This window comes from Sprattus sprattus, assembly GCF_963457725.1.
Source record: "Sprattus sprattus genome assembly, chromosome: 4".
Taxonomy (NCBI): domain Eukaryota; kingdom Metazoa; phylum Chordata; class Actinopteri; order Clupeiformes; family Clupeidae; genus Sprattus; species Sprattus sprattus.
The window spans coordinates 1,716,554-1,781,388 of record NC_137923.1 but is presented as its reverse complement, the minus strand read 5'-3'; the positions used below and the strand labels follow the sequence as shown (position 1 = coordinate 1,781,388).

General features: G+C 43.1%; 4 protein-coding genes across 5 annotated transcripts in view; 1 reads left to right on the top strand and 3 right to left on the bottom strand.

The window, feature by feature from the left end:
* Window positions 1–16,639: 16,639 nt before the first annotated feature.
* Window positions 16,640–19,761, bottom strand: shhb (sonic hedgehog signaling molecule b; the record flags this gene model as incomplete). The annotated part of the gene is made up of 3 exons (XM_080837613.1): window positions 16,640–17,319; window positions 17,825–18,086; window positions 19,462–19,761. 3 exons carry the CDS (start codon window positions 19,759–19,761, stop codon window positions 16,640–16,642), a joined length of 1,242 nt encoding a protein of 413 aa, XP_080693739.1.
* An 8,662-nt stretch (window positions 19,762–28,423) lies between these two features.
* On the bottom strand, window positions 28,424–35,247 carry dnajb6a (DnaJ heat shock protein family (Hsp40) member B6a). Of its 2 annotated transcripts, none has more exons than XM_080836836.1 (10): window positions 35,121–35,247; window positions 34,056–34,157; window positions 33,861–33,970; window positions 32,940–33,008; window positions 32,686–32,796; window positions 32,429–32,590; window positions 31,300–31,549; window positions 30,917–30,987; window positions 29,181–29,363; window positions 28,424–29,099 (listed from the first exon to the last, which is right to left on the bottom strand). In XM_080836836.1, exons 2-10 carry the CDS (start codon window positions 34,118–34,120, stop codon window positions 29,029–29,031), a joined length of 1,092 nt encoding a protein of 363 aa, XP_080692962.1. In that variant the 5' UTR covers window positions 34,121–34,157; window positions 35,121–35,247; the 3' UTR covers window positions 28,424–29,028. The 2 variants fall into 2 exon arrangements, with proteins under 2 accessions (XP_080692962.1, XP_080692963.1); XM_080836837.1 differs by having other exon boundaries at window positions 28,424–29,096.
* Window positions 35,248–39,778: 4,531 nt separating this feature from the next.
* Window positions 39,779–49,631, bottom strand: trpa1a (transient receptor potential cation channel, subfamily A, member 1a; the record flags this gene model as incomplete). Its single annotated transcript, XM_080837612.1, has 27 exons — window positions 39,779–39,971; window positions 40,081–40,199; window positions 40,442–40,543; window positions 40,649–40,717; window positions 40,845–41,030; window positions 41,127–41,256; window positions 41,405–41,574; window positions 41,759–41,848; window positions 43,231–43,393; window positions 43,528–43,598; window positions 43,695–43,793; window positions 43,883–43,942; window positions 44,103–44,193; window positions 44,455–44,621; window positions 44,836–44,950; window positions 45,296–45,460; window positions 45,735–45,904; window positions 46,682–46,782; window positions 46,914–47,013; window positions 47,106–47,154; window positions 47,246–47,382; window positions 47,619–47,764; window positions 47,870–47,978; window positions 48,156–48,263; window positions 48,592–48,767; window positions 49,054–49,204; window positions 49,497–49,631. 27 exons carry the CDS (start codon window positions 49,629–49,631, stop codon window positions 39,779–39,781), a joined length of 3,372 nt encoding a protein of 1,123 aa, XP_080693738.1.
* A 5,373-nt stretch (window positions 49,632–55,004) lies between these two features.
* Window positions 55,005–64,835, top strand: part of kcnb2a (potassium voltage-gated channel subfamily B member 2a) — a gene marked incomplete at both ends in the record, with an annotated part of 17,124 nt that continues 7,293 nt past the window's right edge. The window contains one exon of the mRNA XM_080837466.1: window positions 55,005–55,583. Coding sequence (XP_080693592.1) covers window positions 55,005–55,583 — 579 coding nt within the window. The remainder of the gene's footprint in view (window positions 55,584–64,835) is intronic.

Genomic DNA, 64,835 nt, shown 5'->3' with positions numbered 1-64,835 from the left:
TGTGGCATGTTTACAATCCCTTTGTGTACGTGAGTATCTGTCTGTCTTTTAAACTTTGTTGTGTTTTTTTCTTGTTTAATGTGTGTGTGTGTGTGTGTGTGTGTGTGTGTGTGTGTATATGCTGGGTGCACACACACATGCTCACTCACGTTCTTTATCCTAAGGGAGCCGCTGCATTGGGGACGCCCCGCTTCCCCCAGCCCCCAGGATCCCAGCATGCAGAGCCCTGGAGGGGACAGGCGCCCCCAAAGGAGCGGAGCTACAGCGGTGAGCCCCCCTATCAAAAATACATAAGGCCCCCACCACAGCGGGGGAGCACCTCACGCCAGCCCTGCCGTTTGATACGGGGAAGGAAACATTAGGATGGGATGCCCTACTGCACCCTGGGAAATGTTCTGCATACACCTTCACAGCAAACATTATGTACATAGAATTATAGGGCGCGCGCGGTTAGCCACGCCGGCATATTGTGGGGGTGCTCAAGGTATGGCTTCTCCCCAAGCCCCTGCTGTAAGCAGCCAGGCTGCCCAAGGTGTAAGCAGAAGTTGAGATGTCACATCAGATCAGCCGAAATGTGGCAATATGGCACCACATGCTCACTTCCTCTCTTTTTGCCTGCCCCCACCCCCCTTTTCTTTCCTCTCCCCCCCTCCCCTCCCTTCAAAGAGCCCCAGGTCCCTGGACAGCATATGCTTGATCAGTGGCGCTGCCCTCGTCTACTGGACTGTAATCCCAGGTTCCCTCTCCAGTCTCACAAGCGGCCACCACCCCCACCCACACCCAGGCCCAGGACTGAGCCATGGCCACGGCAGGGCCAAGGGCTGGAGCCGGAGCCTGGGCCTGGGCCTGGGCCTGGGCCTGGGCCTGGGGGAGAACAGGGGATAACAGCAGGGTTGGGGCAGCCACTGGGAGGTCGCAGGGAGCCCCTGAGGTCCCGGTTACCTCTACCTCCTCCCCAAAAGGTGGCGGTTGTGTTGAACTCAGGGCCACACCTCTCCAGGCCCCTCCTGCTCCAGGGTCAGCCGTCGCCTCGGCCTTGCACCCCCTCCACAGACCAGCCTCCAGCCACTCCCTGTGTGTCGGTACATCCAGCCAGGTCTAAGGTGCTCGTTGCTGCACTCACATACATGCGTAAATATCATGCAGTCTTCATATAGATCCCACATATACATATGAAGTCACACTTTTATGTCATTATTTATGTTTTGTTGTCATTTCTTACTTTACCACAAAACCATTCTCTGTGGGTTTTTTTTAGCCTTACTTACTTATTTACATACTTTGTACAATGTAGTCATCACATTTAAGTGTTTTGGATGGCATTTTGACCATCCCTCAGATCAGGCTTGCCGCACTGATGACTTATAATGAGAGTGGGGTACTCAGAGGCTTGACTGCCCTCTAGTGGTTAAGAAATCCCTGTAAATCAAATGGGCCTAAATCTTAATCCCTTAGCTTCTTAGCAAACCCGTAACAACTAGTTCATGTTAAAATGACCCGTCATGCTACCATTTAAAGTATGAATGCAGAAAAACTGGGCTGATATATTTTGTAAGTATATAAAGAAATTGAATAATTATATGTGGAGATTATTTCCAAATTCTGCCTAGAAAGTGCATGGAGAATTTACTCGATTTCGGTTCTACTTGATTGCGGTAGATTAGACATGAGTGTGGTGTTAGGTCTTTTACAGATGCTTAAAGGACAGTTGGTCTTTTACAGATGCTTAAAGGACAGTAGGTCTTTTACAGATGCTTAAAGGACAGTAGGTCTTTTACAGATGCTTAAAGGACAGTTGGTCTTTTACAGATGCTTAAAGGACAGTAGGTCTTTTACAGATGCTTAAAGGACAGTTGGTCTTTTACAGATGCTTAAAGGACAGTTGTAGCCTGTCACTGTGCCTTAGCGGCTAGCCTAGCGCTGAATCACCAGCTGCTGCCAGATCAACACCTTTGTCACCATACTCCAGACCAGCTGCCACGGCAACAGCACCAAACCACACCCCCAGTTTGCCTTCTGCCCCTATCTGTCCAATCACAAAACCCCCTGCAGTGCCTGCCCCTTTCTTCACACTGCCTGAATTAGGCACAGAGGAGTGATGATTTATTTATCTCTCTCTCCCTCTCTCTCTCTCTCGCTCTCTCTCTCTCCCTCTCTCTCTGCCAAATGGACACATACTCACAAATGACATTGTCTATTAGTGGTGAACTGCCAAATGTTCTGGTTCCTGAGTGTCCATTGTTGTGTATAAGTGGTTATGGTCTATTTGACGGTCATGTTTGGTGCTTTACGGTTCTTCATGCATCTTCATGCAAATGAAGGTGATCCACACATAATGTACTGCAAGACTGAAACCTACACCACTAATCTATCTGATTGCCTCAGGTCTCTCCTAGCTTCACTATGGCAACTGCTCCTGCTCCTGCTGAAGCTGCACCTACCCAGCCCCAGCCCCAAGCCCAGCCCCCAGCCCGGAGGCAACCCCGTCCGCACTTCCCCGGCCTCTCGGGGACCGGGCCTCCCGAGCATGTCCGCAAGGACGTCTCCCGGCCGACTCCGGCGCCGGCCGCGCAGGTGAGGCCCATCAGCAGGGCCGAGCAGAGTGCCAAGCCCGTGGTGGTTGCCAGGGGAGTGCCCGCCACGGCTGTGCCCGCCACCGCGGCCATGCCAAAGCAGCGTGCCAAGGCCGAGCCGGCTGCCAGCGCCGCTCCGGAGCCCAGGACTCCGACGAGGAATGTGGGTCAGAAGGTCAAGGAGGAGCCTCCGTCTCCAGCCCTCCGCGCCCAGAGAGCCCCGGCCAAGGCCTGTGTGCAGGCGGAGGAGGAGGTCAGTCGGCAGCTTAACTCTGTAATGGTCATGGGGCCTCAGGGAGGGCAGCACGGATGGATGGGCAGCCTGGGTCTTATTGAGTCACTAGGAGATGAGTTTCATTTTGTGTGATCAGTATTCTATCCACCAGAAGCAAACTGAATTGAAAAATCCAAATTATGAATGTCTCTCAGTGCGTAATTATGCCAGTGTTTACCAGGTTCAGGAAAGGTACAGTGTCATTTGCAGTGCCTTTGGTTTTTGATAAAAGTTTTTATATGTATTTAAACATTTTGTCCTTTTATATCATAGTTGAACTCAGCCAGGCGAGGTAGGTCAAGTACGGGACTGTGAATCCCAGACGAGAGTCTTTAGATTTAATCATCAGAGTGCTCCTGAAAGTGGCCCTAGGAAGGGCTTGTGATGATGCTGATACGTCTGCTAATAGAGTCCTATACTCCCTCTGCAGTCAGCCCAAGGTCAGGTGGATCTGCTGAAAGCTGTTCATTAGACCCAATTATTAGCTCCGAGAACGCTCTCACAGAAAATCAATAGCCTTTTCTCCAGCTCCATTCACAGGGTACTGCTGCCAATCAATCACACCCCCACCCCTGCCCCCCCCCCTTCTCTGCCCCCCCTTCTCTGCCACCCGTCTCCTTTTTGCTTTCCTCTGCTCTTTCACATCCAGCATTGTCAATGACCTTCTAAGCATGCCAGCCGCATGATAACATACCTCTGCAAGGGAGGTGGGTGGGTGGGGACAGAAACAAAGATAGATTGTCACTGTTTTGACAATGTCAGTATTTCTTTAGATGACTTTGAAGTATTTTGCCAGCCACAGAACGCCCTAATGCTTCCCTGGTTATCACCTTGAACATGAGAGGGATGAGAAGCTTTGTGTTGAGTGTACTTAAATGTTCTGTACTGTTATTACTGCAATCCTGTTACGTCCATCATATTAACTTTTTTTTTCCATTGGAGGTTTAAAGGAAGTGCCAAACAGTCAGAGACAACTACATTCATTTGGCCAACAGTGAATGAGTGAATATCATGTTGACCCGCTGATCAATTTATACAAAACTCATAAAAAACATAAAAAAACCTAGACAGCAGCACAATCTGACAGTTCACCCCCTAATACATTTCTTTCTTGGGAATGGAAAAGGACCACCAACAGTGGAAACTGCTGAAATTTGGAGCGTCATTTAAGAATGCTTGTCAAAATATTTCAGTGACCCATCAGTCAATAAACCATATAGTGAACGGATAACGATCTTATACTTTATAATTTTCATGCTTCGAAAGTGTCATTTTGTCTACAGTCTGAAAGCAGCAACATATTTTGGTGAGACAGCAAGCAAGTTACCTTACAACAAGCCAGCTTGTATCAAGTTACCTACAGCCTATTCTAAATTGCACCTCACTGCTATATATGTGTATATATTGTTAATATATGTGTGTCGAATGCCACACGTGACGCATGTGCCAACGCTGCCTGGCAGGAGGACGAGGAGGCGCGGGTGTACAGAGAGAAGATGGAGGAGCAGGAGGACGAGGAGACGCGGGTGTACAGAGAGAAGATGGAGGAGCAGAAACGGAAGAGGGCGGAGGTTGTCCGTCAGAAGGAGCTGCGGAGGCAGCAGCAGGCTAAGGAGAAGCAAAAGGCCCTGCAGAAGCATAAGATCAGCCAGAGCCATGTGGACCAGCAGCGGTTGCCCAGGAGTCATGGCCCTGCGTGGGGCCAGGGATGGGGAGCGCACCCTTACCAGCAAGGCCAGAGAGAGGGTGTGCACCCTAACCAGCAAGGCCAGAGAGAGGGTGTGCACCCTAACCAGCAAGGCCAGAGAGAGGGTGTGCACCCTAACCAGCAAGGCCAGAGAGAGGGTGTGCACCCTAACCAGCAAGGCCAGAGAGAGGGTGTGCACCCTAACCAGCAAGGCCAGAGAGAGGGTGTGCACCCTAACCAGCAAGGCCAGAGAGAGGGTGTGCACCCTAACCAGCAAGGCCAGAGAGAGGGTGTGCACCCTAACCAGCAAGGCCAGAGAGAGGGTGTGCACCCTAACCAGCAAGGCCAGAGAGAGGGTGTGCACACTTACCAGCAAGGCCAGAGAGAGGGTCCTCCGTGGCAGTTTGACACTAGGGATACGTGTTTCCAGGTAAAGACACATGTGTTGTTTGCATGTTCTGTGTGCGTTTTGTATTAGGACAGGTCTCATCAAGAAGAAGCTTGGCTCTAGGAACCATGACATGCACCTTTTTTTTTTTTAACTACATTGAATTTGAAGTCTCTGCTATCTTTGTCTTATTCTCTCTATTTCACTTGTTCAGAGTAACTTTATCTTGAGGGTTTGTCTCCTCCAAAGGGACCATGCAACATGGGACCAGCTCACTTTAGAGAGGAACAGCGAGATGAACAATTCCCAAGAGGGCCGAGCTCTTTCCACCATAGCCAGAGAGGGCCGCCACAGAGCTGGACTGACCGTCTGCAGGAACCAGGAATCCAACACCCCCAGCAGCAGAGTCAGCAAAGGCAATGGGGAATCCAGCACCACATGCTGCACCAGAACCAGCCCCACGCAAGGTTCACGCCCGCTAACTTCGCCTCAGACACGGGTCCTCGTAGCATCCATGGCCTCGGCTCCCACCAACCCCAATCCCAGACCATGCCTCCTCCTCTGTGTTTCCAGGAGCGACTGAGCTCAGTGGAGCCTCCGTCGGACAGGTTCACCTCAGGCCCGTGGGCCCGTCTGGCTCCTGATGAGCAGGGCTGGTTCCAGCCCCCAGAGGTGTGGAGGCCCCCGGGGGAGTGGAGGCCCCAGACGCTGCAGCAGCAGCCGTGGATGAGGCTGGAGGAGCAGCAGGCCCCCATGGAGCCCATCAGGCCCACGCTGAAGAGAGTTTTTGCACAGAGGGGAGACAGTGAGGACGAGGTGCCGTCTCCGCTGAAGGTGATCCGGCAGATCATTCAGCACGTCAGAGCGGAGGTGAGTTTATGTCTGGTCACACTACACATCAGTCATCAGTCATCGCACAGATTTGTTGAAAACCTTAAACACGTTTTTAAACATGTCCATCATTTTCCTGGATTACTTTGAAGGGGAGAGCAGTGGCATACGAGACATATGATGATCAGTGGATGAAAGAGATCATTCTGTAGAAGTGTATTTTCGGCTTGATAATATGAAATTATATGTCACGAAATTATGCATAACTAGTAGACATCATGAAAGTAAACTAGGGAATGTATTTAGGGATAAGCCACATATCTCAGATCGCTGGTCTTTACGAAGATACTGTAGTTCACTCTTTCTCGTCAGCCATCCCACACTGAGGCCATAGGCCCTTATACCCAACTGGGTAACACCAAATCTACAAATACTCAGTTATCAACAAAACAACATAGTAATTACAAAATAATGAAACAGGTAAACACGCACACACACAAAAACCATATACAACTTTTCTTTCACCTAGACTGCATAGTGTAGACCAAATTCAGATATATGTAATGGACATATAAACACCCCTGCCCTGTCGGAATGGTTTGGAGCACCGGTAGCCAGACGGAGCCACTCCACAGGGTTTGAATGGAGAACAGTGAAGCCGGGTTCGGGGCTGTTTCCTGTTGGGCCTCTCGTTGGCTGGTGTCTGTTTGTGTAGTGTGCACGCATTAGGCTCTGGTTGGTGACGTAAAGCAACGGAAGAAACGCAGTACTCGTCGGGTAGCTGCGCCCCAAACATGATTTTGCCTCACTTTGTCTGACTTTGAATGTGACCGACATCTGAACTCTTTAAGGGGTACTACTCTTGGTACAGAAAAAAAAATGTATTCCTGGAGAGCTTCTTGTCCAAACAAGACGGTTACTACTTCTTTCCCACACTTTTCACACGTCACAAAACATGATCTCGCGATGCTCAAGTTTATTGATAGGTTTCTCACACCACTAATACACATCTAATAGAGCATGTGCAAATTATAAAATTTGATATAACCTGATAATGATAACACAATAGAAAACACTGTTGGAAATGGTCAACTTTCTCCTAGTGCTGGTTTCTGCCACCAGCCAGAACTCACGTATGTAATGTTTGTAAACAGGACTGGACATCTCACTCCACAAATAATTAACAAAATTGTTGTGAGTGTGCATACCATCTCCACAGATTAACAGTATAATTGTTTTAAGTGAGTGCTTGCTAAAGTATCCCATAATTTTTCATAACTTCCCATGATCGTGCGCATGTACAGAATAACCAAATAGGGATTCTAGGGATTTGAACAGTTATGCTGGAAATGGTTATCCGGATATTCGATTATCCATACGCACCTCTATTTAGTGTTTAGTGTTTTGTATACATATCCTGTAGATGAGTTGTCTCAGGTGATTTGTGTTTTTTTATTAATGTCCTGTAGATGAGTTGTCTCTGGTAATGTGTTTTTGTTGGTCTGATTCTATTTGCCATGATTGAGTTCTTACCTGAGTCTGTTGATGCATTATTGAAGAGTCCTCATTGTGACACAGTGTTGCTCATAGTGGCAATAGACTGCATTCTTTTGTTCTGTCGTCTGTGTGGACTCAGCTTTCAGAAGCGTTACAGGTATCTTTTGTTTTTCTATAGTTATTTGTAGTTTTATAAGTTCTTTAATCTTTATACCAGCTCTGTGTCTATTCACATTCAGCCTTATAACCATTGCCCTCTACTCAAGGTGGGAGTTTTCCTCTAGGTGTTCTTTCATCTCCTCTAAACCTTGTAATGTTCTCCTTGTAACACACGCTGTTGCTAAGCACTCAACCTTTTACATGCATTGTGGTGGTGTGCAGATCTCCTCTGGTAAACCCTCCCCTCCCCTCCCCTCCCCTCCCCCCTTACCTTTCCTCCTCAAAGGCATCCTGAGAAGAAAAGGCGAGTGTTGCCGCGGCTTGGCTTTGAGCTGCGATGAAGATAACATGGTGTCAGTCTTAATAGAGGGAAGTGTAGGAGGGATGTCTTTGCAGAGGGGAAATATCTGCAGACAGCCGGATCAATGACGTTTGCCTTTGACACAGCAGAGCACAGGCCTTGGCTGAAAGACAGCTCGGCGAGATGTTACCTAGGGGACATTGTTTTGCTGTCAGTCTCGGCAGCCCCTGACAATGTTATCTCTGTCCTGCTCTCCACTATCAAGTATTTTGCAGGTGTGCAGAAATGGATGTCACATCCCCCACCATCCCCCCCGAAGACATGCAATTAATCTTTTATGTACGTGCGTGTGTGAGCAGCTAGCAGGCGTTTGTGTGCCTGTAATACCTGTTAAGAGAGACTTGCCAGTTTGGCGGATTTGGATTGAAGAGCTTAGCCGCAGATAAGGGAAATTAATTTTTCATCAAGAATAATAGCGGTGCGGCGCTAACAGGCCGTTAACAATGCGCCGTCTTACAACAGATGGCGAATTTGTCAAGTGTTGTCACTCCAGGATAATGCGTCTTACGAGGTGACTGGTGTAAACGTGGGTGTGATTTCCTAAGGACGAGGATTAATCAATTTACCCTGTGCTGAGTCCACCAGACCACAGATAGCGGAGGGTTTTTTTTTTTCTGTCTTCAGTGGGATGTGGAACACATAACACACCCTTGTAAGACTGAACACGTACAGATATTTTGCATGGATTACATGGTAAATGTTTTGTGCTGTGTTTTGGGACGCATTTGAAGAACTATTAGTGGACCTGCAGACCATGGCGAAATACTTTACTACAGAGACTCATTAGATGCAGATGCTAACTAAACCGGTGCAGAGGTGGAGGTACTGCAGGATGTAGATGTGTCCATTCTATTCCACTATGGCTATTTTAACGCAATTGAGTTTAGTGCATGTGTATTGATTCACTTACATTTGCAGTGTTCGTGTACATTTACATTCACATTAAGTCATTCAGCAGACGCTTTTGTCCAAAGCAACGTACAAGGAAGAGAACGGTCAAGCTACGAGCAATAGAGACCTAGTGTAACAATAAATACTACTTTACATAAGAAATAGAAAAACGAGGTAGAAAAGAAAAAAGAAGTGCAGGAATGCAACTGCTGTAAGTGCAGGTAAAGCACTAGTCGAAGTGTCAGTTAGGAAGGGAGGTGCTCTCTGAAGAGTTGGGTCTTCAAAAGCCTGTTACTGTTAAGGTAGAGAGGGACGCGCCTGCTCTGATAGTGCTAGCTAGGCAGTTCGTTCCACCAACGTGGATCAACAAATGAGAATAGTCTGGATTAGCATCCTGGTATAGTCCTTTTATTTATTTTATGACCTCGTAGAATCATTACTTTAAATGTGAAAAGTAATTGTTAATGATACAAATATTCACGTATTTATTATTATTATTATTATTATAATTATTTAAATCCGAGGATGCCTGTAGAGTTGACGTGAACGCAATCATCAGTGGTTTCTCACAAATTCAGCCGTTAACACAGAGAGTTTTTTCTTAAATGCGATTCCTCAAAAAGGTTTTTTTAAGGAATCGCATTTGAGAAAACTTTTGCCGATTGCAACTGTTTTTTTGCGTTCTGAAAGTCTTCTGAAGTTCAGAAGAAAACCCAGATGAGAAAACTACTGAGAATGGCAAATGTTTTCCTTAATCCACCAAGGTGGAGTTCAGAAGAAAGTCCTTCTTAAATTCTTCTCAACTGCGATCAAGAATGAGGCCCATTGTTGTTTGTAATTTTAGAGTCATAACCTTAGGTTACAGTTGTGCTCATTGAGATTCAGTAATGCAGCACAGAAACGCTTAACAGAGCCAAAATGGAAGGAAATTGTAGTGATTGAGCCCTTTCAAACTGCAGCCCACCTGCCATTACGTTCCACGTCTCCCAGTCTCCTTATTCTAGCTGTCTGTTGTATGAAACATGCACATTGACAATGATCTGCTAAAGCCACTCCACAAGACAGGCCATTCCTTGCCATCATAAACCCACTTCAGCCTGAGAAAAGCACAGAACCCTGGGCTCCTCCTGTAGCTGCTCATGACAGGTGGACAGATGACGAGAGAATAGGCGCTGAGCCACATCAAACAGAGACGTGGAAGGAACCATCAGAGTGGGCTTTGTTGGTTGTCATGTGCTGGTTCTTTGTTGGGAGGTGGTGGAGGTGGTGGTGGTGTTCTGGGAGGAGGCATAAGGCCAGATGCAGGATGGGAAGGTCGTGAGGACACAGAGACCACTGGAGGGAGTTGATCGGTGTAGGGGGTAAACATTGGAGGGCAGTTGGAGTCGGCCTCACTGAAAGTTTCTGTCCTTGTTCCCCTCCCTGTTTGTCTAATAATATTAATGAAATGCGGGGGTTAGACAGATCGAAGCTGACAGTTCAGTTGCATCCCGTGCCAGTTTCCTCCTTCTCCCCCTCTGTGGCTGCCCCGTGGCAGCTCCACACACCCCTCGGAGCTGGAGCCCTCCCTTTGTGTGGCCCTTTGCAGCCGTGTTATTAGACTCACGTTATTATATGTGTGCGCCTCTCAGGGTCTTTGTGTTTTTGTGTGTCTCTTTGAAAAGGAAGAGCACAGTGCGCAGTGTTTCAGCACCAGGGATGATGTGGTGAAACATGAGGACAACCGTAATGTGACCAGGCTCATCACCGTGGGAAGGTCTCTGCAACCTCATCCTGCTGAGATGCTGAACATGGTATGTATATGTGTGTGTGTGTGTGTGTGTGTGTGTGTGTGTGTGTGTGTGTGTGTGTGAGAGAGAGAGAGAAGTTGTGGATCCATTCTAACACCTAGTCGTTATGTGCTACAGTGCTATAAGAACGCTACAATTGCCGCAGTTTCAGTTGGCACACATCCATGTTGTCAAACGGATTCTTCCACTTCAATTGAAGTGACCTTCCTCTTAGCAGTAAGCGTGGCACTTAGTATATCACCACATCACTCACTGCAGTCATGTTGAGCGGAGTAGCTCACCGTGTCTGACCGCGCGCTTGGTTTCCCCCGCCGTATTGAAACATCAGCAAACGCCAGAAGGGCAATCTAAAGCGGTGGGCTCTCCTCGTGCGTGCCGCTCTCAGCAGGTTGTTGTTGAGGGGCACGGGCGAGACGGAGAGGGCCAGATGGGCAGAGGCTGCCTGGCGCTCGCTGGCTAGATAGGAGCCCGGGCAGTGGGGGCAGCCGGGAGAGGTGCCGGTGGTGGTAGAGGACACGTGCTCCCTGCTATGTGTCAGTTGAAGGGCTTTCTTCATCAAAGCAGGCGGGTGTAGGAGCAAAATCCTGCTGATGTTAGTCCGTCTCCACGGGGCCCATTCTCTCCATTTCTGTTTTACTGGGACCATGCTCGTGTGTGACCTGGCCTCTGCACTCATTTCACCTCAGCCTCTGTGGGGTTGTTCAAAAATATGTTCATCGTCTGACCAGATATCAACAGCAGAGGAAACTCACACTCCCTAATAGTTCACGTCACTTGTTGGACGACTGTTCCTAATATGATTTTTATGTGCAGACTGCTCGCTTTTGCTATATCGTCTTACCTCTACAGCCGAGTAAACAAAGCAGTTGACTGCACTACCAAACTGTATCTAATTTACTCAGACACTCGCACCCTGGATACACCATATTAGATCTTGGAAGAGATAAGTTTGTGAATGTTTCTAGTTTCATAAACTTCATAAGCTACTTTTTACTACTTACCAAGACAAAGTTTGCAGTGGACCACTGTTCAGCCATATTGACATAAATACTGCGCTCTGCTTTGGCGTGGCAATATGGGTGGCATATCACTCCTTCCTCTGTGTGAGTTGGCCTGACCTGTAGTGTTGATGGGCTTTTGATTGACCTTTTTGGATCTGTGTCCATCTTTCCTCTCTGCAGGATATGGATGAAGAGGAAGGTTTGGTCTGTGCGACGTGAGTACATATTCTTTTTTCAGCTTTGCAATTGTAAATTAATCCTATTTATAGCACTAGTTAACCAACGGTAATGTAAACAAATTCAAAGTCAATGTTTGCATGCTGACACACACTGGGCACCACTGGTGGTGCTGTTTATATAGTCATTTACAATGATTGAGTTACCCTACAATTGGTTGGTTTGCTATGTTGATTTAATGTTTCTCGTATATTAATTATGCTTATTTATTTTGACCTGTCTGACACAGGCATGAACACAATGGATTGTGCAGGCGGTGCACAAATTCACTGCCAAACTCTAACTTGGTAGTGAAGATCAACTATTGAAATAAGAGAGTCGCGTGAGACAATGGCCGATATGAGTCTCATTTCTGCAAGGCCTCAGAGGCTAATATTATGTTAGAATTTTGTCTCATATTTCTGGAAATACCTTGCTGCAGTTGTTTGAGGTTCAAAAATATCTATTAAGTTGTATATGTTGAAGAATATCTTGTGTTTGGAGGGAAATTGTGTTAAACTGGACATACATGTATGTTGAGTCTGCTCTGTCCATTTTGTTTTACCCTTACTTTATGTTTTATCTTTAAGTATTAATTGGTTGTTTATGTTTAAGGAGGTAAAAACAAATGAAAATTGTATGTCCTTCTGTATAGATGGCACTTTTACATGTCAGTGTTTTTTATTTTTGGTAACTCAGTTTCCCTTATGTTTGTATTTGGAACTCATTAAAACATGCAGGGCATCCCTAACTTTTCTGTTGAATTACATTCTGATTTTACATTCTTTAGATTATAGTGCCATTCCCATGAAGGAACTGGTCTAATTTGATCCAATCTGTTATGTTTACACGTACACATGAAGAGCTGTGAATACTTATACTCACCACAAAGCTCTGAACATCTCAATTTTGTTAATTTGTTTCCTCCCTTGGTTTTGACTGGGGTGCTGTAATGTATAGTTTCCATAACTGTCAATAGAGGGCAGCATTGGACATTGTTTATTTAGAACCCTCCTGACAGTTTTTCGGTATCTATCGCCACCCAGTGGTGTTAAAGAGCTTGAAGGGTTGTGAAGAGTTTGAGGTTGTGTGTGGCTAAAAAGAAAATGTAGTCAGTGGTATGTTCAGCCTTTTTAGATTGAGCTGATTTGGCTGGGGTATATCCCAAGAAAGCCAGATTATGAGGATGGAAAAATGTATGTTCAAATGTGATGACCTTCGACCTCATGATGTCACACACTGTACCTCAAAAGTTGAGGGCCCAGCACATCCCTATGTCATTCACTTTAGTTATTGTCCTGCAATGACATTCACTTTAGTTATTGTCCTGCAATGTCATTCACTTTAGTTATTGTCCTGCCGTCCATCTTGCCTGGCAGCTGAAGCTACAAAACTAGTAAGTGACGGTACACCTGGTCACAGAATATACCCATTTACATCCTGTGTTTAATATCTCATTGAAAAATACTTAGGAGGTATAAATACTTAAAGTCTTCAAATGACAGTTGGCGTTTACAGTGGCTTGTAAAAGTCATCTCTATATTCTGGTTTACAAGAAATACTTACACGTCAGTATCACTAATCAGTGTTTTTATTGTGAACACTTTATATTTCTAGAGGCTGGATACGTTATTTACCCACTAAAATTTAAAATTATTTGAAAACAAAAGGGCTTCAGGGCTTTGACTGAACCATTATAAAATATTCAGCCTTGTGTAATTGTCCCACTGGTAGTAATCCTGTCGCCAAGCCTAAGTTTTACAACAGTCTGCAACAGTTTTCTTGCCATATTGTGTAGAATTGATTTCAATTCATTCTCCCTCCAATTCTGAAAAGCTACCCAGTTCCTGCAGACAAGGTATACCCCAACATTGTGATGTTACCACTGCCATATTTCCCGATTGAGTTGGTGTTTCTTGAGGGTTTGGCAGTGTTCGATTTACACCACACTGCAGTGCTTTGAGGATTGGCCAGAAAGCTCTATTTGAGCCCTTATGACCTTAAAATGCTTTGATGTTGATCTTCTAAAACAATGGCGTTTTTGCCGCACTCCAGTAAAGTCCAGTTTAATGGATAGTTTTTAAGATGGTGGACTCCTGCACCGGCACCCTTAATTCCAGCCACTAAACTTTTTGGGGGGTGATTGCCTCACCACTTCCTCAGATGTTTGGCTTGGGGGACAGGCTTTTCTACCAAGAGCCGTGGTGATTGTGATGCGACTACCCCTTTCTTCTTATGGATCAAATGGGGCTCAATTGGACATCAGAACACATAAGAATCTTTTCCTCACTTAAACATTTGAATCATGTTGTCTCTTTAGTCTTCATTTCCTCTGTAATTTTACAACCTAGCTGATGCTGACGACCCCTAAGACAGAGTAGATCTTTACTTTAACCACTCATTTATCAGTTATGATTTGTTGCGATCAAATAAGAGGAACCTTTTGTACCATTGGCAAATCATTTGTCATCGGCCTTGATTTGGAAGTGTTTAAATCCTGCCTCTGGACATATATTAGAGCATAAAGGTTTGCAAAAAAATACTGTTTGGGAAAATATGTTTAAGTATTTTTTGTAATTGTGAAAATGGTGATGACTTTCAAAGTAATTGAATAGTTCTGCAAGCCACTGTGTTTTGTTTCTCTCTAATACCTTGCCATGAACAGCAGTTCAGACTGTCAGCATTCGCTGAGGGTGGCCTTATCAGACAGAATATGGATGGGGCTGAGGATTTCGGGATACTTTCTTTGTGATCGTCAGGTATGTTATCCTTTTACAATATACCTTTTGGAATGAGCCTTGTGTTTATGTGGCCTGTGTCTTCTTCACAGTATATCTCAATGGCTCAGGGTCAGCTGCTTGCCCCTGTGGAAGGAAAGTGTGAGTTGAATTTCATTCCTCATTTCCGTAGTTTTCAAAGGATGCGTCTAACCTACACATACATGTATCTGAGATGAATGTTTTCGTGCTGACGTTGTAACTGCACTACCACTTTGAAGCTGAATAGATAAACAGCTGAAGAAAGGAGCTCAATATTTGGCATGAGGGCAAGCGATTTTGGATCCGTAATGAAATGAACAATTATTGATTTCTGCGTACATTTTAAAGAGGCTTGGTATATGTTTGCTCGTTAAGGTTTTGCCATGCTATTTGCTTCCCATGCAGTTTGTGTTATCAACTAGTCTCAGTATTGAAACTTTCTCTCTTTTGTTTCTCTTTTTTTTCTTGTTTATCTCTTTTTTCTCTGGTGCTCTGCATATAGACACCAGCACTGAACTGTACACTCCAGTCACCTCTGTGTTTTCTGGGGATATTTCATTCTGTTTGCTTTTAGGACTTGCCTTGCTGGCAATATCTTGGAAAGTAAGTATTGTCCTGTTGCTCTTATGTTTTCCAGCAGCACTTAGACCTCGTCTTTGGTGCTCAAAATTATAACACGATCTTTTCCATCAGTCAGGTAAATTCATCTTCTATTGATAAAAACAACCTTTGACCTGCAATTCTCTTGCTTTGGGGATCTGTTATGCATCACCTTTATTCAAAATGCATTAGCATTTGTAGTAATGGTAATATTTAGATATATTACTTGTTTATGATCTATGCACGTAACTTGTTAATTATCCAGACACACTCGTTAATATAGCCTTCTTGTATGCTCTGACAGAATATTGATTGTCTGGTTTGTACATTCACTGCTGTTGTGACATCTGCCAGGCCACCTGCCACTGTACAGACTTCTTTAGCTGCATCAAAGGATCAAGCCGATAAAGAATTGTCCTGTCTGTGCCCTGAAGACTAGATTATGAGAATGGGTGTTTAAATAGAACATTACTAATGCCTTGTTGTAATAGTTATTGATTATCCATACCATGTTACACCAGCAGCCTTTGAGTATTTATTAAGGCAAATGGTACACTTGTGTCTATCAAGGTTTTCAGCTTTAAGGAATTGTGTGATAGTTTGTTTTAAAGCCAGTAGAGGTCACACTTACACAACAAAACACAACGTTAGACATGTTCAAATGTTTGTGTTACAGTGCAGTAGACAAGCGGCTCACCCGTGGTCATTCTGTGAAATAAATATCTTTAATACAGATTACAACACGCTGGCATCAGATCTGTTGGTGGCATTAAAAGGAGACAAGTACAGCTCACATTGGGCAGTCTGAACCACGATGTGACTTAAGATCAGAAATACTGCCCATAGTAATGTTAGTGTGGACTCAGATTTGCTGTACTCATTTCTAACACGGTCTTATTCTGCTATCTTGTTGTGTTTGAAAAAGCGCAGAGGCCAAAAGAAAAGTTTTCCATGTGTGAATCTAAGATCCACTGGGTCCTGGGCACTAATACACCTTGTACTTACAGAAATATAGAGAAGACTTCATCCTCTTTCTGTAGATATAAATAGTAACCAAAACATAGGCAAGTCTCAAAGTCCTGATATTCACCCAATGATCAACGATCTGTGCATTGTTCTGTGGTAATTCAACGCATGAAAGTGTATTTTCATATCGTTCTGCTCCATATCATGCTGAGTAGTGGCTGTGGGTTACTCTGTAATTTTGCATGTCCAAAAATCCAGCTTTTGTAACATGAATAAATTAAACCAACCTAGAATAACTAACAGTATTTTAAATAATCTTGTGATTCGATAGGTTCCTCCAATTTGTCAAAATCTATTGTACAAACTGTGTATAAAAATATAATTTATGGGCACAGACTATACTTGCTTATCAATAACATATACTTCAGCTTCACATTTATGAGCAACATTCTGCACCAGTCCCACCAATATATTTAGTTTCAATCTTGATATGACCAGGTGTGCTTGCATGCATTTGAATCAGTTTCAGTTCTTGAGGAGTTAAATCCCTCAAATACAAATTATTTATTAAGGAAACTACACACTGGGTCTAATTGGGCTTCAGTTTTGAAATTGATACCATTCATCAATATCCATATTTGGTGTTTCAGATCCAGTTCAGAATCCCCAGTGGGTGGAAGGAATCACTGTCCAGCAGCCAAGTGCCCACATGAAACAGCATCTTTGAGTACCAGTGGACTCCATCCACTTGACAGGTAATGTTCGATCCTCCGCCTGGGAGAAATAAAGACATGAATCTGTAGCTCAGTTGCAGAGGTACAAAAGCCCAGTGCGCCCATTTGTGAGAGGCTATCACAGCGTAACAAGATGTCAGCACTTGATCAACCAATATGGTCCCATGTGTAGTCAGTGGGGCGAACGAGCTGTGGAACTCCTCAGTATAAATCCTTTCCACTGTAACTGCCTTCAGTTTACCCACAGTGCCATCGATAACAAACACTTTGTGTCCAGGCTTTACTTTACTGGCATATGTTGTAGACATTTCTGCATTTTCTGTTGAATTAATAATGAAAATCAGATGCGCAGCTGTGACTCTGAGTTTCCTTTTCGGTTCCGTGGTTTCGATAACATAAAACAGTCTCCGTGTTTGTATATCTTGATCCATAAACAAGAGGAAATCGCTGTAAACGACATTCCCCTCTTCGTCGGCAGCCTGGACCTTGTCGCCCAACTTAAGGTCTTTGATGTACTTAGTCATGCCATCCTTGAGCGTGACCAAGGATGATCCAGGGAAGCATCCTCCGGATTTAGCAGCCACTGAGTTTTCTGTTGAAAAAGACAGAACGTCAGCGTTGTGTACACATTGAGGTATTGGCCTATGTTTGTAAAATAAAATGAATTTGAGATGTGTTATCAGTGGATCAAATAAAAGACATGGCTTAATTCATTACTAGTCAAGTGTCATGGACCCACCTGTAGCTGTAGGACAGAATTGAATATAGGTTTCAATACAATTCAACTGATGGAGAGAGTGCTCCTCGGAGTGTGACACTTCATAACCATTACACAGCTGCTCTTCTAGAATGTACCCACTCACACATTTTTTGAAAACTAAAGGGAAAAAAGACCCACTACAATTCAAGATCGATGCCCAGAAGATCGATTCTGGGCATTCTCTTTTCAGACTATTCTGGTAGTATTTCCAGTGGATATAGCCCTACGGAATGGATGAGAAGATAATTTGTGACTTCAGTTGATTTATTGTGTCGGTTGGAAGGTAAAAGCCCCTAAATTAAATCTGAAAGACTGACATCGCGACGCGATGACTTACCGGCTTTGACTGAGCAGTGCACGTGGGCTTTAGATTCGTAGTGGACCCAGTCGAATCCTGCCTCCACGGCGAGCCTCGACAGCATCCCATATTTGCCTTTATCCCTGTCTGATGTGGTAATGTCTACGGCCCGTCCCTCGTAGTGTAATGACTCCTCGAAATGATGCCCATCTTCATCCCAGCCCTCGGTGACACGCAGTAGAACTCCTGGCCACTGGTTCATGACTGAAATGGCCAACGAATTGAGTTTTTCTTTACATCGCTAAATGAAGGGAAAAAGGTTTAATGTTAGTAGGCTACTGAAATTAAGGATAACATCTGTCCACACTAGACGACTGCGTAATGTAGCCTATGTAAAGTGGCGCTACGAAATACAGACTAACTAAAAAATAAATCAAATTATTTGGGTTTAATGTCAGAAATCATTTAGCCTCATAAGAGTCTGTCATTAGAATATTCAATTTGGGCGATTGCTATCTGATGAACTGATGCCCCTATCTTGATGTTTTTTTCCGATCAACTGCTTTGCTTTTTTTAATGGCGAAAACAGGAGTTTATTGATCACTGCGCTAGGGTGTAGGCTACTATAAGGGACAAAAACTCATGGCCGTTTATCTAGGTCCTTGTTCAGAAATCCATGGTAAAACATGTAATTAGGAAAGAATAGCCTACTGATCATCACTGAGAAGATGCCTCTGAACTAACTTAAACTGTCATTTCAAAGTTAACTGCACGTCACAGTTTATTTGTTACAGTTCAGTGCCTTGGGGTCATATGTAAATGTCTAAAGCCTTACAGATCGATAACAGGGCAAGTGGAGCTTAAAATTGAAGCAAGTTGGTGTGCATAACAAGGAGCCAGAGCAGCCGTTTCGGAAGAGGTCAACAAGTAAGGCAAACATGAGTGTCCTCTTGAGAGAGAACAATAAAAAGGTTTACGTGGCTGATGTGATTCCGATATTTTCCCATTATGGCAGCGCGTGAAAAGACTGTCATCTTGTCTTACTTGGACAGCTTTACTCGATTGGCCATGAATCTTCGTTAATATCTAGGAAACCAGTCAACCATCAGTCAAAATCTGTTTGCAATTTGTTTGGGTCTTTACATATAGCCTACACTGATTTAACATTATCAATTCTGACTTGAACTCCTGTGAGAGTGTCTTATAATTACAACTTTAAGAGTTTAGATGTTAATGCTGAACGAAGTAAGATGCCTTGAATAGGAGACATGGGATGGGGACAGCTTAACACTTGTTCCAAGTCTTGTAACTACGTCTGTGATTACAACCTTTCATTGTTAGTCGACATGTATAAAGTAGCCTACAAATATTTCTGACACGCACTGAACAACCTACAATCTACTCTATGAAAGTTGGACGATCAATAACTGAGATGTTTAGTTTGATCATATGGGAGTTGCCGAATATGAATTCGGTCACGGCTTGGCTGCGCACAGTAAATGATTTCGTTACTCAAAGACTATAATACCAAACATCACATTTAATTGATAATTAATGTTAAAGTTTCATGGTTGCTCAGATTCATCCTATATAACATTTAAGAAGTTGAAAATTATTTGAATAGAGATGACATCACCGCATCTCGAAATCGTCGTCCTCATAACTTATCTCTCCACCTGTGTCATGAGTCGATCTGCATCGGTATTTTCCTCATCCTTAAAGATAATGTCAGGGTTGTAATTTGGAGTCAGTTCCTTAAATCTCTCTGAATTTCTGGTAATCCTGCCCTCGAATTTTCCACTAGCCCCAAGGGTTTTCTCCGCGACGTTTGGAATGAATTGCTTGTACGCTAACGGCGTCAGTTTTCCCGGGTGTCGCCGTTTGCCATAACCTCTGCCAGGACCACAAGCCAGTCCACAGGAAACAGAAAACAGGTAGATGAATCCGCACAGCACAATTTTCCTTATAAACGGCATTACTTTCGGTCGCATTACTTGGGTTTCCCTGGATCACGTTAGGTATCTACTCCCAGAGCTTTGGCGCCCCCCGCCCCCCCTATCCAAGTTGGGTCGATGTAGTCCAGTGAATGCTACTGAAGCAGGTGCATCAGCGACCTTTTCGGGGTGCGTCCGATAGAGCGCACTGGAGCTGTAGCTAACAAGACATTTGACTCAAAGTTGATGGATAGAAGGGCGACCTAACGCTCTTATGAGATTGCCATCACCCATGTATTGCAGTACGAGGAGGAGGGAACTAATTGGCTGGACCAGATAAGCTAATTTGTTTCAATGCAAAAGTGCCTCCAACACTTGGCAAGGTTAACTACCGATCATCTCGTTTGTTCAACACATTTTTGCATGGTAATACATTTTTTTGTGAGCAGTTACTATAACCTGTGCAGTATATCTACAAAGTATTTTTCAGGATCCATGAACATGGCCAGATACAAAGCCAAGATAAGTGTTGGTGCTGTACCTGCTTCCACAGATTTGTTTTATTTAATTTCTTGTTGAGCTTCAATTATCAAAGATGAGTGATCACAAACTGAAGGGCATGGCCCACGTTATTCATCCTGTAAGCCTGAATGGTTATGCTTTGATGTCATATAGTGAGTACAAAATGATCTGTATGTCAGCGAAGCGGAGAGATACAATTTGGCAGGGTCCATGGTACATCTAGCTCCTTCCTCACATCAGTGGGCTCTAGTTGCCCATTGCGACTTCCATGTTTAAGCAGACAGAGGCACCACAGGATTCGGTGCGTAGGTCCCAAAAGTACGATAAGTAACATGTTTGAAAAGAGAACTGTGGCTCTCCCTCCTAGTCAGCTTTTTATCCCCACTCTATACCTGCATCCCCCCCACCCCCCATCCCCCATCACCTCTTCTGATATGTTCTATCTAGATTTTTGACATGTAAGAGTTACACCAAAGAAAATGACAAACCCCTTTTCCTCTCTCTTACAAAAACCTATATATAGAAAAAAAACTGGGCTATGTTTAAGCACCGAGATCTCTGTCCCAGACTCATAGAGGAAGTAAAAGGCACTCCCCAGGCACTCTGCTTCTACAAATAAGCAAACATAGTTTTTTTTTTAACACTGTTTAAAACACTTGTGTGATTTGGAGGTACTGGTTCCTGAGTGTCTGTGCCTCATGGAACACCGAACTCTGTTACTCTGTCACTCTAATTTTAGTCAGCAGTTGCCAAATGGTCAAGATCTTATTAAAACTTGAGGTTGAATCCTTATTTTAAAATAAAGAGGCTGCTAGGCACCATGGAAAGGCTTTAGTGTAACTTTTTCAATTAAACAAAAGCAAAAGAATGCAGTTGACATCAGCACCGCTTTAGAATATGAGAAAATGATGGTAGGACATTGTTCTTCATTAAACATAAAAGTAACCTCAACAAATTCTTTATTAATGTAAAGTAGGTTATTAACATGGCTCAACTTTCCCAGCCTGAATCCCCAGGTAGACGAAGAGAAATGTCTGTGTTCATGGTGCAGTTCTGGTCTCCCTGTTACAATACTAGTGACCACATGTTTGCTTTCTATTTTAGAACTTCACATTTCAAGCATTTTCATAAATGTTTCACACCCATGAAGCATTTTACTTGACTTGAACTCAGTCACAAAAGCCACTAAGTCACTAAAGATGGCCACTATTAACATCACCCCTGTCCGTCTGTCAGGCAGTCTCTGGTATCTGTGCAACAGTTAACATGGATCTTGTTCATATTATGTACTTGGCCTCAGTTGGAGTGAAATGTTGTCAGAATAAATATCTTGACCAACACATACTCTATAGGGTATTGATCTCACAGAGCAGTTGCTTGTTTGACTTTACCTATACGATTAAAGCAGCCGTACTGAGTTCTGTTCCAAAACTAGTAAGCTACTTACCTAAAAGGTATGCAAAAACCTTGCAAACACCACCAACAGCCCAGCTGACACTGATTTAAGCTTGCCAACACACTAATTGGTGTCTTTTGGCAGTATAGCTGGCAATATCATGCTGTGAAAGCTTTTCTTCCATTTTTGGAGGGTGTGCCAGCCTGGAACACAGAACTACACAGGGCATATCCTGGATGGCTAGTGGGGGAGACACAGGTGTTCATGTGTCCTTAACAAGACCACATGCTATCAAAATGAATTTTAGGATGGTACCTAAACTAGTTGCCTATAAAACCATATCTCAAAAAGTGTCAAATTGTTGCATAGTGTTACTTAAAGGCAATCTCAAACACAGAAGTTGTATGTTTTGTTGATTACATGCTCAAAGGCTAAGAAGAAGCAGCGTGTGATTTTGTGGTTGCCCACCTCCCCCTGGTGGTGGCTTACCTTGCGTAACAGTCATGGATATCGTCTGTTTTGTCATTAGTTGTTTACTGCGTGATGGTGTATTTCTTTAGTATCAGGCATTTTAATACCAGACAGTTGTGACCTCCTAAGGGCGATTTGAAGAGTTGTAATGTAGAACAAAAAGGAGGGACAGAAATGGTACCTCTTGTAAAGTTTGCAGTATGCCTGAATATTCAAAATGTTCCCAATCTCATGAGTAATTTATTTTTAAATAGCGATTGCATTTGAATTTGTCAAAACCTCCAAGTCGTCTATAGACAGCAAAACTTCCAGATCTTGAGTATACACAGGAAATTGTCCATATTGTGACCATATTGATCTAGTCACAGCATGATTACACATGGCCTGTAATGCATGTCTTTGTCACATCATGCTATAATACGACCACGCAGAAGACAGAACTCTAATCACAAAGCTAACCTTAACCTTCAGCTTATGCCTTGTCAGACTCAACTGTTTGGGAGAAAAGGTAGGTTTTAATGAAAGATTAAAGATATGAATGGTACAAGATGACCTCATGTAGTTTACTAGTTAGGCTAAACCCTAACCCGGAAGCAGCAGCAGCAAACACACCGCCACTTCCATTAACACACACCGCCACTGCTGCTACCACCACTGCTGCTCACTCTGGAGCCCTGGCTGCAGATGAAATAGTATTAAATGTAAAGAGAGTTCTTCCTATTGCCTATCTGGATTTGTTTGGCGCTCTTAAAAATGCAATTGTGGGTTCTAAACTAAGCTGATCAAGTTCAGTTAAAGATTAAAATCCACTCAGCCTGAGACCCTCATAAAGCATGCAGTTACCCTCCAAATATTCAACCAGCAATCTGTGTTTAAGCCTGGTATGAATAAATAACCCAATTCAGCATTATGCATCTCCTGTTTTACTTGGACTATGGTAACATTGAAGTGTGAGGACACAAGGTTTCTATATTTCTTTCCTTTGGAGCACAAAAGCAGATTGTAAAGCTAGTACTTGCACTCCAATCTTTAAATCCTTCCCTCTCCGCAACATCACAAAATTATTTTACTCAAAATTTGAGTTGGCCTTAACCTTTTTAAACCTTCTACACAGAATATTATTCCCCGTACTGTATTTCCCCCACAATGTTTTTAAAGGAACATGCCTTCATTGTGAATTATATGATTTGATCCCTGTTTGAGTAAGTTCTTTACTCTAGCATCCCATAATAAAACCTATTCATATCATGAGCTATTGTGCTGAAAAGGCAGCTGCCAGTGTCCTTGCACCCTGTGCGCGAGTACTTGGCCAAAGTTTAGGTTTTCATATGAAACTGATGACTCCATGCACATACTTCAGTAATTTCAAACTCTGCTTGGCAGAAGGCTAATTATTTGAATGAACTGAACAGAGGTCCTGTGCTTCCTAATGGGTCAGTGTGACAGAGAATCCAGTTTATGCTTAGAGGCTTGAGAGGGAAAACCTCAAGAGCCTCAAAATGTAAGAATATCAACAGTTTTGACTGAGTAAAGAATAAAGATCATGCGTCATTAGAATGTGGCCATTTTTTGGTCAGTGCCAGAATACCTAAGAATGGCTGAAACCTTTAAACATGCACTTAAGACATACCTCTTTAATCTCGCCCATCACTCGCTGTAATACTTGTCTGATTATTTATCTTTGGAAAATCTGTGTGTCTTTTTTTCCTTCTGTGAGGCGCATTGTGTAACCTCCTGGTATGAAATGCGCAGTACAAATAAAGTTTGATTCGATTTGCATGTAGTGTCTACGTAAGAAACGTGAAGGAGCACATGGTCTATGTGTATGCCTAAGCCTATACAAAATTCTTCTTAGCTTCCCTCGCAGCTTTGTGTCGTTCCCTCTCCTCTCTTTGTTTTTCTGGGAGAATGTGCCACGGAACGCCTGACCTCTCCAGATTAATACATTGTTTGCTCTCTAATTACATGAAACATGGAAAGGAGATTACAAATGTGTGAGGAATTCAAGCAATTCTCTGCTGGACGGATAAAGCAATGTACAAAGCTGTACTAGTGCAAAAGAATGCATGGGAAATGGTACTTTCCTTGCTTAGAGAGGCGTAAAGTCATAGTCAATCATAAGATGGTCTCTTTGTGACTGTCTGTAAGGCTAAGGAATGCACTGGAGCAGGTATCCAAAACATTTGCCATCGAACCTTATGGCAACATTCCGACTGACATATTGACACATTGGCCTGTGATCAGTTTAAAACCCGTATTTCAGCCTTCTGTTACATAGTAGTGTTTTGGTGAGTAGTCAGTCAATGTGAATTGTAGTATTTGTGGATGCTGCTTGGATGGTTTCCCCTATGATAACTATGAAAAATTGGTAGCCCTTCATTGTAACAGTCCATTATAGACAATCAACAATCTGTCACTAGACAATTAACAAATATACCATAACTTTTCAGTTTATTTGTCAACCATGACAGTTATGTATAAACTGTAGTTAAACCTTAACCCCTAATCTTGGTATCTTTCTATTCCTCACTGGCAATCAAGTAAACAAAAGGTTTGTGACTCTTTATTGTGGGCCGTCCAAGAAAATGTGACTAAAAATTATCTGTAATGAATGTCTCTTCATTATGTATCAGGAATAAAAGATAATAACCTGATGCATGCACATTTGTCCTAAATGCATATATTTTTTTACAATCTCTACCATCAGAAACATATGATTGGCATGGTTGTGCTACAGACTATGAGAACCACAGCCCCTGCCTTGAAAATTAGCCAGTACTTATGCTCTGATTGTAGCGTTTCCACCCCTCTAGCCCGCTCACCCTTCTTAGATTTGATTTAATTTTTCATGGTTTGTATTAGCTTGCTTTCCCTTTTTCCTCGTCCAAATATCAAGTGACACGTCGACTGTTACAATAGAGGATTGTTGCCGTGGAATGCTTACCTGACATCACAGTTTGCTGCGCAAAGCTACTTAAAAAGTGATTAGACAGAAAGGCTTTTTCATAGGCAAAACTATAATTGCACCATGGTCACCATGACTAGGCCAAAATAATAGCCAGCCTAAAAAAAGCCTGTCTCACAATACCCATTGACAAATCTGTTGACGTCATAATCGTGTATGTATTACTCCTCTATAGGCTTTGATGACTTTTTTTCTAAATAGTTGTCCTGGGTTCTGCATGCTACTTGCATGCTGGTTTGTTGGTAGCTCTGTTACGTATTGAATGGCATAAGTGCATTCAGGGCCGTACACGCAGGTACCAAGCGTACCAAGGGGGGGGGCACCAAAACACGAATACATAAAAATTAGGGTTGTGGTGCCGCTCCTCTCTCCCTGTGATTTGTTTTGATTGCGGTGGGAGGGACTAGCCCTCGTGGTGGTGATATGATGGCCTGCCTACAGGCTGTTTTACAAATTATATTGTGAAGCTGTGGCGGCTTGGGATTGAAACAGAGTATGACGCTTACAAAGGTGAACCCACGAAAGCTAGGGGGTCTGGGGGCATGCTCCCTCCAAAAGGAAAACATTCAAGATAATAAGCCCTTTAATAGTGACTCTGGTGAATTTTGGGGGGGGGGGAAACTGACACAGTGAGACTTACCTTCAGCAGATTTAAGGTATCACTGCATTCAGGCATTACATGATTATGCTCCTACTGGTAATTGTTGTGAATTTTCCTGAATGTCCTGAATTTTCATTTGTCATTTGGTTTTTAATTGTCAGCAATAAGACGACGTGGGAGCGTTCTTCTGCCCACTTGGTCACACTGTTGCGGCGGTCTCTACTTTATTTAATAGCGCTACGTCAAAAGCAGCAACCTGGCTCTTCCTTTGCTCCATCGGTCGTTTGAAGTAGCCTATGTCATAACCTCTCACATGCCTGTGTCCAAGAGGAGCCGTGAAAGCATTTGAGAACAGTGGGTCACCTTGTTGGATGGCTCGCATTATGGATTCACCAACATTATTTTAAGCATTACTACACAGTGAAAGTATAGACTTGTTCTTTTCCATTATGTAGATACATAAGAAAGTTACACATTGGCATATCCACATAAAAGTGTTAGAGAGCTGTATTGCAACCACAGCTAAAGACAGATGTTAAATATTTTAAGATGTTCAATGTTTTATCTGTTTTATCTGAGTGATTCATCTTCAGATAGTAAGGGTTGGAGGATAAGAGATTGATGTTTTGTGAATAGAGCGTAATGGATTACAGATTGTTTCATAACATGATATAATATCACACGCCCACTCCATATCACAGGAGATGGCATTTTCACACAGGCTTTGGGAAACAATAGCAAGTGTCGTGTCTGATTAGGTTTGTGATAGAGTAGACTCTCTTCTTTGCTGATCTGAATATTACTCTTTGTTATTGGTTGTTCAGGTTGTTGAAAATGCGCCCCTTCAGGACAAGACAGAGGAGCCTTAAACAAGCTTAGATAAGAGTGAGTGTGCAGGAGGACAGGGAGGGTCTCCTTGGAATGAAACTGCTGCTCAGCTGCGGTCCCCACTTTGAAGTCAAGGTGAGCAAGATTTTGCGTATTAGCTGGCGGTTTCGCCAGTCCAGCTCTGTGTTGGGGAGGACAGCTGCCTAACAGAAGTCCTTCAAATTAAGAACCATTAGAACATGATAATAGGGGAGACTGATGTGTTGATCTGACAAACTTGAGAGTTGTTTTGACTCTAACCTTGAAAAGGCCTTATTGTGCGTTGTGGGTGTTGCAATTTCTGACACCTCGTGTGAGTAAGCTCCAGGGACTTGAGGTGTGTGCGCATTAAAGAGAAGAAGGGTGAGAAGAGAAATCTGTGTGTGTGCAAGTGGGTGTGAAAAAGTGTGTGCATTTCACTGATAACAAGACCCTCAAGTCTAGGACACAGTGGTATTGTACACACGTTTGGCTCAAGGCCTGGTTGGGGTAAGACAGAGGGTTACGGTTTGGACAGTTAAGAAAATATTTCGGGGTAAGCCACTGCAGTCTGTGCGGTGGCTCTGTCAAAAACAGAAAAAAACGCCATTGGAGGCAGTTGTTGGACAGTATCTATTGAGAGCAGTGATAGAAAAAAAACAGTGTTAAAAAATGAAAGAACATTCAAGACATGAGACATGACTCCATGGCCTCAGGAGGGGACATATGACCCTAGGTTATTGACTTAGATGGAAGCAAAAGTTCAAGATCATAAAATAAGGGACAGCAGTGGAAAAAGGCAAAGAAAAAAGACAAGTAGAGTTAGAGACATTAAACTGAGACTTGACTGGGAAATAAATGAACTGTGTTTTGAACGCAGATAAGCATCCTGTATTCAACATGCTCTCTTCAAACAGACAAGGAGCTTCATCTTCGTCGCAGGAAGGGAGGACCTGGTTCGGCCAGACCTCCTGTCAATCAACTCCTCTGGAGCAGGAACTGGCCAAACAGAAGCACTCCACTGAACATTTGAAGAAGCCATGCAAGTAAAGAGGTGCCGTTATTTCCTGCAGAATAAAAGAGATATCCAGCCTCGTGGAGAAGCAGCATGACCTCCTGAAGCTGATCGTGCAAAAGATGGAGATCGTCTCGGAGTCAGAGTACACGGACGGGCCCAAGGGCTTCCATTCCCACATACACAGCCTCTGCTCGAGGTCACATAAGTGGGCCTCTGTCATCAGATCAGCGATGGCCAAGAGGGTATAGGGGTGCCAGAACAGTGTAAATTAAATGGTGGAGGTATTGTAGGATCTATTTTATGTATTAGATGAACATGGATTAACTCATCTGTATGAAAGTCTCACTTAGGAAAGACAGACTAGGGGGAAATAGTAACTTAGCCTTAGAAAGGATTCACTGATGTTAGAGGGAGCAATACAGTTACTACACAGGCACATTCCAAGAAAGGAGGGGGTCCCTGTCACGACACACACACACACACCTAGGAGGTTTCAGAGGAGTTAGAGAAGAGGGAATAGTTATTTCTGATTGGTTTTGGCAAACAACCAGATAAAACACACCCCACAATTGACAGGTCTTAAAATGGCCTGCAGACCATTCATACAATGAGATCGAGCTAATCCATGGACCATCTCCTTATTGTAGCTTATTGATTACAATAATAAACCTCCAGATTTCTACATCCTGCCTCTGGTCTTCTGATTGAAAGAAAATGTGTAGTGAGATCCTATTCTCGCCACATCCGTATCAAAAGGGGTATGGGAGAAATATTGATGTGAAGTACTGCGCATAATCTCTCATTTGTTCTCTCCAATGTTTTCAATTACTGTGTGTGACAATAGGCAACTACTACAAAACTAAGGAGTTGCATTCTGTCAAAGGTGAAAATATTTATTAATAACTCTTTAAATAGAACATAAGACAGTGTAAAACTTGACTTCTGTAATAAAGGTTATACAACATAAGATAAAGAAAAAAATAGTCATACCACCAGTTTTATTTGTGCAACACACCACGGGACCTAAGTGAAGTAACACCTATTTAACTATGTGAAGTGCCATTTTTGTACTTCCAATGGTTTTTGTTTGAGTACCTCCAATCAAACTACAGTAAATCGAAGGGAAATGTGAAAGGAGTCTTTCCAAGACCATGATGAAGAATATAGCAAGCTAGTCACAGGAGGTTTATATCCTTCCCCCTCTGAAAACTGAAAATCTAAAGCGATCAATTACAATAGTCAATCTGTACTGCAAGTCAGTAGGAGCAATGATCTTCATACATAGTCATATTTAAGACATATTTCCTGCATCTAAAACCCCTTAGTGTTACGTAGGCCACAGGTTGAGATCTTGCAGTTACCTGACTGAAGAAAGTGCACATAAGAAACGGGTTAAACATCAGGTGGTGTGCATCGCGAGGAGCTGCACCAGAGTTCACCTGCTTTCTGCCATTGCTTCTACCACCACACGCATCAGTGACTGTGACAGGTCATACTGCCTTGTGCTTCTTTCCTCCCTCCTGCTCTGCTTGCTTCTTCCTTTTCATATCCACTCGTCCTGCTGGCAAAGAATACACCCGGTTAACCCACGGGTACTGAAACCAAGGTCCTGAGTGGGTACGCTGTATAAAATGGCACTCACCCCGAGCTGGACCGTGCTGGTGTTGGTGCTGGTGCTGGTGCTGGTGCTGGTGCTGGTGCTCAGTCCTGGGAGTGGGCCGCTCGGCTGAGGAACTCTTGGAGCTGTGCGAGGATGAGGAGGAGCCAGGATGTGCTTCCTCCCTGGGCCTATGTCCCTCCGCCAGGGCCAACCCCGGAGCTTTATCTACGGGAGAAGGTGTGGCACGTCAGGGACAGGGCAGGGGTCAAGACTGAGAGGTTTATACCCATACACTGTACAATAAGGTGCTACTTGTATTGTAATCGGTCACAGGCAACATTAACTATGTATATAATATCTATTATATACATCAGTTTATTCGACATCAATACTGTAGGATTGTCCACAAACCATGCAGGATGGATCCTTTCATCAATAAAACTAAGTCACGAGCAAAATTGAAAATTTAGTAAAAATATTATACTGTACCTTGAAAGATCCAGACATTTGCACTTTCAAAGCACAATAAAAAAACACACATCGCTTGTTAGTAAAAGGCCATGCATGTGCTAATCTTCACTTTTTGACGTCTTTTGACATAAAAACAAAAAAGCCAAAAAACCAGTCTTAACAAATACTATTACTGGGGAATGTGTCTTGGTAAAAAAAAAAAAATGAACAGCAGAAACTCTGGGTAAGGGCTTTGCCCACAAGATACGCTCAAGAGCCACAATTTAAAGTACAAATTTTATGTGGAACTTTCTTTCCACTATTTTCTCGATTAAATAAAAGAAAAACTTTTTGTCTTTTTCCTGTACGAACAGATTATGTACTACAAGTGTTCACATTATTGAACAGCACGTCCACCATACTCTCCTATCAACTACATGAACTAGTTGAAACACAACATTGACACAAACCGTAACCAGTAAAAGGTCCTTCAAAGGACTGGTTGAAGCATGCACACACGAAAGCAGTTGTGGGTGTCAGTGGATTAGGTTCAAACTCGACATGGACATCACACAGTAGCCAAAGCTCCCACATCCCCATAAAAGGATGAAACTCATTTATTGATCCCAAATTGTCTTACAAAGTACACAAAAGTCCCTATATTCATATATCACGAATATCATCACTTTTGATTTCAGAATGGTTACGTCATAATAACATTAAGACTATTAACATTTGTTGGCATACATGCGTACATGAAAAAGAAAAAGAAAAAAACATTTGACTAAAAATTGCATATTGTTACATTTTAATGACTGCCAGCATTTACATAAAATAAGTTTAAATAAAAGGGTAAGACAAGTTTCAAAGACTAACATAGAGTTACGTTCATCCAATTCAGCACGGTTTTCAACACTCGATGTAGTCATGCTTTTCTAGTTAAATGCATGATGTAACCCTTGCCATAAAGCACTACCCACACTACCCCAGGATTCTTGGACCCATGAAAAAAAAACTGGTACAGCCAAGTGCAAACAGACAATAGGGAAATCCAAACAGACAACTCAAGTCATACAATATCATGGTCCCCAAATTAAGGTAAATGCACTGACTACACCCTGTGCTAAACCACTGACAGCGGTCCAAATAAATACATTAAACAGAAACGATAAGAAAAAATGAGGTCTTTCATCTAAAGAGACTAACATGGAATTAGAAATCAGATGTACACATATCAGTACAATGCTTCTATGGACACAGAGTTCAAGTCTACGCAGAAGACCTCCCGTGGTCTTACTTATTATCCAATCGCAGGAGCTGTTCCTTACCATTGATGGTTAAAGATTTTAAGTGTCCGTCCTCTTCCACTTCCACTCGCTCCTCTCCATTCTCTATAATTCTGGGCAGGAGATAGGGGGAGGGCAGGAGATGGAGAGAGAGAATGAGTGAGAGAGAGATATAGAGAGAATGAGAGCGAAAGAGAGAGAGAAAAACACTGAGTAATGCTAGTCATTACGAGCCATACACATCACCTCCTAGCTAAACACATGTTAGGTGGCAGGGTGTGAGTACACAAAAATGCAGCCTTCAAGAGGGCCAAGACTCCACAGTGCCTTGGGTATGCCTGAGGCCTGCATTCTGCTCAAAGCAATGCCATTCAGCATGCAGCAACTGGAAAGAGGGCGCCAGAGAGGCAGCAATGGAGGGTTACCTTTTTGTTGTGATTTTCCTGCCGTTGATGAATTTGGTGGAGCTGGACACAGAGCGGAAGCTCCCCATCCCTCCTCCGCCGCCGCCTCCACCCCCTCCTCCCCCAAAAGAGGAAGAGGAGAAGGAGGTGAAGCCTCCACCCATGTGCCCCATGTGTCCCATTTGTCCCATTTGTCCCATATGCCCCATGTGTCCCATATGTCCCATGTGTCCCATGTGTCCAATGGCCCCGAAGGGAGAAAAGCCTACACCTACAGACAAGGAGGGGGAAACATATCAGCACAATGCCAGGCAACCAGACATGTCACAGGTTTATGGTACAAACAAAACGCATCACTGGGTCACTGCCGAAAAGATTCAGTCAGCACACCAGTTTCAAAAGCAATCCTGTGATTGTCCTGTCCTGACTACCTGTCGGAAACATATTTGTAAAACAACTCTAATGTGACCAGTGAAGACGGCGTCTCACGTGGAGCAAGGATGTGCTTAAAAATACAGTAGATAGATGGCCTCATTTTACTGAAATACATGCCGATTACAGACATTTTCGGCAAACACAGGCAACACCACAGACCTGACCGACTGCACAATCTTACACCAGAAAGCTGCAGTCTGCTTAGATTACTGTAGACAGCGCTGAAATCATTAGGCATTTATCTAACTTTAAGCAAATCTGCTATGCTAACTCTATTATCATACATCAGCTACCTTGTTGCCCTGCATAGCCATACTCGCATTGATAAACCTAGAGACTTCAATATTATTTATGAATTAAAATTCCTTCAAATGATTAAAAGGGAATTGCTTAGAAATGAGTGAAAACATCTTCAATTGAGTTGTATTTACAATTGTGTATTTACAATTACTTCTTTGATACTCTAATGTCATAATACTAATAGTAACTGTTCAGGAAGGTAGCATAACATAGCGGAGAGTACGTGTACATGTTCCCAATAGCCTGGTAAAACTGGATTCCTGGGGATATATACTTCTGTTTGCAGGATAATTATGTTAAATCACAATATGTCCAGAGCTACCTCAAACAGCCATCATTATCTATGGATGGGTAATTCCATGACTGAAATCCCCCAATCCACAACTACAAAAACAGCCAAGTCATGCATCCTCACTTGGTTCAAATGCTGAAAACCCTGCGCCAAATGGTGGGAACCCCCCAAATCCCCCGAAGAAGGGTCCTGCCGTTCGGCTCCGGCTCACGCCCCGATGATGGTGCCGTCGGCCACCGCCGAAGAAGTCGTCGGCAAAGAATTCTTCGCCAAAGGGGTCTCCACCTACCACAGCACAGAAAGAAATCAGACGCCATTCTCACCCTCTCACCCTCTCACGTGGGAGACATGGGTACAGTCTCACTTCATGTAACACTCACCGAAGAAATCAGCAAATGGATCACGTCCCCCAAAGAATTCTCTGAAGACATCTTCTGGATTGCGGAATGTAAAGCCCCCACTAAAGTGGTCGCCATTGGAGTAATGCCCACCTGCTCACAATGAACAAAGAAAGTCGGCCAATGTAAACCACACAGATACTGTTTATTTTGAAAGACACAATCAAACTGAAAAGAAGCAAAGGTTATGTTATAACATATGAGTTGTTAAAAATACTAATGAATGCGATAATTACCTCCACCACCACCGCCACCGACTGTTAAGCCCTCTTTTCCATAACGGTCATACGTTTTTCGTTTGTTGGCTATAAAACGAAACAATGCTGTTAATCTAAGGTCACAGACGGTATAAATTACTACACAGGGTAAACATAAGAGGAACATTATGGGAAACACATTAAAAATAATTTCTGGAGCAAGACCTAATACAGCAACATCCCAGCCTATGACTATAAAGTTGTAACTGGCTTTGTAATCATGCTCCTCCCTCACACTAATCAAAAGAACTAAACCAGAATAAAATTAACATCCATTGGTAAGACACGTATTTACACATCTTTACGTTTACACGTATTACAGGTTCCACATGTATGGCTGTCAAACTAAATCTGAAACTTGAGGGGAGTTCCCATATATATGACTGAATAACTGCCAATCCACCTAGTCTGTCTCATCTGGGTTTACAGCGTATATTATTCTTAGAACAGGAAACGTTTTTTTTATTACCCTGACGAAACAATTAAGCCAGACTGCTTGTAAGGCATTGTCAAGTTAAGAGATAATTTTGTTTTTAGTTTCCCCTCTATTCTCTAACTCTTATTTGCAAACAGAGACCGCCAGGGCAATTCTAATAGGCTCCAGAGGTGTTCTGTGGATCTGAATGTACAAAGTGCGTGTAGTCAACAGCGCCGTAAGCAAGTTTAGAAAATTATAGGAAATTGACAGTCGCACTGTACTATTGAACGGCAGGGTCTGTCCCGAATGTTTCGACAATATACCATGTATCATTTTTTTCCCTAATGGCTTGATATGCAAAGCATTCCAAATGAACCAGGCCCCCAATAAATACATAAATAGCAGAAAAGTATTACTCAGAGGCAAACACACCCTTCAGCGCATATCTATATGTCCATACTCCGGAAACTTCTAGAACTTACTGTCTGAAAGGACTTCATAGGCCTCTGAAATCTCTTTGAACCTTCGGTCTGCCTCGTCTTTGTTGTCTGGGTTTTTATCAGGGTGCCATTTGAGAGCAAGTTTTCTGTATCTACACAGAATACAGAATGCAAACATTATGTACTACAGTTCAATACGGCCACGTATTAATAACTAAATATTCACAATGTACTTACGATTTTTTAATATCCTCTTGAGATGAATTCCTTGGCACACCTAAAATCTGGTAGTATTCCACCATGTTGCTTAGAAAATCTGAAATGTAAACTTCAGATAGCCTGCAAAATGTAAACGCCTTTTGATAAACAAGCCAAAGAAATGTGGAAAAACACAGCACTGTGCTATTTGTTCAAATATTGACAGGAAAAAAAGAACACACACGGTATTAACAGAGTGACACATAACTTTTGAATGATCAGACTTTGAGGTTAGGTATTTAGCAGCAAGAACATCAACCTGTGATTTCAAAACTGAGTCTCTTGCTCCATTCTAACAATGCCCATGGATCTAGATTACAGCCATGGCTTTGACCTGGATGAGAATCGGGCTACTTTTGATAATTTCTAGAATACGCTATGATGACAGTTCATATGGCAGACAAATTTGACAGCCCTTTGCATAGCTATTCTTATCTTTCTTTTGAGAAAAATACACAGCCATTTGGGAGATAAGTATCTAAGCTATGTATACCACAGCTAGCGAATACAGATAGCTACCCAAACTGAAGGAGCGTTAACGGTAACATTTGTAAGGAACAACAAAGCGAGTGTCTTGGCTGTATCTACGAACTATCCCTACATGTAAATAGCTCTGCCTGGTGCAACACAGAAGTGGAAGTAAACATTACGGTGGTTAAATGATTATACTAACCAGCTAGCTTCAAGCTAGCAGGACATCTGCATCCCTCGACCCACTTAACCTTAGCATTTTTGCTCGCGAAACGTAATCTGTAGTTAATGCATTTGAATGATACATTTGCGCTTTAATCAACACGAGAAATTCCAAGTAAGACGTTTAATCAATCATCACAGCTAGATCCACCGGCTGTCGAAAAAAGCCAAAAAACATTAACATCAGTTATCACATCCTAGCTTTTCTGTATCCAGCTAGCTGAGCTACCGCTAGTTAGCCAACTCGCAATCGGTAATGTGTTGACATAAGACGGCACACCAATATGCCGCCAAATGGACAAAGCAAAGCGGTAATAAACATGTAATGGTTTGAACAGCCTGTATATTTACCTGACTGTGCTGTCTGGGTCTTTCTTTGGTCAATTCAATTCTGTTCAATACGTTTTTGTAACTACAGTACCAGCTTAGTAGTGTAGATACCAACCCTCTGCTTGTAGCTGCCTATCTGCGATATTCCTGACGAATCAATGGGCGTCGCCATGACACTTCAGTATTTCCGTTTGTTGTTTTCCATTTCCGTCCGACGCTGCGTTGAAACATGAACAGCTAGGATCATAGACATATAGATGCGGTATAGATGTCTATGGCTAGGATGGCTTGTAGTTTTGCAAAATTCACAAAAAGAGTAGGCTATGAATGTGCCCGTTTTCATTCTGTGGACAAAAAAAAAAGTCCATTAAAAACACCATGATCCTGAGCTGCACCTGCATCAGAATAATTAGATAAGCATTAAGACCCTATGATTTATGGTATTGACATTAAACAGATAGTATGCGCATAAATGTTTTTTTTGAGCTTTACACTAAATTACACTCACCGGCCACTTCATTAAGTACACCTTGCTAGTACCAGGTTGGACATTCTTTTGCCTTCAGAAGTGTCTTAATTATTTGTGGCATAGATTCAACAAGGCGCTGGAAACATTCCTCAGAGATTTTCCACATTTTTCCATATCTACATGAGAGCATCACGCAGCTGCTGCAGATTTGTTGGCTGCACATCCATAATGCAAATCTCCCATTACACCACATCCCATAGGTGTTCTATTGGATTGAGATCTGGTGATTGTGGAGGGCACTGGAGTACTCTGAACTCATTGCCATGTTCAAGAAACCAGTTTGAGATGATTTGAGCTCTGTGCCATGGCACATTATCCTGCTGGAATTAGCCATCAGAAGATGGGTACAATGTGGTCATAAGGGGATGGATATGGTCAGCAACAATACTCAGATAGGCCTTGGCATTTAAACAATGCCCAATTGGTACTAAAGGGGCCCAAAGTGGGCCAAGAAAATATCCCCCACACCATTACACCAGCAGCAGGAGCCTGAACCGGTGATTGTTGATGTTTATGCCTAATTCTGACCCCTGCCATCTGAATGTCACAGCAGAAATGGAGACTCATCAGGCCAGGCAACATGTTTCCTATCTTCTATTGTCCAATTTTGGTGAGCCTGTTTGAATTGTAGCATCAGTTTCCTGTTTGTAGCTGACAGGAGGGCCACCGATGTCGTCTTCTGCTGCTGTAGCCCATCTGCTTCATGTTTATGTTTAATGTGCATTCACAGATGCTCTTCTGCATACCTTTGTTGTAACGAGTGGTTATTTCAGTTACTGCTGCCTTCATATCATCTTAGAAATGGAATGGAATGGAAATGGAAATGAGCCCTAGTGACTAGTGACTATGTTTATGGCAGAGATAGTGACACACACACACTCTGAATTCTATCTCTGCATTTTACCCATCCAGGGTAGTGATACACACAGTGAAGAACACAGTGAAGCACACTAACCCGGAGCAGTGAGTGCCGTCTTTGGCAGTGCCTGGGGAGCAGTGAATGGGGTTAGGTGCCTTGCTCAAGGGCACTTCAGCCGTGGATGTGTGCGTGGGAGAGCAGTGGTCTACCACTTCCCCCACCCACATTTTTCCTACTGGTCGGGGATGGAACCGGCCACCCTACGGTTTCCAGCCCAAAACCCTAACCAATAGGCCACGGCTGCCCCGTGTCTTGAACCATCTTGAACCAGTCTGGCCTTTCTTCTCTGACCTCTGGCATCAGCAAGGCATTTTCGCCATTCTAATGTTTGGTTTGAACTTAAGATCATCCATTTTTACATGCCTAAATGCATTAAGTTTCTGCCAAGTGATTGGCTGATTAGATATTTGCTTTAACAAGCAGTTGAACCGGTGTACCTTATGAAGTGGCTGGTGAGTGTATATGACTGTACTGTCATGGAACACATACATGCTGGTGTTAACAATGGCACAATTCCTTTTCAATTCATTTTTTATAAAAATCGGCATTTAAGTTTAAACTCCATAGGACTTACTGCCTTTACCAGGTCTATATTAAATATTTCCCTCCAAATCATAGTTTTCCACCTCCTCACTCTCACAACAGACTTCTCATCCACCCTGTCAAGTAGCTTCTCTTCGTCTGTTGGGGGCCTGTGAAATTAAACATCCCATCATCTGTACCCACTCCTCTGGGCCTACATCATCATTCACTTCCACTATCTGAGGTTCCCCAACCAAAATGGTCTAATGTAATCTGTGTGTTCTGAAATTAAGATTGGCATTTTAATTTGATCAATTTAATTGACACTGGAGCAGAAAATGGTGTTAAATGCACTTGACCTGGAAATCCGTCTGTCTTTGCTACTTTCCCTGTGCTAGACCGTGTTGGGCGTCTGTTAACCCTAGACAGGTGTAGGTTGTAGGTCCAGCGTCCACCATCAATGTTATTATTTCACCCTCTATTATGGGGCTGTGCTTGTATGCTCACTTCTGGTCTTAGCACTGTCCAGCTGTGTTTGGGTCAGTTTTCTCTGTCTCTCTGTGGCGTGCTTGCCCAAGCTGTCCTCTGCTTTTCTTTGCAGGGTAGCATGAGTCACTGCTTTAATGTCTCCTAGGGCCTGGTGTCTGTCCTCCATTTGACTTTCCAGAGTCGTTATCTATGCCCCCCCCTCTAAAATGGAGAGATGTGAGATGAACCCTGCCACACCTGAATGACCCCATGGTTGATAATGAGTATGCTGCTGTTTAGTGATTAATGGCATCATAATCCCTAATTCCTGGAATGGGGCCAGTATTCCTTTTCTCTCCTGCCTTTCTCTCTCGTTTTCCCCCCTATCTTTTTGCATCAAGAGGCTCTCTATCTTTTTCAGCCTGTCCTTTACCCTCCTAATTTCTTTTGTTCCCTTTTCTGTTTCTTCTCGGGCCCTCTTTTTAGTAAACACTATTACTGGGTACTGTCCTTCCACCTCTAATTCATCTCCATCATTACTATCTTCTTTGCCTCCACCCCAGTCTCTAACCTGCTTCACTTTGTTTAGTATGGCATTTCCCAGTGAGTGCCCCCATCTGCCAGTGCCAGTCACTCTTCAAGTCCAGCAGTAAAGCCTCCACTATTACCACAGCAGGCATGATGGCTGAGAGCCAGTTCATTATGTTACCTTGTTTCTTAGAGAGGTTCACGTGAACAATACATTTTCATTTTCACATTTCAAGATGGCATGTGTATGGGTTCCAATTAGTGCTGTCAGTTTAACGCGTTATTAAGGGCGTTAACGCAAGCCCATTTTAACGCTGTTAATTTTTTTATCGCGCGATTAACGCGTTGTAAATAAATATATATATGTTTTTATTATTTATTTTTAATTTTTTTTGCACTATAGGCTGAGTCCTTGTTTATCTGAAATGTGCATTTTATAATTTTATTTTGTACCGTCCTGTTTGGCAATGTTGTTTTTCAATAAAATAAAACATGCGATTAATACATTTACGATTAATCGCGATTAATTTTGAGTTAACTATGACAAAAATGCGATTAATCGCGATTAAATATTGTAATCGTTTGACAGCATTAGTTCCAATATTACGATTGCAGGGCTGTGTTCTGTGGCAGCAGATGGAAGAAGCTACAGTGGTTCATCATTTTTCAATGTTCAATGTCTTTTGAAATATGATCCTTCGGTTTTGATCTTCATTAAGTTCTCATTTAAAACATTTTCCATGCTTAATTTGAATAACTGTGTAGACGGATAAATATACAATGTCGTAAGTTGGTAATTAAACTTAGGGGGAAATATGCAAAAACCCATTACACCATCATCATCTGTTTTGTCCAGCAGTTTGATGTGTGATCCCAGGAGAGTGTCCATTGTCTGAGTGTAGCCTTCTGCGGCCGCATGGTGCAAGCACAACTACCGGTGCACAACCAAGCAGTACTGTTGTGGAATATCGCAGCATGCTGGTATTCCTAGGAGGGTCTGGAGCTTGTGTGTTGTGCTGAGGATAGTTTCAATGATGCTGTGTAGTTCTGCTCTGATGGCGGCCCCCGATGTTTAAGTGATACGCTGGGCTTTAATCTGAGGGTCATTCTGGGTTTGTTCCAAGGTATTTTTTGTGAGGTGGGGCTGTTGTTGCTGTGAGGTGGGATTCTATCCTCTGACACGGAGCTCCTCTACTGAGCTCTTCCACTCGGACATCGCCGTTCCTAGATGCCAGGTGGACCTCACCTCTCGTGACTAGCTTGCTATATACTTCATCAGGGTCTTGGAAAGACTCCTTTCACATATTCTTTTGATTTACTGTAGTTTAATTGGAGCTACTAAAACATAAACCACTGGAAGTACAGCAATGACACCACACATAGTTAAGGCAGTGTTACTTCACTTAAGTATGTTGCACACATTAAACTTTTGGCCTGACACATTTTCTTTATCTTATGTTGTATAACCTTTATTACAGTAGTCAAGTTTTACACAGTCTTATGTTATATTTAAAGAGTGACTAATACATATTTTCACCTTTGACAGAATGCATCTCCTTAGTTTTGTAGTAGTTGCCTATTGTCACACACAGTAATTTAAAACATTGGAGAGAACAAAAGCATATGAGAGATTAAGCGCAGTACTTCACATCAATATTCCTCCCATTCCCCTTTTGATACCTCCACCATTTAATTTACACTGTTCTGGCACCCCTATACCCTCTTGGCCATCGCTGATCTGATGACAGAGGCCCACTTATGTGACCTCGAGCAGAGGCTGTGTATGTGGGAATGGAAGCCCTTGGGCCCGTCCGTGTACTCTGACTCCGAGACGATCTCCATCTTTTGCACGATCAGCTTCAGGAGGTCATGCTGCTTCTCCACGAGGCTGGATATCTCTTTTATTCTGCAGGAAATAACGGCACCTCTTTACTTACATGGCTTCTTCAAATGTAGCCTACTGTGTAGTGAGTCAGTGCTGTGCTTAAACAGAAGGGTAAGGTATGAACTGGTACCTGTGCTTCTGTTTGGCCAGTTCCTGCTCCAGAGGGGTGGATTGACGGGAGGTCTGGCCGAGCCGGTTCCTCCCTTCCTGTTGTTCTTCCCCAAGGAGGGAGAAGATTAAGCTCCTTGTCTGTTTGAAGAGAGCATGTTGGATACAGGATGCTAATCTGAGTTCGTTTTCACTTGTCGCAATGTAGGGAAAGAACACAGTATATTTAATTTCGGTCAAGTCTTTCCGTTTAAGTCAAAACATTTGTTACTGTAAATTGCTGGAGCACTGGAGGGTATAAAGAGTTGGACTGTGAAACAGAACTGAATTCAGTGTTTAGCTGTAAGGTTAAATGGGCTAATTAGATTGAATACATCACATGCCTTCTCAAAACATCTGTTGGGGTACACTCGGACCGTAGCCTGGTCCACCCACTTCATGTACCAGACCGGAAGCTTCTCCTCCAGGTTAGTGTGCAGTTCAATCTGGGAAGTCCGAGCACACCACAAAATCACTCAAGGCCTATGTTTACCGTAGTAGTATGTCTAAAGAATACGTGTTAGTTGATTGTAAAAGAAAGATCTACTCACTTGCATTGCAATTTGCTTGAGGGTAGCGTTTTTCTGGACTTCGGCTATATCACCAACAGCCAGACCAATCTGCAAATTAAACAATTGTACTACGTCAAGATTATGGCGACCAACCAATGGATAGAAATCTCAGAAATCACTATCTTGTCGGAAGGCCTTTTTTTTAAAAAGTGTATTGATACAAAGACCAACTCACCAAGAGGTTCACAAGCAGAATTGGTGCCAGTAGGACAAATGCAACAAATATTATAAACGTGAGAATGGGGAAGGGAAGATTTCCCTGTAAATAAGGTTTCAGGAAGTTGTCTTGGTAGTTGATCTCTCCCACCATCATAACAAAAGTCTGCACTAGTGTCAAGACTGGCAGATCGCCAAAGTTTTTCTGCAGACAAAGCGAGAAGGTCAACTAACACGGTTTGATGTTCACACATTGAAATGCACTTCAGCATTTCTAAACTTTTGCTGGAACATTAGGTACCTGGTTAATCATCAGGGCGTGGAAGGACAAGGCAAAAGCAAGTATCAAATAAATGAAGATGGAGATGATGCATATAAGGGTCTTGGCAATTTCTCTGAACATAACCACGTAAATCCCAAACCGTCGAAAGCTGTGAGGATAGAGGTATTGACAGTACTTCAGCAACACTATCAGGCTTTACTGGGAATTAACCACAGAAATATTCACTTAGTGCAACCAATATCTTTTTTTTCCAGGTATGTGAGGGTGAGTTGTATTGGCCTGTCTGGAGAACTCACCGCTGCAGGTAGAGCAGGAGGTTTATCCAGCCGGAGAGCACTGCCAGCGCCCCGACCTGCCAGTGCCAGTCACTCTTCAAGTCCAGCAGTAAAGCCACCACAAATACCACAGACGTGATGGCTGAGAGCCAGTCCATTACGTTGGTCACGTCTCGTAGATAACCTTGTTTCTTAGAGAGGTTCAAGTGAACAATACATTTTCACAAAATGGCACGTGCAAGGGTTGCAATATTTCAAAGGACTGGTCGTAGGACATATTTGGTTTGTCAAACAAAGTTAAGCCCAGTCAAGCTATTTGAGACAGTCTTTTAGGCTACAGTAGTGGGTATTGTTATCAGGGAGAATATGTAGTACCTGTTGAAACATCTGTACAATTTCTTTCCCCATTGAGTGCAGATTCATCGCCAGAGTCAGGAATAGACACAGGTTTATGATATTGCATTGCTGCAGATATTAATGTAAAACGATGTTAAGATTTGTCTTTCATTTACAAAAAAATGCTCCATTGATCACATATACAGTACTGTGCAAAAGTTTTAGGCAGGTGTGAAAAAATGCTGTAAACTAAGAATGCTTTCAAAAATGGAAGTGTTAACAGTTTATTTTCACCAATTCTTCATAAATTAACAAAATGCAGTGAAGGAACAGAAGAAAATTCTAAATTAAATCAATATTTGGTGTGACCACCCTTTGCCTTCAAAATAGCATCAATTCTTCCAGATACACTTGCGCACAGTTTTTGAAGGAACTCGGCTGGTAAATTGTTCCAAACATCTTGGAGAACTAACCACAAATCTTCTGTGGATGTAGGCTTCCTAAAATGATTTTGTCTCTTCATGTAAACCCAGACAGACTCGACAATGTAGAGAGCAGGGCTCTGTGGGGGTCATACCATCACTTGCAGGACTTTCTGTTCTTCTTTAAGCTGAAGATAGTTGTTAATGACATTGGCTGTATGTTTGAGGTTATGTTCCTGCTGCAGAATACATTTGGTGCCAATCATACGCCTCCCTGATGGTATTGCATGATGGATTAGTATCTGCCTGTATTTCTCAGCATTGAGGACACCATTCATCCTAACCAAATCTCCAACTCCACTTGCAGAAATGCAGCCCCAAACTGGAAAGGAACCTACCATGCTTCACTGTTGCCTGTAGACTCTCATTATTGTACCTCTCTCCAGCCCTTCGGCGAACAAACTGCCTTCTTCTACAGCCAAATATTTCTAATTTTGACTCATCAGTCCAGAGCACCTTCTGCCATGTTTCTGCACCCCAGTTTCTATGTTTTCGTGCTTAGTTCAGTCACTTGGCCTTGTTTCCTTGTCGGGGTAGAGCTTTTTGGCTGCAACTCTTCCATGAAGACCACTTCTGGCCAGACTTCCCCGGACAGTAAATGTCTGTACCTGGGTACCACTGGTTTCTGCCAGTTCTGAGCTGATGCCACTGCTTGAAATCTTCCGATTTCGAAGGTAAATAAGCTTGATGTGTTTTTCATCAGCTGCATTAAGTTTCCTTGGCTGACCACTGCGTCTACGATCCTCAACGTCTTCTTCAAAAGAGCTTGAACTGCACATTTTGAAACCCCTGTCTGCTTTGAAATCTTTGTCTGGGAGAGACCCTGCTGATGCAGTATAACTACGTTGTGTCTTGTTGCTGTGCTCAGTCTCACCATGTAAATGGATAAAAAATAAACATTTATTGTTTACATTTTTCAAAGCATTCTTAGTTCATAGCATTTTTTCACACCTGCCTAAAACTTTTGCACAGTACTGTACATGTGTTGTTACATAGAGCTCTTCAATCAGTCTGTCTTTAGTGCCTTACCTGGTTTAATGAAGTGGTAGCCATAGTGACCTTAGTGATAGAAGAGTTGTTAGCATCCATTTTGAGAACGGGTCTCAGATTCACAATGAGATAGGTCAGTGGGATGAGACCCAGCAGATATACAGCCATGTTCAGTAGATGCACTTTGACCCCGTAGGCTTTCCTGTGAAGTGATCCCATAATAGTGAACCAAACAGGTACATATTTAGAGATAACTGTAATAGTTTGCTACACAAAAACTAATAGAAGCACTCAGGTAATGTTTATATCTTAATATTTTACTGAAAATGTCCTCACCATTTCATCTCTAAATACTGACTACAGACAGGATGAGTCAGGAGATCAACACGGTTGTGATGCACCATAGTCTTTAACCAAACAGAGAAATGATTTCATGTAATGCTTTGGTGAAAATGCATCTTAAATAAGAAGTGTATTCCAGGAAAAGCTTCTTCAATACTTACGTTCAGAGCTGGAAGGGGCTTATAGTGTATGTCTTTGTCCATTCTTGCCTGCTTCACAAATTGAAGGGGAGTTTGAAGCCACTGGAAATTATATTCGATCTGTTTGCAGCGGGAAAAAATTACACGCACCTCTTATTTTCTAACTCAGAGAAAATATCTTTAGGAACTGAACCCGACCCTAGACTAACCCAGTAGTTTCTGCTGCCAGGGTCCTCTTCTGATTCTTTTATGCATTTGTTAAGGAGATGCTGTAGGAGTTTACAGAAACACACACACACACACACACACACACAAACACACACACACACAGATACACACAGAAACAAACAATGACAATGCACAGCTTGGATATATTAAATGACTTAAATGAGAGATTGGTATTTTTAAATAAGATGAATATGTAATAACCTTGACAGTGTCTGGAAGATATTCAATCATGTCCAGTACAGCGCACCTCTTGGCTGAACGGCGGTTGAATGTGCCGAGCGCCTCGGCACATCTGCAACATTCATATCTCTGTCATGACAACCCTTAAAACCTGGTTGTCTTCTGTTAAGTTGTCTGAAACATCCTAGTCACCAATGTGTGCAACAGGCCCCTTGTTTGTCTTCATACACCCCCACCACACGTACACACACACACACACACACACACACACACACACACACACACACACGCTTTCAGATAAAACAGACACATTATCACAGCAATCAGACACTGCCATTTATGTTTGTTCTAGTGAATCAAACTCTGGTCTTGCCTGTCGCTCTCAATCACTACTTCAGTGGCCTCCCTCCTGTTGTTCTGTATGGCTTCGTGCAGAAAGGAGGCGTCGCTCTTGTTGAGCAGCATCTGCGCTCCCCTTCTCAGCAGCAGTCGGACTGCTGCTGCATGGCCCTCACGGGCTGCCAGGTGCAGGGCTGTGTTCTGTGGCAGCAGATGGAAGAAGCTACAGTGGTTCATCATTTTTCAATGTTCAGACTGTCTTTTGAAATATGATCCTTCGGTTTTGATCTTCATTAAGCTCTCATTTAAAAACAAATTTCTATGCTTACTTAAATGACTGCGTAGACAGATAAATATGCAATTTCGTTAGTTGGTCATTTAACCTAAAAGGGGGAAATATGCAAAAACCCATTACACCATCATCATCTGTTTTGTCCAGCAGTTTGATGTGTGATCCCAGGAGAGTGTCCATCGTCTGACTGTAGCCTTCTGCCGCCGCATGATGCAAGCACGACCATCCCTTATAATCACTGAAAGACACAGAGAAGGTTGACTGAACTCATATAGGAGCCAGGTCAACCAGGACTCAACCACTCAATGCCCAACGGTCCTTGAGGATCCAAAACAAATGACCGGCTACACAATGCTTTTGCGGTTGTGTTGGTGTTATTGTGATAAAACAGTGTTATGGTGATATATCGCGGCATGTTGGTATTCCTAGGAGGGTCTGGAGCTTGTGTGTTGTGCTGAGGTTAGTTTTGATAATGCTGTGTAGTTCTGCTCTAATGTTTTTTGTGAGGTGGGAGGTGGTTGCTGTGAGGTGGGAGGTGGTTGCTGTGAGGTGGGAGGTGGTTGCTGTGAGGTGGGATTCTTGCCTCTGGCACAGAGCTCCTCTGCAGAGCAGAAGCTCTACCACTCGGACGTGGCCGTTCCTAGATGCCAAGTGGAGAGGGGTCATGCCCCCCTCATCGCCTTCATTCAGCAGCCTGGTGTCCGTCAACGTCTCCAGTAGCCTGAAGCAGGTATTTATCCTCCCATACCTACAGGAAAACACACCTGTTTCTACCAATGCCACTTGATTTGCTAAGCTATATATTCTTTTAAATTGTCAAGAGAAGCAAATGAAACAGAGATTTGCACATGATCCCAACCCATAGCAATGGCTGTCCATTAAAGATCTGTAAAGTTTAGCCAGAATATGATCCATGTGACTATGCTGGCCAGCATATGGGCGAGGAAATAGCCATCACAGACGTTATTTAAAAAAGAGAATTGAGAATAGGTGATGCGTTTGTAGATGCGTTGAAAACTTACTCAGCAGCAAAATGCAGAGCAGACTTCTTCTGTTTGGACTTCTGGTTGGGGGACACTTCCAGTCCCAGCATGCTCCTCACAGAGTCAGGCACACCCAGCTTGCAGGCATAGTGGAGGGGAGTACAACCATCACCGTCCTCTTCACGAAGGAGCTCTCGCACTCTCTCATGCTGTCACAGGGCCACAGAAACGTATCAAGAGGAGATTCAACATTACTTCATGTGTCCCCTAGGGAAGTTTGTCTTGGACATAACAGCTGTAACATAAAAATGCAACATATTATAGTACAGTCACATACATACAGTATAGTGCTCGACACAAACAGGTGCAGACATAAGTACATTCAGTACATGCAACACATTCTCTCATTTCACCCCCCTTATGTTTAGGAGATTCACTGATAGAGGAACAACCAAGCTTTCATACCTCTTCCCCTCTTCCCCTTTCATTACTGTGTTGACTTTCTGTTTATTTGTGATTTTTAACTTAAATGATATATTACCAAACTAAGCTGTGACTCCGGGACATAATATACTGTCTATCACAGCATGATAAATAACAACAATACTCCGTGTCCAGCTCAAACACCCTGAATAAGACATGTGTATGACAATAATATGTTTAATTTCAGCAGTTTGTTTCGGTTTTATGTTATTGAGAAATTTTTAACTATTGTCTGAAATATTGTTGTTTCTGTTGTTATTAACCGCCATGAATACTTTAGATTCAGAAGGGTACAATGCTCCTCCTCTGTCTAAACATGTGAATTCATACAATGAACCTGCAACTATTTCATCTGCTGGTCACGGTACATCTCAGGTCTACGGCAGCAGGGGGCAGTAACACATCGATGTTATAGACCAAGCCAAGGCAAGGAGGCTGGCAACCTGCTCCAGAGAGGAAGAAAGTCTGGTAAATGGACAAGTAATAGCTGGTTCCTGTGTCACCTGTAAAAATTCAGCTGGAAGGTTCCGGAGGCCTCTTGGCTGCAACATGGTGAGGTGCAGGAAGTTGCATCCATTTGGATCTTTGATTGTAAAATTGCACCCTGAAAGAAGGTTGTAAGGATCTCCCTTTATTATTGAACATCTACTAAACAGATAAGATATCTATGACAAATCATTTGTGACACTTGTGTTGTTGTTGAAATGTATGTTGTGGTTCTGGTGTAAAAGGTACCTTTTGAGAGCAGTAGGTTAACAGTTTTCCAGGCACCGCAGCTTGTGGCTAGAAGTAATGGAGAATGTCCCTTGTAGTCAGTGCAGTCAATGTCAGCACCCTGTTGTATAAAACAGCACACCATTTAGATATATACAGGAATTTGTAACCAGACAGGCATACAGTCAGGACAGCAGTGGTGCTTACCCTCACCTTTGAGATGAGATATTCTGCCAGTTCATGATGATCAAAAATGGCTGCCCTACAATACAACGCCATGTTATCAAACAGGACAATATCAGTTTTCATGATACACACAAGTGAGCAGTGAGTGAGTAAAATACTGGTTATACTTGTGCAGAGGGGTTTGGCTAGATCCATCTGCAATTTTGAGGACATCACTGATGCTCTCGCAGGTTGAGAGCATGACCTTAACTGCCTCAGTGGCCCCTTGGGTACAAGCTGAGTGGAGAGCGGTTGATTTATCACACTTGGAACAGGAACAAAAAACAAAAAACAGATCAGATATATTGGTAGCACATACTTTCATGTAGGTTCATATCATATAGTAGTAGTACTATCACATAAAGCAATGTTACCAAAAAGTTGAAAATGAGGATAATATTCTTTCACCATTTTTAACGTGAAATATTTTAGATTCGTGACAGAGCTTTAGCAACCCCGCTGACATTTTTCCAAGGTTATGGCGATTTTGAAAAGTCGTACTTGCTGTTTGTTTATTTTCGCGCCATATGCCATGCAGAGCTGAATGACCTCAAGGCTTCCTCCCCGAACAGCCAGATGAAGGGGGCTGTTGCAGAATTTGTCCACATAGTTAATATGTGCCTCAATGGAATGACCCATCTCCTCTCCTTAAGGACAGAACACATGTGATTAAACACTTTGCATAATAAGAAAAGCTTAATAAGGTACCTCCTATGTTGAATGACCCAATAGAAACAATAGATTTCACAGACCCCTTTGAAGAATAACCTGCATGGATTCTTTTGCTCCGGCAAAAGCAGCAGCATGAATTGGGAAGTGTCCCAACTTGTTTCTGCTGCAGAACTTTGCCCCACGTTTGAACTAGAAAAACAAGGGTACAAAGCTTCTGTCCGGTCCCTTTGACCAGTCGCAAAGCCAAATCTGTATTTATTTTTATTTTTTATAATTATTTGTATTCATTCATTAATTCATTTATTCATTAATTCATTAATTCATTCATTCATTCATTCAGTCATTCATTCATTTCATTTCACTTACCAATGCATGAAGAGCGTGATGGTTGTCTGTTGCACAGGCGATCATTACAGGGGTATTTCCAAGCTCTCCCTCTATGTCAACATCAGTCTGGCTGTGAGAGAGGAGTTCCTGTTCCAGATATTGAATCTTTCAGCTCAGTGAACAATGTTCCACTGTTATTCTTGATATCAATCTATGATTTCCTATACAGGATCTGTGAAATACATATCTGTACATTTGTTATTGTTGTAGACATCTCCACTCCCAAGGTTGAGCAACTCTGTCTTTACGCTGTATCTGTACTGGCACTTCCTACAATTCCATCCCTCTCTCAGGAATGGTCCACTCATGCGATAACTGCCACAGAAACATCTCCCTACTTCTCCATATAGTCCTACCTCAGAGCTAACAGCAAGTTCAAAGAGTGGGTCTTTCAGGATGTGCTGCATGATCCTACCTCCACCAAGGTGTTCCGGCCCAGACTAACAGCCAAGTGGAGTGGAGACAGAATGCCTGTGTTCAAGACGTTCGGATCAGCACCAAGGGTGAGGAGTGCAGAGCAGCTCTCCCTCTGGTCCTTCTGCACAGCCCAGTGCATTGGAGTATTGCCATCCTGGTCAGTGGCATTCAGATCTGCAGGGAATCGGGACATTCAGTACCACTCACATAGTGCCATTAGTCGCTATGAGTGCAAATTACGCAATGACATTCGGGGGAAGTCAATTTTTACATCAGGATGTATTCAGAACCTAGGCAGACAGACAAAATGTGGAAATACCCCCCCCCCCCCCAAGGTGTTAGTGGTTTGCCATACGTATGTTTTCTGCCTTTCTTTTCAAATGATTGCTTTTCCATCTTACACTTACACACAGCATTTGCATGATTACACGTCTTCTGCCCACAGCCCTGTTGGACATACCTTTTATTCCTGCTACTTGTGCGATCAGCTGTATGGTCTGAAGGTGTCCTCTCGCTGTAGCGTAGTGCAGTGGACAAGCTCCAGTGTGGTCCCTTATGGTCAGATATGCTAAATGTTTCTCCAACGCCACCACGTTGCCCTGCTCAGCCCACTACAGCAGCAGAGGAGAGGGACTGGGTCAGCACATGGGGGTCCCAAAGAATTACATTTACATTTATTCATTTAGCAGACACTTTTATCCAAAGCCACTTACAAGGATGTATACACATTTCTTACAATTATACTGATGCCACACTGCACATCAGGAGCAATTAGGGGTTGAGTGTCCTGCCCAAGGACACTTCGACAGGGAATTGAACTAGCAACCTTCTGATCACTAAACGACTTCTCTATCTCCTGTACCACTGCCACTGCCAAATTGCTTGTGACCCTCTCGGACTCACCGGGAAGGGTGTGTCGGAGCTCATGGAAGGACTTACTTCGAACACGCTTGCCCCCATTCGGGCTTCATCCTCTTCAGCCATCACTTCCTCGTAGGACTTGGGTGCCTGCTTGGAATATCCACAGTAGATAGACATCTTTGCAGAGGACAACAGTTGAAAATGCCTTATTAAAACAAAAAGGCAAATCTAATTATCATCTTATAATTGAAACACATAATCACAGCACTGTTGCAAAGGTGTACACAGGAAAACTACCCAGGCTCAAATGTTTTAGCTGCTTATTAATACCATTAGCTGCTCAAAGCATATTCTTTTAAAGACTGGTCATTTTGGTTTCTGAAAACAATCTTTTCTTGAATTTGATTCCAATAAATGTATCTTACCTTACCAGTCTTACCTTAGTGGGGGCTTTAGTCATCTGCTGGCTTTCTATTGTCTGTGAAGTTGTTTTTATACTGCCTAGTGATAATGTTTGCTTAGGATATCACATTACCATGTGTCCCAAGATGGGGGGGTGACAACGTCCAGTTGTCACTCTAGAAGAGTTTTTAATTGGCCCCGCAAAGCCCTGGAACCCACTTTCATTAAAGCATTAGGATATGAAGATGGGCCATCACTAGGCTTTTATGTATGGAGTGCATCTGCAAAATTGCATCATTGGCTGTAATCGTATTGCATTTATTCTCATTAATGCCTTCTATTTCAGATAATGTAATAAGTAAAGCATTACTTCTGAAAGTGTGAATATCAATCATGCAGTTTGGCCCTTTACGGTCCACAACTGACCAGAGGCTATTCATTCAGGCTGAAAAATGACCGGAGAATTTGCAAGCATCTGATTTCATTGAATAGGAACACAGTACTCATGTCGCGGTGTCCTGACCTGAGTCAGTGAGACTCGGGCCAAGATGTGCTGATGGTTAGGGGACTTCACACAAAAGACCCCTTAACATCACTTGCAAAAGGCCAGTACAGATAAAAAATGTCTTGTGCAAATGTACTGAGACCTAAATCCTGTATAAATCCCTGGTCATTCAGTCATTTCTGATTGGAAGAGCTCTCAGAATACTGGTACTCAGAATTGTATCCATTTATCAGTAATGTCAGTCCAAGACTAACATAGTCACACAACATAGTGGTGGAAATGATACATGGGTCTGTTGCTGTACTTTATCACAAACATCCACAAGGTGTAGGACAATGAATACTGACAATTAAAGAGCATCTGGAGCTGCAGTTCTGTAGCATTTGTTTTTGGTATGGCACCACTCAGGTCAATATTTGTCAAACCTGGTCCAACAAGGAAGCAATTAAGGGATTGTATGTGGTGCTTCCTCACACAAACAGCTCCCAATGACATAACTGATATCATGATATTAAAAATACCCTCCTACATCTCAAGCTAGGTGAATGTGTCACAGCTGCTGTTGGGTTTTGTATTGTTTTTTTTTATGTAATAGCATCAGAGGTGTGTCTAATTCTGTTCTGTGTAATTCATGATTCCTCATATAGGGGACTAGTAAAGTTGTATTGTTATACAAATGTATTTGTATTAGCAGTAAGTAATTAATCACAGTTGTGCCAATAAGTCATGATCAAGGCTGACAGACCTCTTTCAACTGCAGTTTCAACCAGGCTATCATTGCAGATCTCTCAGCCAGTGCTCCCTGAACTAAAACCTGTAATTGCTTTGAACCAAAAAGGGAAACGCAAACACAGAGCTCAGATGATTTATCACACTGCAAACCAACTCCCCCTACCTGAGTTCTACTAGAACAAGCATTTAGAAATAGTTTTATACGGCAAAGTAAGCTAAAACAACTCTCTGCTGCACGTGTTGTGAATCAGTCAGTGGTCTGATCAGAAAACCATAGGAAGAGCATTATCTCCTGTTGGACAACCAACATTTGATAAATTTGCCAATGCTTGCCACAAGACAAAATAAAATCCTGTTGAAAATGCAGTGTACTTTCCTTGGTTGGGTCAGGTTGGGTTTCATGGGAAGCGGTTATACAGCTAATAAACCATTTATCATGTACTGCAAAGGTTTTGATAATGTCTGTGTATTGTGTGGCCTTACCTCACATCTTGTGTAAATTTGTCATCAATCATCTGATGGGCCCACTGAACACACACAATAAATTAAGGAGCACGAAGAGACGTATGGACATGCAAGAAAGAAATGGAACCTCGATCTGAATGGCAAGGTTTGACAAAATCGACAAATTAATTCACCAATCAAATGGCAGGTGGAAGAGCACTTTATTTCTGAATTTAGGTACAAATGATGACATAACCTAGGTATGGTATAACTTCACTTCACTGCTGTTCTCTTTGTGAGTCTGTAGGTATGGTAAAAGCAAGAGGATACTTTAAGTTGAGCTGAACTTCGTCTTAAGTGACTCGCCAGCACTGAGGATAAGATGTCAAATGGTAAATGGTCAACTGTTCAGATCAGCAAAAGTAGCATAAACTAAAAGCCAATAACATTCTGTCTCTTACACGACTCAATTTGGCTGATACATCAAATTACAGTCATAGTATACGCAAACAGAAAGTGGTACTAAGCATTCTTACTTCTGTCTTTTAAAACAATATAACAATCAAAGTAAATTATGTTCTTGTTGCCTTATTGGCTTGTGAAATTGAGGTGTTTTCAGTTAGATATTAAGTCAGCTATGTCAGAAAAGTCCATTTCAGCGTGGGGCCACTACCTCACAGTCAGTCACTTCACACTTGCCCATTTTGAGGGTATTTGGACGTTCAGCCAGCAATGTCAACTTGTGTCATAACTATACTGTGTTATATCAACTTATATGCTGTCAGCAAATTAAATGTCTTTATTTTACAATTTTTTCACATTGCTGATGAAACAGTGGTCTAGACATACAAATCCAAGAAGCCTGAAAACTGATATTCAGAGAGCTCTGACTGTAGGCCTTCTGTCTGAAGCCTCATGGTCTCACTCAAAAATTGTCCTAGAACAACACATTGTTAAGCAGGTGCTGAGTTGAAGAACAGTTTCAAGTTCATGCATAAAGCAAGTGTCTCTAAATTTAGGTCACACACTATATAGATTTAAAGAGGTAAACCTCAAATTCTTTAAGGTATGAGTTGTACATTTTTGTAATAATGGAAATGTATGTATTTTGTAAATGTGGGTATAAACCAAAATATTATTATTTTTAATCATCTCTATTGTATCCGTAGCAGGGTGATAGATGTGGCTAAGGAAATTACCACTTTATTGTTAGTTGTTACATGCATGTGCCTCCATTTAGTAGCCACCTACACTCGTAATTCCAAGCTGATTAACGTTGGTATTTAACTTTACTTTAAAGTCTACACTCAAACTTTACTCAGTGGCCTATAAAAAAATGCTGATACAGTGAAAAAATAGAGAGGAGAGGGCATCAGTAAAAAGGTCACCAATAGCCACCATAGTTTAAAGGCCGTAGCGGGGGGACGGTCATATTTAAGACCTTCAGACAAGGTCACGGTTGCTGAGTAAAAAAAATGAAACACCAGAATCTTCAAAACTAGTGAAGATACTGTTGGACAGAGTTCTTCACTCAGTTCTTCAGTTTCACATCACTGAGTCGACTTATAGAGTGTATCTCAATAATACGCTGATTGATGTCTTGGACGAAAAAGCGCGCTCGGTTTGGTTGATCTGATGGTGGTGCTATCCTTAGTGATGCGCAACTCAATCCAATTAGGCTTCGGCTTCGGGCTGTGATGCTGGGAGCGGGACTGACATATCTGCACAGTCGAGGCTACACGAGTTGCTCTGCAGTTTAGCCACCGGCGCCGATAATATGACCATAGTCTTACACACGATCACCCGCAAACTGGTTTAACCATGTCTTCTAGGAGACTATAATGTAGCCTATTCGTTTTGTTCTAGAATAGAATCGCGGAACTGCTGGTTATCAACATGAAGAGGCATTTCATTCGCACAGCTACAGCGGACACCTTGCGTGCCTAATCTCATGGGGAGGTAGCCTAATTACAGGGCTTTATTTCTCTTCAGGACAGATAACATACCTACACGAAGTATTGTATCACTACAAAAGGTAAGACGTTGTTCATTTTGTTTGTCTTTTGATACGATTGTAACCCGTTTGTGTATACAACTCTTATGATTACATTTCGATGACAGTTGTTGTATTGCTATATTTCGTCCAGCGTATGGACATCAAAGTATTTAAGAAGTCTTGTGTTTTCCATCAATTTCTAGGTTTGTTTCACATTTTTTTTTCTATGCCAGTTCTGGCTGGCGAAAAAGCATGAATGTCTGATACGGAGATAGGACGCTTCACAAGTTAAGTGGAACGATGTTTAGAATGAAACTGTCCATAAACTTAGTTATCAATCTGATAAAGTACTGGGTGTGAATTTCACGAATTAATTTAGGCCTGCAGCGAAGGAACGACTGTTTTAAGGTTTGCTTGTATTGTACCGCATGTGCTTTATTTTTTGTCATGAGTAGTTTACTCAATGTTTAATACAATGACCAACAGCAATGTTCATATGGAACTATGTAGGGCTTACGTGCAGAACAAAGGTTAACATGCATTTTAAAGCAAAAAAGTACAGTAGACTACTTCACGTGTGCATTTGCTACCTGTCATATAGACTAATGAGCTACAGCAACGTAACCTTGTAGGGATAAACCACAGAGCCACTGATAGATTGGATGTGGCAGGGGATTAACGCCAAGGGAAACCTCTAAACGCGCTAAGGGATTGAAATAGTTCCGATTGCGTTGCATTGCTGGGGTGTTCCGTTATAAAATCTTGGCCTACATAGTTTCTCTCTTGTTGGGAGTTTTAAAATAGACCGGTTGTAGCAAGTATTGTATGAGCAGGACAGACGCCAGCTAAATAGCCCTACTGGGATTTATGGCCAAGATATTCCTAATACTCAATCGCATTATGGTCACTTGTCGTTAAAACTGAGAGTACGGTGTGTATTTGCCAGTCTGGGCTCTTCATGTAAAGTAAAAAAAAAAATTGAAGCTCCTGTCATTTTTGGTCATGGACACATTTGTATGTGCCCACAGTGCCACACTCATAATCACATTTTGATGTGCTCATAGTCTCATAGTCTGTTTTCAAAGCCACTGAAAACAAAGAAATGCAATGTTTTGATCTCAAGTAACTTTACTTTATGAGGGGGTCCAGACCATATCATGCACAAGATCTGCTGATGAATGTGGTTTTCAATGGTAAATACACTGTTGTGTTTTGTACCTACAGCAAGTATTAGTTAATCCCTGATGACATAACACTGGCCATCAGTAGGCCTCTAACACATTACAACGCTAATTACAGTTTAAATTATTATTATTTTTCTCTTTTCCCTTCTCAGTTGCAGGAATGGAGGGACTTGTTTAAACTGGATTCAACATAGTTAGCCATTCACTGGGCCTACAAGTAATTTGGGGTGAGGTCCAGTGATTTCACAACATCTTGGCTAGTGCACTGTTCATACAGCAGTATAGTCATGGGTGAGAGAGGTGGGTTTGGAGTTCCCAAAGGCACTTCACGACCTGCTGGGTCACTGCCACCGGAGCCCATAGACATTATTCGGATCAAAGCCCGGTCCAGAAGAGTCCGCATCAATGTAGGGGGCCTGACCCATGAGGTCCTGTGGCGGACCTTGGACCGGCTCCCGCGCACCCGGCTGGGCAAACTCAGAGACTGCAACACCCACGAGACCTTAATGGAGATCTGTGACGACTACTGTCTCAGCGAAAACGAGTACTTCTTCGACAGGCACCCTGGTGCCTTCTCCTCCATCTTGAACTTTTACAGGACAGGGAAGCTGCACATGATGGAGGAGATGTGTGCCCTGTCCTTCGGCATGGAGCTCGACTACTGGGGCATCGACGAGATCTACCTGGAGTCGTGCTGCCAGGCGCGCTACCACCAGAAGAAGGAGCAGATGAACGAGGAGCTGAGGAGGGAGGCTGAGAGCCTTCGGCAAACAGAAGGCGAGGAGGAGGACACCGGCTGCTGCCCAGACAAGAGACAGTTGCTATGGGACTTGATGGAGAAACCCAGCTCTTCTCTGGCTGCTAAGGTAAGCTTAACCCTTCAGCATTCCCACACAATATAGAGGTCAGTTATGAGGAGAGTTATGGGATGAGGAGAGTTTATGACAGCATTTGGTTCAATGTTAGATATTTCAGATGTCTCCTCTGTATGCTGTCTCTATTTGTATACAGGGGGGTTGATAAAACCTGCCATATTAGGTAAATAAAATATACTTTCATTAAGTATATTGTTGCGGCCAAACCATGTTGAAGGAATTGGCACTTTGGCAATAGAGTTTGCAATCACTTTAAGAGAGAGAGATACTCTGGGGTCTTGGCACTGTAGTGTAGTCAGGCCTGCTGTGGGTCTTGTCCATCCCCTGAGTACTTATCGCTGAATGGCACACACCGCCTGGGCCCCCCCTTACAATCGCTGACTATGACTGCAGACCTCAGTGCTGTAGCAGTTTATTTCAGTCAGTGTTTAGATACAATAACACAGCTATTATTCACGTCATTTTGTCAAGGTTCTGGTGATTTGTGTGTATGCTAAATGAGGAAATATTACAGGCCAGCCATCTTATATGTGTCCCTGCAGTAATGCCCAGTTCATCTATCAGGAGAATATCAGAAGCTATAGCTTATAAACTGCCTGCTTAATTTGACCTTCAGAACTTCTGCAATATCGTGAAGGCACACATTTTTAAAAAGGCTGAGGGCTGCAGGATATTTAAAAAAAACAAAAAGAGGAAAACATTTCTTTCCATATATCGTTGCAATGATCACCCTGACATGGAGAATTTCTTTTGGGGAAAGTCTCTGTTGTATTAATCAGATGGATGTAGCCTTTTGAGCTAATGGAGGCAATCCAGGGGGTTGAAATGCTTTTAACAGCCGCTCAGCTCCCTCTCACTGCACCGTCAGTGAGCAATCCCAGTGGCACCGATTGCCTACTTCCCAGAATATGGTCAAGGAAAGCCGTCAAATGGGCCATTATAACAGCGTTATTGTGTACTTAGCACTTTTAGCCCCCAGTTTCTCACAGTTTTCAGAGTGAAGGCAAACAACTTGAAGTACCAGCAACTTCTGAACAGAAAACTCACTGAATGGTGATGATATAGTGTGCACCATCTTTTTGAAGCAACTAGACAAAGCCAGTTACATCTACAGAAAATGTGTTCTTTAGATGTGAGAGGGTAGGTTTGAAGACTAAGAAACTCTTTGGTTTTACATACCAGAAAAGGCTATGTTCAGGAGTCACTGGATGTGACAAACATTCCTGCTATTTGGCCTTCTCTTTGTCAGCCAGAGAAAACACCAGAATCTGTCCAGAGTCCAGAGTTTGTCCAACAGTGACACCTTGGTGTAAACAGACTAAATGGGATCCGTCAGGTGCAGCTTGTGAAGAATACGTCCATAGGTGTGAGAGGGGAGTTGACTCTGTGCCATCTTGTGCTGTTGGCAGTCAATCATATGTGTGAGTCAGCACAATGACAACGCATCCATTCAGCCTTTCTCTCTCCATCTCTTGCCCACCCCTATCCTTTCCACACTCCCTCCTCCTCTCCCGTTTCATCTTTCTCCCTCTCACTCACTGGTCTTCACACTACTGCTGGACAAAGGCCTCATATTCAGAGTGATTTGATGAGTATTTTCTGAGCATTAGGTGTTGCTGTGAGAATGTTTTCAAGGATGCTTTTATGTTTTTTTTTTTTTTTTACTGCACACTTAAGAATCAATACCAAAACCCCTCCAAACCAGTCCCATATGAGGCTGGCCCATAAGGCCTAGGATGAGGTAACAATGCAGTCTAGGACATGGAGAGTACTCATACTGCTTACAGTCATTGATACAGAGACTCAGGTTTGCGTGTTAGCAAAGTATTTAATGCTTAACGGCTGCTTTTTAATCCCATCCTGATACTGTAAAAATACTACAGACTGGGATTATGTAAAGCTTTGATATATCAATCAGAGCATTACCTGAAGGTTTTTGCCATATAGAAGGGGGCTCAAACTGACATTCAAACCAAATCAAAACATATTAGATGTAGTTGCTAAGAAGAGAACATTTCTTTGTACTAATCTATATGTACATTATCTTATCATCTGCAATCACTTTTCTGCTTCCATGTATGTCTATATTTTCATCTGCACCTGATTTCAGTTCTTCCCAGAAAAACTCTTTTCTAGACATTTACCACGTTATTTTAAAATAATTTAAATAATTCTTGCCACAGGTACTGTACTTCCAGTTTAGTGGAATCCTCTCTATGAAGCAGCCAGGGGAGGGAGAAAGAAGGGATGGAATAAGACTTAATCTCCTTTCGTGGTTTAACGAGTCTGCTCCTACAAATAGACTTCATGGGAGGGCCCTGCCTCGTCTGGCTTATGGCTGCGATGTTCCAGCAGGTCACATGGGCCACAGAGCCGCTAAGCAGGGTACTGGAGGTGCACTGGAGAAGGTTTTCTCTCGTAAGACGCCACTTAAGAGCCAATATGTACACCGAGTGCTCTTTAGCTTAGCTCTCTCTCCAATGACTGATGGCCCCTCAAACTTTTGGGAGGGGAGGAGAGAGGTAGAGGGCCATGTGAGCAGCAGATTATTTCATTGTTGTCAAGACTTCCTGACAATACCAGTACAGACAGAGGTGTCATAATCCAACCCCTTTTGCCTCTTTATGTGACCGTAAGCATCCTAAGTAAACAAAACATGTCCATTACTTGTGTCACTGGGAGTCATTTTAGAGACACTGGGTCCTTCTTCCTTTGTTTGACTGTATGCCATGCCAGACCAATAGCTGCAGGGCTCTGTCGTATGTGCTTTTACATTTCATTCCCATGGCACATGGTGTCGAGTATACCCTCTCAAGAGTTTACAGTGAGAGCTGCCACTCTGAACTTGAGATTTAGCTGCTTAACTAGTGTCCTCAAAGGCACCCTCTTTAACATTAAACACCTTAAACTGCAGATCGGAGACCTCTTTAGCTGTTCCTCAAATGGTATTGACACTGTGTACTGTGATGTACTAATACTGGTACAGTGATGTGTTAGTGTATGAAAGTGTGTTCAGTGTTCTAGCAGAGCGTCATTAAGGGGGTATGGTATTTTGGACCCTGCATGCTCAAGCTTGCTAAGCTAATGAATGGCAGCAGGATTTATGACCCCGTGCGTTTGAAGGTCATTTTTTTCCCCCCTAACTGCCAGACTTGATTGACTGACATCATTTAAAGTAATCCCATTCTGTTGGCAATCAGGGGGAACATTCACACCCAGAGACACAGGTCATTAGGATACATCGGTTTTACTGCACTATTGACTGATGAGGTTTTGAATCTTGGCAGAGGGCTGCACCCTTGACGTTTGCGGCACACTGTGCTTTCTGACGTAGACTTCAGGACGGAAGGTCGTAAAAAAGTCGTGACATTAGTGTTTTGTTGGACATAATCCATCCTCAGTGAAGGTGTCGACACCTCTCAAGACAGGAGTGAGTTCCAGGGCTTAGTGTGTGTGAGTGAAGAGTCTATGTGATTCTGTAAAGAATGTGTTACAGTTTTGCATTTTTAAAAACATTTTAAACAGGGTTTTTTCTCTCTCAACAATTGACACAATGTGTAGAAAACACGTTTTAATCAATTGGCCATTTTGCCAAATTCTAACCATATGAGTAATATAGCTATGCGCAGACAACCCCACCAAGCGCCCTCCTGGTGAGTGCATGGCCTCACTCTACCTTTTCCTCACCACATTAACACCTTACACTTACCATATGTGAAGCACATAGACGACAATGCCCTAATCCCTTCGCTAGCAGCTTTTACACGTGACACGTTTGCTCTGAAGGCGTGTGCCAAAATACATTTAAGTTACTCCTTCCCGTGGTGGTGTGTGTGTTTGTGTTTGTGTTTAGAACGGGGGGCACTGTGAATATTAGTCACACAACCTTTTCTACTTTTTTATCTACTTTGATGGAGTGTGTGTCTGTTTCCTCCTGGCAACAGCATTTATGTGGCTTGTTATGGATGGTTAAGTAGAACAAAAAGCAGATGGTGTTTTACGGATCTCTGATGCAGAGTATTTAAGAATTAATCTGTGTGAAATGCTTTAATTGTTTCTGGCAAAAGACTACAGAAGGCTTCACAGATGCTGACTAAGGGACTAAGGTAACTCAAATACGGGGCAGGTTTCATCTGTGCCTAAGAGACTGTGCTCTACTGGTCATTGGATGGCATCGCTGATAGCTTCCTTTCTTTTGCAAGTCTGTATGCAACGTATACAACACCTTCATTTTAGACATTTCAAGCTTTCAGCTGTGAAGTCTGCTGTTCATTTTTACCACTTCAGGCTTTACCACACGCAATCGAACAGAGAAGAAAGTTGGAAAGTTTCCAGGTCAGGTCATGGGTGTCATTAGTCTCAGTTATTGACAAAATCAAAATCCTTTTGCAAAGATAGATAAACCTAAGCATCATGTAACAGTTAAATGTATAAATAAAAACTGAATGAGGCCAGCCATCCCAAAAATGTGAAGGTTATCATTTATGGCAGGTGTGTAGTCATTCATCGTCTTGGTGTTAGTTTAAATATTAATTTCACTTCCTTAAGTTTGTGCCTGTGTGTGTCTGTTTGCCTGTGAATGTGTGTGTGTGTGTGTGTGTGCGTGTGTGTGTGTGTGTGTGTGTGTGTGTGTGTGTGTGTGTGTGTGTGTGTGCGTCTGTGTGTGTGTGTGTGTGTGTGTGTGTGTGTGTTTGTACGATCACAGTGCATTCTGGCAGCGCTCCTTGGCTATGGCTCAGAGGAGGCCCGAGGGTTCGGCTTTAGAGCAGAGGGAGGGTGCCTTTCAGAGCCCTTCTAGGGGTCGACACGATCTTATTAACCAAGGCGGGCTGGCATCAATCTCTTACCGCCGTCTTACAGTAACGGCCATTAGGAGCACAGCCACCCACACACTTCATCATATCCATACACATACATCTCACGGTGCAGGGCCCCCTCATGTCTGTGCGGAGAGACAGACAGGGTGAGACAGACAGGGGGAGACAGACAGGGGGAGACAGGGAGGGGGAGACAGGGAGGGTGAGACAGACAGGGTGAGACAGACAGGGTGAGACAGACAGGGGGAGACAGACAGGGTGAGACAGACAGGGGGAGACAGGCAGGGTGAGATAGACAGGGTGAGACAGACAGGGTGAGACAGACAGGGTGAGACAGACAGGGTGAGACAGGCAGGGGGAGACAGACAGAGAGGGGGAGACAGGAAGGGTGAGACAGACAGGGTGAGACAGACAGGGGGAGACAGACAGGGGGAGACAGACAGGGTGAGACAGACAGGGTGAGACAGGGAGGGTGAGACAGACAGGGTGAGACAGGCAGGGTGAGACAGACAGGGTGAGACAGACAGGGTGAGACAGACAGGGTGAGACAGACAGGGTGAGACAGACAGGGTGAGACAGGCAGGGGGAGACAGACAGAGAGGGGGAGACAGGAAGGGTGAGACAGACAGGGTGAGACAGACAGGGGGAGACAGACAGGGGGAGACAGACAGGGTGAGACAGACAGGGTGAGACAGGGAGGGTGAGACAGACAGGGTGAGACAGGCAGGGTGAGACAGACAGGGTGAGACAGACAGGGGGAGACAGACAGGGTGAGACGGGGAGGGTGAGACAGACAGGGGGAGACAGGGAGGGTGAGACAGACAGGGTGAGACAGACAGGGGGAGACAGACAGGGTGAGACAGGGAGGGTGAGACAGACAGGGGGAGACAGACAGGGGGAGACAGACAGGGTGAGACAGGGAGGGTGAGACAGGGAGGGGCAGTGGCAGTGGTCTGAGGAGTAAAACATTTTCTGAATAACAAGATTTACTCGTGTCGTCCTCTGAGACTAACAAGATTGTGAACGGGAGGTGATTAAAAATGAAGTATCGTGCGAAGGTGAATTTAAGCGCACACAATTATGCAGTTGTTTGAGATGAGATCAGACTGGGCCTGGGCAGGGAGGGTAGGAAAAAAAGCAGCCTACAGAATATCGATTTTTATTTCCCCAGGGCGGCGTCAGAGATATATGCCTCATGAAGCCTTTCTGGAGAGATGGAGTAGCATGGAGCTGAACTCCATAGTTTGGATTTAATTGTCGAATTATACAACCTCAAGCTTTTATGGTGACATATTAGATTACGTGCCGATAGAATACTGCAGAGACAGTGTGTAGATATGTGGCTGCTGGGAGTTTTTTAGTTTCTTTGCTTTTTTTAAAAGCTCCATCCTGCCTAACCCCACACGATGAGGAGTGAGGGAAAGGGTGCAAGCTCTAGTCTTAGCAATGACCTCCCTTAAAGTGGCACTGTGGGCCCTCCACTTTGCAGTACTATGTAAATCTACTCCATTCAGGAACATTTACCACAAGCTGCTGCTGCATGTGGTTATGGCCCATGCCGCTTGCCGTAGATCAAAACGGTTTTAGTGAATTAAGACCTCATTTAATGGTCAGTTCAAAATATCACCTAAATCAATAGCTATTTACGTCACTTCTCAGCGCCGTGTCTGTTCCATCCCTGAGAGCCAACAGCCACCTGACGTGTTTTAGCATTCCACACATGGACGTGCTCCTCCACTTTTCCGAAACTGCAGGTTAAACCTTTCAAGTAATTACTTCAGTTTTGCTCCAGATTTATGGGGAGACTGAATTAAATGGATTCCATTAAGATTATACCGTCTGGGAACCACACCCTTTTTGGGCCCTTTTTAACTCGGCATCTAAATCATATTGTGTGAGAGTGTGAGTGTGTGTGTGTGTGTGTGTCTGTGTGTGTGTGAGTGTGAGTGTGAGTGTGAGTGTGAGTGTAAGTGTGAGTGTGTGTGTGTGTGTGTGTGTGTGTGTGTGTGTGTGTGTGTGTGTGTGTGTGTGTGTGTGTGTGTGTGTGTGTGTGTGTGTGTCTGTGTGTGTGTGTGTGTGTGTGAGTGTGTCTGTGTGTCTGTGTGTTTGTACATTTTAGTATAGATGGAAAGTCAGTCATCTTAAAAGGTTTGTATTCTATGTGTTTGGCATTACTGTTAGGAAAAAATTAAGTGTAGTTATATTTTCCTGGGTAGTACTCAACCAGTGAAGAAAGGCTGTAGATGCTGACTCCTCTCATCGTGTCACAATCTATGGTTTACAACAAGCGGGGGGAAGAGTTTTCAGGGTTGACATTGGGTTGACATTATACAAACTAAAACTTCACCGAAATAGTTAGATAGAATAGATTAGAAAGACAGGTTAGTCTTTGCACATTTTCAACTTGTATGCTTGTGCAGAGTTGTGCTTTTGCACACACACACACACACACACATACATAGACAATATCATGCACACGCTCACACACACACATACACACATATTTGCATACAAGTGTGTTGACTCTGTAGACTTTATTTTCAGTTCCACAGAATGTAGCTATTGCCCATGACAGGTCAATAAAACCCCTAAGCCTCTTATGTCCCTTGGTACAGCTTACATCTGCTGTGAAACAGTGAAAATTGAAAAGACTTTCATTGAAAAAAATCCCAGGTTTTTTTTATCCCCATTGAGAATACAATGACATTAACATGATATGAAATTACAGATCTGACGAGAGAGTTTAAGTTGTATGGATTTCACTGTCTCATCTTATGTATAAGTAGGAAATAAAGATTAGATAGCATCAACACTTTGCTTAAAGAAGTATTCATTTTTGTTTAAACAGATTTGAGACCACTCTTTAAATGAAAGTTTAACACTGCCATTGCTGTCATATATTGGAATTTGACTGTAAGATAAACTGAAAGGTCCACTCCTCACAACAGTGTCACTCCAGCTATGTTATGTGCTATCTCCTCTCCTCAGTCAGAGTGATGGAGTGAGAGAGTGTGTGCATTTGGGTGAAATCAGGCCATTATGTTTTGTTTCCGCTGAGCCCCATGGCCTTGCGGTGATGTGCCAGAGATTTAGAGCTGCTAGGAAGTGGATGGTGGAGAGGGATTGTTCCCCCAGCTCTGTCCTCCACCGCTGGCTGGGCTACACTCATCTTGCTCAACCCTGTGATTTAGTCTCAGTCATCGGAAAGAGCTCTGCCAAAAGGCACATCTAAAAGCTGTGATATGCTAACGAGATTCCCACCCTGGAGCAGGGCATATGCTATTAATGTGACATGACAACAAATGACATGCTATTAACTCCAATGCAGCCTGCTGCTCAGCCCAACCTTACTCCCGCCCCTCTAGCTGAGGGCAATGGTATCTAGTTCATTTTTTAATTCACTATAAAAGACTTGTTCTCTGTCTTTTTTAATCAAAATCCTCTTGGAGTCTTACCCTAAGCTTTTGTTTACCTGCTTATTTACTTGGCTAGCAAGCCGACGGGTTGATCTGGGGTGTTCGTTGCAGTTTCTTGAGATCCCAGCTGTTCAGGCTCATGTCGGCAAAAAATAGCGCTGCAAAACACACTGAATGGCTCTCACACTGTGTTTAACAAGGGGTTGCCCACACCTGCCACTTGGGTAAGGAAGGACGGCTGAGGCTGTGAGCGTGGCCACGCATGCCACACGTCGCCCCTTAACCAGCGGCCTCTCAGGCAGGCCTGGAAGTTCAGTAGTGGCTGTCAGCGGCACGTTATTGACTAATCACTGTAATCACCAGCCCCTTCTCTTCCTACCTCATCCCCCGCACTGGAACACAAGACACAGGACACCAGTGGAGGATTCACACCAGCACCAGCAGCAATACACTATTGTTCAGCTCCCTTTCTCTCTCTCTCTCTCTCTCTCTCTCCTCTCTCTCTCTCTCTCTCTCTCTCTCTCTCTCTCTCTCTCTCTCTCTGTCTCTCTCTCTCTCTCTCTCTCTCTCTCCCTCTCTCTCTCTCTCTCTCTCTCTCTCTCTCTCTTCGCCTTCATTTTTATCCATCTCAGCCCCCTGTCAGAACATGGAGGGTCATGGAAACACCACTGCCCAAAGTGCTTCTTAGTCAGCACAGGCTGCTTGACAAATGTGGTGGCTTAGGTCTAAATAAATCAGTGCTATAAAAACACACGCAGACGCACACACACTCACACACACACACTCACACAGAGAATCAAATGGATCCCGTGTCACCCTTCCATAAATACCAGGCCGATATTGATCAAGACATTCTTGGGTTTCCTGGCTGAGCATCTCCTTCCTCCCAGGGCAGAAATGATAACAGTGTTTTCCAGAAATAATTCAACCTTCACTCTCCCCCTGTGCCTGGTCTCACTGCAGACCAGCAGACAGATGCTTCTCTCGGATGCCCTAAAAATGGCTTCCCA

What these genes read in the sequence shown, in the direction of transcription:
- dnajb6a (XM_080836836.1), bottom strand. Translation starts at nt 34,120, where the DNA reads ATGGTGGAATACTACCAGATTTTAGGTGTGCCAAGGAATTCATCTCAA. An exon ending in AGGAAAATCACAACAAAAAG is followed by an intron (nt 30,988 to 31,299) that starts GTAACCCTCCAT and finishes TCTCCTGCCCAG; the next exon opens with AATTATAGAGAATGGAGAGG. An exon ending in CCAGCACGGTCCAGCTCGGG is followed by an intron (nt 29,100 to 29,180) that starts GTGAGTGCCATT and finishes ATTCTTTGCCAG; the next exon opens with CAGGACGAGTGGATATGAAA.